Below are 72089 nucleotides of genomic sequence, written 5' to 3' on the forward strand. Positions count from 1 at the left end.
TGTGTATGTATACCATTATTGAATTGTGAATGATTTATGGTTATGGATGTGTATATGTAATCGTAATTGATGTGTTGTGATGAGTGTGTATATGTACCAATTGTGAGTCATGGTGATATGTGGGATGTTAAGACGGTATATAGATGGTCTTAATTGCATATGTGTTGGTATGTGTGCATTCATTCATAGCATGGTTGACTTCATTGTGGAAGTGGTCAAGCGGTGATTCCTTAATTGGAAACAGACGTAGCAGACGTTAATCCTTAATTGGGATTAGGCGTAGTATTTAAGCGGTGATCCTTCATTGGAAACAGACGTAGCAGACGTTAATCCTTAATTGGGATTAGGCGTAGTATTAAGCGGTGATCCTTCATTGGAAACATACGTAGGGCTTTGGTCTTGTCCGGATCGGAAGTGTGGCTTGGATTCTAGATATTGAATCGGAAAGCGGTGAAACTTTGAGTTCACGTTGAGGTACCACATGCATAGAGTCACATTGTCTTGCATTGAGTCGTCTATAGTTATGTGATCATTGAATGCATGTATTGATGTGGATGCGATGTACGTTTGAAATATGTGAGATGATTGTTGGTTAATATTATTGACGTGATTACACCAAGTGTGATGAATTCTTAAATTGTGTTTTAATTCATTGTGCCTTATTATGCTATTTCATAATGATTTGAATTCTCACCCTTTCTGTTTGAATGTTACCTTTACATGGGTATCGTGCAGATACTACAGAGTAGTATTGCTGGAGTAGGTGGACGGTAGCTCGCTCAAGATTAGCTGGAGAGTTTCCGTATTTAGTTTGAAATTAGGTAATGAGTCAATGCTCTGGTCATGTAACACTGGGTAGATTAGTGGTATTGAACTCATAGCTTATTTAGATATGTTTTATGTTATTACTTGTTTATTTTAATTGGAAGTGATTATTGAGAGATGATCATGGTATGGGACATGGATCATTTTTATGAAATACATGAGTATTCTCTATTTTCCGCTGCGAACGCATATTGCTTGAATATTCATGATGAGTGAAATGTGTTATTTTGAATGACCAGGTGTATTGTTGGTTTTTGAAAGTTTTAAGTTTCGAAAACGTCGATGTGACGCCCTTTTCTTTATATGCGTGCTTATTTACTCTAATTATATGCTAAATAATTTGGGGTAGAAAAAGGGGTGTTACACATTAGTGGTATCAGAGCATGGTCGACCAGTTGGTCAATAGTCACTAATGTGTTACATTAGTCGCAGGTCGGTCCGTTCGGCCAGGTTGTTTAATTAGGTTTGTTCCTAGTATGCGACATGTGTGTGAGAACACTGTCGGTGCTTGTTTTATTTTCCATTGGCAGGTTGGGAACTCGAGGATAAGATGAGGGAATCGTATCCGGAGTGGTTCGTTTGAGGAATTTTCGAGGACGGAAATCTTTTAAGTGGGGGAGAGTTGTAACAACCCAATTTTAGTAATTAGTTCTTATATTATTATTATTATATTATATTTAATTATTTGGAGTGTTAAGTAATTAAGTGGTTGTGAGGTAGTATAATAATTGATTATATTAATTAAATTAGTATGTTAATTAATTAGTTGATATGAGATATAGTTAAATAATTATATTAATTAAATTGGTATGACTAGTGAGTGGTTAATTATTTAAATTTAAATAGAGGTATTTAAATATTAGGTATTATTGGGCCTTGTGATTAAATTAGATGATTTAAGCCCACTAGAATACTATTATAAATAGTAAGAGTGTGAGAATTAGAATTCACTTGAGCACTGAAAGCAATAGAGAAAGAGGAGAGGAAAAGCGAGAGGAGTCAAGGTTTCCATCAAATTGACAAGGTAAGGGGGGAAATCCTTATTATTATGGGTTAGTATGATTGGGTCAATGGGTAGGAACATGTTTTAGGTTGAAATCCTTAATTGGCATGTTTTGGAATTATTAGGTCTTGATAAATACTCTTGAATTGTGATGATTAAATTATGCTAAAACTGTGAATGAATATATATTTGGATGAGTCATAATTTTCTGAACGTGTAGCTTTTTACGGAATCGAAATCGGAGGTCCGGAAGTCCTCCAACGATGAAAAATGCGGGGAAATCTGCATTCTGTTTCGTGTTAGCGTAGGAACAGCATTCTGTTTTGCGTTAACTGGTTAACCCAGGGCGTTAATCGGTTAACACTGTTACGATATTAAAAAAATTACATTCTGTCTTGCGTTAACCGGTTAACCCAGGGCGTTAACCGGTTAACACTGTTATAAATTGCCAAGAAGCGCATTCTGTTTTGCGTTAACCGATTAACCCAGGGCGTTAACCGGTTAACACTGTTTGAAAAGTGAAAAATTGATATTTAAATGTTGTGTGCATTTTGGAATGAAATCTATGTGTACGTATTTGATGATTGGCCTATATTAGTGAGTAATATATTGTATGAATGTGTATGTATACCATTATTGAATTGTGAATGATTTATGGTTATGGATGTGTATATGTAATCGTAATTGATGTGTTGTGATGAGTGTGTATATGTACCAATTGTGAGTCATGGTGATATGTGGGATGTTAAGACGGTATATAGATGGTCTTAATTGCATATGTGTTGGTATGTGTGCATTCATTCATAGCATGGTTGACTTCATTGTGGAAGTGGTCAAGCGGTGATTCCTTAATTGGAAACAGACGTAGCAGACGTTAATCCTTAATTGGGATTAGGCGTAGTATTTAAGCGGTGATCCTTCATTGGAAACAGACGTAGCAGACGTTAATCCTTAATTGGGATTAGGCGTAGTATTAAGCGGTGATCCTTCATTGGAAACATACGTAGGGCTTTGGTCTTGTCCGGATCGGAAGTGTGGCTTGGATTCTAGATATTGAATCGGAAAGCGGTGAAACTTTGAGTTCACATTGAGGTACCACATGCATAGAGTCACATTGTCTTGCATTGAGTCGTCTATAGTTATGTGATCATTGAATGCATGTATTGATGTGGATGCGATGTACGTTTGAAATATGTGAGATGATTGTTGGTTAATATTATTGACGTGATTACACCAAGTGTGATGAATTCTTAAATTGTGTTTTAATTCATTGTGCCTTATTATGCTATTTCATAATGATTTGAATTCTCACCCTTTCTGTTTGAATGTTACCTTTACATGGGTATCGTGCAGATACTACAGAGTAGTATTGCTGGAGTAGGTGGACGGTAGCTCGCTCAAGATTAGCTGGAGAGTTTCCGTATTTAGTTTGAAATTAGGTAATGAGTCAATGCTCTGGTCATGTAACACTGGGTAGATTAGTGGTATTGAACTCATAGCTTATTTAGATATGTTTTATGTTATTACTTGTTTATTTTAATTGGAAGTGATTATTGAGAGATGATCATGGTATGGGACATGGATCGTTTTTATGAAATACATGAGTATTCTCTATTTTCCGCTGCGAACGCATATTGCTTGAATATTCATGATGAGTGAAATGTGTTATTTTGAATGACCAGGTGTATTGTTGGTTTTTGAAAGTTTTAAGTTTCGAAAACGTCGATGTGACGCCCTTTTCTTTATATGCGTGCTTATTTACTCTAATTATATGCTAAATAATTTGGGGTAGAAAAAGGGGTGTTACACATTAGTGGTATCAGAGCATGGTCGACCAGTTGGTCAATAGTCACTAATGTGTTACATTAGTCGCAGGTCGGTCCGTTCGGCCAGGTTGTTTAATTAGGTTTGTTCCTAGTATGCGACATGTGTGTGAGAACACTGTCGGTGCTTGTTTTATTTTCCATTGGCAGGTTGGGAACTCGAGGATAAGATGAGGGAATCGTATCCGGAGTGGTTCGTTTGAGGAATTTTCGAGGACGGAAATCTTTTAAGTGGGGGAGAGTTGTAACAACCCAATTTTAGTAATTAGTTCTTATATTATTATTATTATATTATATTTAATTATTTGGAGTGTTAAGTAATTAAGTGGTTGTGAGGTAGTATAATAATTGATTATATTAATTAAATTAGTATGTTAATTAATTAGTTGATATGAGATATAGTTAAATAATTATATTAATTAAATTGGTATGACTAGTGAGTGGTTAATTATTTAAATTTAAATAGAGGTATTTAAATATTAGGTATTATTGGGCCTTGTGATTAAATTAGATGATTTAAGCCCACTAGAATACTATTATAAATAGTAAGAGTGTGAGAATTAGAATTCACTTGAGCACTGAAAGCAATAGAGAAAGAGGAGAGGAAAAGCGAGAGGAGTCAAGGTTTCCATCAAATTGACAAGGTAGGGGGGAAATCCTTATTATTATGGGTTAGTATGATTGGGTCAATGGGTAGGAACATGTTTTAGGTTGAAATCCTTAATTGGCATGTTTTGGAATTATTAGGTCTTGATAAATACTCTTGAATTGTGATGATTAAATTATGCTAAAACTGTGAATGAATATATATTTGGATGAGTCATAATTTTCTGAACGTGTAGCTTTTTACGGAATCGAAATCGGAGGTCCGGAAGTCCTCCAACGATGAAAAATGCGGGGAAATCTGCATTCTGTTTCGTGTTAGCGTAGGAACAGCATTCTGTTTTGCGTTAACTGGTTAACCCAGGGCGTTAATCGGTTAACACTGTTACGATATTAAAAAAATTACATTCTGTCTTGCGTTAACCGGTTAACCCAGGGCGTTAACCGGTTAACACTGTTATAAATTGCCAAGAAGCGCATTCTGTTTTGCGTTAACCGATTAACCCAGGGCGTTAACCGGTTAACACTGTTTGAAAAGTGAAAAATTGATATTTAAATGTTGTGTGCATTTTGGAATGAAATCTATGTGTACGTATTTGATGATTGGCCTATATTAGTGAGTAATATATTGTATGAATGTGTATGTATACCATTATTGAATTGTGAATGATTTATGGTTATGGATGTGTATATGTAATCGTAATTGATGTGTTGTGATGAGTGTGTATATGTACCAATTGTGAGTCATGGTGATATGTGGGATGTTAAGACGGTATATAGATGGTCTTAATTGCATATGTGTTGGTATGTGTGCATTCATTCATAGCATGGTTGACTTCATTGTGGAAGTGGTCAAGCGGTGATTCCTTAATTGGAAACAGACGTAGCAGACGTTAATCCTTAATTGGGATTAGGCGTAGTATTTAAGCGGTGATCCTTCATTGGAAACAGACGTAGCAGACGTTAATCCTTAATTGGGATTAGGCGTAGTATTAAGCGGTGATCCTTCATTGGAAACATACGTAGGGCTTTGGTCTTGTCCGGATCGGAAGTGTGGCTTGGATTCTAGATATTGAATCGGAAAGCGGTGAAACTTTGAGTTCACATTGAGGTACCACATGCATAGAGTCACATTGTCTTGCATTGAGTCGTCTATAGTTATGTGATCATTGAATGCATGTATTGATGTGGATGCGATGTACGTTTGAAATATGTGAGATGATTGTTGGTTAATATTATTGACGTGATTACACCAAGTGTGATGAATTCTTAAATTGTGTTTTAATTCATTGTGCCTTATTATGCTATTTCATAATGATTTGAATTCTCACCCTTTCTGTTTGAATGTTACCTTTACATGGGTATCGTGCAGATACTACAGAGTAGTATTGCTGGAGTAGGTGGACGGTAGCTCGCTCAAGATTAGCTGGAGAGTTTCCGTATTTAGTTTGAAATTAGGTAATGAGTCAATGCTCTGGTCATGTAACACTGGGTAGATTAGTGGTATTGAACTCATAGCTTATTTAGATATGTTTTATGTTATTACTTGTTTATTTTAATTGGAAGTGATTATTGAGAGATGATCATGGTATGGGACATGGATCATTTTTATGAAATACATGAGTATTCTCTATTTTCCGCTGCGAACGCATATTGCTTGAATATTCATGATGAGTGAAATGTGTTATTTTGAATGACCAGGTGTATTGTTGGTTTTTGAAAGTTTTAAGTTTCGAAAACGTCGATGTGACGCCCTTTTCTTTATATGCGTGCTTATTTACTCTAATTATATGCTAAATAATTTGGGGTAGAAAAAGGGGTGTTACACATTAGTGGTATCAGAGCATGGTCGACCAGTTGGTCAATAGTCACTAATGTGTTACATTAGTCGCAGGTCGGTCCGTTCGGCCAGGTTGTTTAATTAGGTTTGTTCCTAGTATGCGACATGTGTGTGAGAACACTGTCGGTGCTTGTTTTATTTTCCATTGGCAGGTTGGGAACTCGAGGATAAGATGAGGGAATCGTATCCGGAGTGGTTCGTTTGAGGAATTTTCGAGGACGGAAATCTTTTAAGTGGGGGAGAGTTGTAACAACCCAATTTTAGTAATTAGTTCTTATATTATTATTATTATATTATATTTAATTATTTGGAGTGTTAAGTAATTAAGTGGTTGTGAGGTAGTATAATAATTGATTATATTAATTAAATTAGTATGTTAATTAATTAGTTGATATGAGATATAGTTAAATAATTATATTAATTAAATTGGTATGACTAGTGAGTGGTTAATTATTTAAATTTAAATAGAGGTATTTAAATATTAGGTATTATTGGGCCTTGTGATTAAATTAGATGATTTAAGCCCACTAGAATACTATTATAAATAGTAAGAGTGTGAGAATTAGAATTCACTTGAGCACTGAAAGCAATAGAGAAAGAGGAGAGGAAAAGCGAGAGGAGTCAAGGTTTCCATCAAATTGACAAGGTAAGGGGGGAAATCCTTATTATTATGGGTTAGTATGATTGGGTCAATGGGTAGGAACATGTTTTAGGTTGAAATCCTTAATTGGCATGTTTTGGAATTATTAGGTCTTGATAAATACTCTTGAATTGTGATGATTAAATTATGCTAAAACTGTGAATGAATATATATTTGGATGAGTCATAATTTTCTGAACGTGTAGCTTTTTACGGAATCGAAATCGGAGGTCCGGAAGTCCTCCAACGATGAAAAATGCGGGGAAATCTGCATTCTGTTTCGTGTTAGCGTAGGAACAGCATTCTGTTTTGCGTTAACTGGTTAACCCAGGGCGTTAATCGGTTAACACTGTTACGATATTAAAAAAATTACATTCTGTCTTGCGTTAACCGGTTAACCCAGGGCGTTAACCGGTTAACACTGTTATAAATTGCCAAGAAGCGCATTCTGTTTTGCGTTAACCGATTAACCCAGGGCGTTAACCGGTTAACACTGTTTGAAAAGTGAAAAATTGATATTTAGATGTTGTGTGCATTTTGGAATGAAATCTATGTGTACGTATTTGATGATTGGCCTATATTAGTGAGTAATATATTGTATGAATGTGTATGTATACCATTATTGAATTGTGAATGATTTATGGTTATGGATGTGTATATGTAATCGTAATTGATGTGTTGTGATGAGTGTGTATATGTACCAATTGTGAGTCATGGTGATATGTGGGATGTTAAGACGGTATATAGATGGTCTTAATTGCATATGTGTTGGTATGTGTGCATTCATTCATAGCATGGTTGACTTCATTGTGGAAGTGGTCAAGCGGTGATTCCTTAATTGGAAACAGACGTAGCAGACGTTAATCCTTAATTGGGATTAGGCGTAGTATTTAAGCGGTGATCCTTCATTGGAAACAGACGTAGCAGACGTTAATCCTTAATTGGGATTAGGCGTAGTATTAAGCGGTGATCCTTCATTGGAAACATACGTAGGGCTTTGGTCTTGTCCGGATCGGAAGTGTGGCTTGGATTCTAGATATTGAATCGGAAAGCGGTGAAACTTTGAGTTCACATTGAGGTACCACATGCATAGAGTCACATTGTCTTGCATTGAGTCGTCTATAGTTATGTGATCATTGAATGCATGTATTGATGTGGATGCGATGTACGTTTGAAATATGTGAGATGATTGTTGGTTAATATTATTGACGTGATTACACCAAGTGTGATGAATTCTTAAATTGTGTTTTAATTCATTGTGCCTTATTATGCTATTTCATAATGATTTGAATTCTCACCCTTTCTGTTTGAATGTTACCTTTACATGGGTATCGTGCAGATACTACAGAGTAGTATTGCTGGAGTAGGTGGACGGTAGCTCGCTCAAGATTAGCTGGAGAGTTTCCGTATTTAGTTTGAAATTAGGTAATGAGTCAATGCTCTGGTCATGTAACACTGGGTAGATTAGTGGTATTGAACTCATAGCTTATTTAGATATGTTTTATGTTATTACTTGTTTATTTTAATTGGAAGTGATTATTGAGAGATGATCATGGTATGGGACATGGATCATTTTTATGAAATACATGAGTATTCTCTATTTTCCGCTGCGAACGCATATTGCTTGAATATTCATGATGAGTGAAATGTGTTATTTTGAATGACCAGGTGTATTGTTGGTTTTTGAAAGTTTTAAGTTTCGAAAACGTCGATGTGACGCCCTTTTCTTTATATGCGTGCTTATTTACTCTAATTATATGCTAAATAATTTGGGGTAGAAAAAGGGGTGTTACACATTAGTGGTATCAGAGCATGGTCGACCAGTTGGTCAATAGTCACTAATGTGTTACATTAGTCGCAGGTCGGTCCGTTCGGCCAGGTTGTTTAATTAGGTTTGTTCCTAGTATGCGACATGTGTGTGAGAACACTGTCGGTGCTTGTTTTATTTTCCATTGGCAGGTTGGGAACTCGAGGATAAGATGAGGGAATCGTATCCGGAGTGGTTCGTTTGAGGAATTTTCGAGGACGGAAATCTTTTAAGTGGGGGAGAGTTGTAACAACCCAATTTTAGTAATTAGTTCTTATATTATTATTATTATATTATATTTAATTATTTGGAGTGTTAAGTAATTAAGTGGTTGTGAGGTATTATAATAATTGATTATATTAATTAAATTAGTATGTTAATTAATTAGTTGATATGAGATATAGTTAAATAATTATATTAATTAAATTGGTATGACTAGTGAGTGGTTAATTATTTAAATTTAAATAGAGGTATTTAAATATTAGGTATTATTGGGCCTAGTGATTAAATTAGATGATTTAAGCCCACTAGAATACTATTATAAATAGTAAGAGTGTGAGAATTAGAATTCACTTGAGCACTGAAAGCAATAGAGAAAGAGGAGAGGAAAAGCGAGAGGAGTCAAGGTTTCCATCAAATTGACAAGGTAAGGGGGGAAATCCTTATTATTATGGGTTAGTATGATTGGGTCAATGGGTAGGAACATGTTTTAGGTTGAAATCCTTAATTGGCATGTTTTGGAATTATTAGGTCTTGATAAATACTCTTGAATTGTGATGATTAAATTATGCTAAAACTGTGAATGAATATATATTTGGATGAGTCATAATTTTATGAACGTGTAGCTTTTTACGGAATCGAAATCGGAGGTCCGGAAGTCCTCCAACGATGAAAAATGCGGGGAAATCTGCATTCTGTTTCGTGTTAGCGCAGGAACAACATTCTGTTTTGCGTTAACCGGTTAACCCAGGGCGTTAACCGGTTAACACTGTTACGATATTAAAAAAATTACATTCTGTCTTGCGTTAACCGGTTAACCCAGGGCGTTAACCGGTTAACACTGTTATAAATTGTCAAGAAGCGCATTCTGTTTTGCGTTAACCGATTAACCCAGGGCGTTAACCGGTTAACACTGTTTGAAAAGTGAAAAATTGATATTTAAATGTTGTGTGCGTTTTGGAATGAAATCTATGTGTACGTATTTGATGATTGGCCTATATTAGTGAGTAATATATTGTATGAATGTGTATGTATACCATTATTGAATTGTGAATGATTTATGGTTATGGATGTGTATATGTAATCGTAATTGATGTGTTGTGATGAATGTGTATATGTACCAATTGTGAGTCATGGTGATATGTGGGATGTTAAGACGGTATATAGATGGTCTTAATTGCATATGTGTTGGTATGTGTGCATTCATTCATAACATGGTTGACTTCATTGTGGAAGTGGTCAAGCGGTGATCCTTAATTGGAAACAGACGTAGCAGACGTTAATCCTTAATTGGGATTAGGCGTAGTATTTAAGCGGTGATCCTTCATTGGAAACAGACGTAGAAGACGTTAATCCTTAATTGGGATTAGGCGTAGTATTAAGCGGTGATCCTTCATTGGAAACATACGTTGGGCTTTGGTCTTGTCCGAATCGGAAGTGTGGCTTGGATTCTAGATATTGAATCGGAAAGCGGTGAAACTTTGAGTTCACATTGAGGTACTACATGCATAGAGTCACATTGTCTTGCATTGAGTCGTCTATAGTTATGTGATCATTGAATGCATGTATTGATGTGGATGCGATGTACGTTTGAAATATGTGAGGTGATTGTTGGTTAATATTATTGACGTGATTACACCAAGTGTGATGAATTCTTAAATTGTGTTTTAATTCATTGTGCCTTATTATGCTATTTCATAATGATTTGAATTCTCACCCTTTCTGTTTGAATGTTACCTTTACATGGGTATCGTGCATATACTACAGAGTAGTATTGCTGGAGTAGGTGGACGGTAGCTCGCTCAAGATTAGCCGGAGAGTTTCCGTATTTAGTTTGAAATTAGGTAATGAGTCAATGCTCTGGTCATGTAACACTGGGTAGATTAGTGGTATTGAACTCATATCTTATTTAGATATGTTTTCTGTAACACCCCGATAATAATAAAATAATTATTTGAATTAGATTAATAATTTATTTATTAATTTAATTAAATAATTGACAATTTTATTATTATTATTTTTGGATTATTATTATTGGAAAATATATATATGTTGGAATAAGGAAAAGTTCTCATTTGGAAAAGCATTTCACGTGAAAACAGAACAGAGAACGATCGTGAGAGAAAAGGGAAAAGGGCAGAGAAGAGGAGCGGAAGAGCAAAGGTTGGAGAACGAAAGCTTGAAGCTCAAAGATTCTGCCGGATTGTTAAGGTAAGGGGGGTTTATCATCGGTTAAAGGTATTATATGATAATATGTACTGGGTAGTGATAACCATTGTTTTATCTCTGATTAGATTGATGTATGATGAATTTGTGAAATAGTGGATGAATGAAATTGGATGATAATTGAAAGGAATTCGAAGAAATTTAACATCTATGCACATAACAGCCAGTGGATGAATGAAATTGGACGATAATTGAAAAGGAATTCGTAGAAATTAACATCTGTGCACATAACAGCCAAATGACGTTCGCCATTATGCCTTCGGCGTTCGCCGTTGGGTTTTTTTTCAGAATAAGAGCGTTTAACGCTAATGGCGTTCGCCATTAGCCTAATGGCGTTCGCCATATCAGTTTGACAGACAGTTTTTCCAGAATGAGAGCGTGTAACGCTAATGGCGTTCGCCATTAGCCTAATGGCGTTCGCCATATCAGTTTGAAGGACAGATTTCGCGTTTTAAACTCCCAGATGTGATATCGTTGTAATGTTGTTGTCGTTTTGTTGGGTCTTGAGTAGTATAGGTATTAGTAGAGTGTGCTAATACTGTGTTTGATTATGTGGCATGATATGATATGCTGTTGTGATAAAATGTGTTAATGATGTGTGATGCTATGCATGATGCTGTGAATGTATCAGTTATGTATGCATTGTGAATAGACTGCTTTGTGGCTTATAATGTGAGCATGTGTCTATTCTTGAATTGTTGTTGATGTTGCATTGCTAGATGATTAGCGTGCATAGCATAGCCTTCGGGGCTGTAGCTAATTCCCATTGTGAGGAATTAGTGAGTGAACCATTGTGGGTTTGTTGTTGATGTTTGCATGCTAGGTGATTAGTGTGCATAGTCTAGCCTTTGGGGCTGTAGCTAATTCTCATAGTGAGGAATTAGTGAGTGAGTCACTAGGTCTCAAATGAGTGAGACTAGTGAGCTTAGTAGCCGTATCTGGATTGATCGGTGAGCTTGAACTATATGTTCAAGAAGAGTCGGTACCGCATTTCATGGAGTCTCATTGTATAATGAATGCATGGCATAGCCTGTGGGGCTGTAGCTAATTCCCATTGTGAGGAATTAGTGAGTAAATCGTTGTGTTGTGTTGTTGGTGTTGAATATGGTTTGAGGATTATACATATGATATATATTATTGTTGAATATGATGTTTGGACGGATATTGCCGTTGCTGAATGCGTAGTCTGGTTAGGGTGAATTGATGTGTTATTTACTTAGCATTACATGTTGTTCTATAATGCTTATTATATTGATTGAGGAACTCACCCTTACAACTATTTTTCAGGTAACGAGCAGTGAGTTGAGTAGAAGCTAGTGCTATGGAGTCTAGTGTCGTCCTTAGTGGGTCATGCTCTGGTAGATGTAACATCGGGAGGGGATGTTTGACTATGTTTTAATTTAGTTGTTGATCAACTTTACATGTAATGTAGTACATGCTTTGAATGTTGATGTTTTGTATCCGCTGCGTATTATGCAACTGTTTTATTTTGATAAATAAATGAGCATGACAGGATATTTTGATGAATGTTGTGAAATGCATTGTGTGGCACCCTTCGGGGCATAATTACTCTGATTGATATGTTATTATTTTAATTAAAAATTTTGGGGTATTTAGAAGGGTGTTACATTAGTGGTATCAGAGCATAGTCGGTCGAGTCGAGTCGTAATTATTCTGTTTCCCCTGTACGGGATAGGTGTTGTGTAACCCTATCGGTACTTATTATTTGAGCTTGTTGGGTTTCAGAATAGAGATGGCTGGAAGAAGTAGAGACGATGCTGTGATTGCTGAGGCTCTGGGTATGCTAGCTGGAGTACTTGGAGGAAATCAGAATGTTGTGGGAATGGGAGCTGCTCGTCAACTGAGTGAGTTCCAGAAGAACAATCCTCCAATGTTCAAGGGAGCATACGATCCAGATGGCGCCCAGAAGTGGTTGAAGGAGATCGAGAGGATCTTCCGAGTGACCGAGTGTGCTGATAACCAGAAGGTCAGGCTCGGTACGCATATGCTGTCAGAGGAAGCAGATGATTGGTGGGTTGCTACCCGCACTGAGTTGGAAGCTGCCGGGAGTGCTGAGGTCACTTGGGCGGTGTTCAGAGAGAGATTTCTGAGGAAGTACCTTCCAGAGGAGGTCAGAGGAAGGAGAGAGATAGAGTTCTTAGAATTGAAGCAGGGCAATCGGTCTGTTACCGAGTATACTGCTAAGTTCACAGAGCTGTCGAAGTATTACATTCCCTATGATGAGGCTACTGGAGAATTTTCAAAATGCGTGAGGTTTGAGAACGGGTTACGTCCCGAGATCAAGCGGGCTATTGAGTATCAGCGGATTAGGGTGTTTTCTAATTTGGTCGACTGTTGCAGAAGGTTTGAACAGGATACCAAGGCCAGAGCGGAAAGCTATCAGCAGAGGGTTGATAGGAAAGGCAAGAATCAGAATGATGGTGGGAAACCGTATGCAGCTGGCAGAGGTTTCCAGAGACAGAGTGGGATGAAGAGACCTAGTGGGGGAGACTCTAGTGCTCCTGTTAAGTGTTTCAGATGTGGTCAGGCTGGACATCGTGTCCATGAGTGTACCAGTGCTAAGAAGAAGTGTTTCAAGTGTGGAAAAGGTGGTCACTTGGCTGCAGAGTGCCGGTTGAAGACTGCGATTTGTTTCAACTGTGGAGAGGTGGGTCATATCAGTCCACGTTGTCCTAAGCCGAAGAAAGAGAATCAGTCGGAAGGCAAGGTCTTTGCTTTATCGGGTTCTGAGACTTCTGCAGATGATCGTTTGACCCAAGGTACGTGTTATATTAATGGCATTTCTCTTGTAGCTATTGTTGACACTGGTGCGACTCATTCCTTTATATCTTTGGATTGTGCTGTGAAACTTAAAGTAGAGATATCTGAATGCATGGAAGTATGGTGATTGATACTCCTGCGAAGGGTTCAATGACTACTACTTCAGTTTGTTTAAATGTTCTTTAAGTATTTTTGGTAGAGACTTTGGGATGGACCTAGTGTGTCTTCCACTTGTGTAGATTGATGTTATCTGGGTATGAACTGGTTGGTGTTTATTGACGACATTTTGGTGTATCCGAAATCTAAAGAAGAGCATGCTGAGTATTTGAGAGTGGTTTTAGGAGTTCTGCGAGAAAAGAAGTTACTTGCTAAACTCTCTAAATGTGAATTTTGGTTAGAAGAGGTTAGTTTCCTTGGTCATGTGATTTCAAGAGGTGGTGTTGCGGTTGATCCTTCTAAGATCGAAGCGGTATCTAAGTGGGAAGCTCCGAAGTCAGTTTCTGAGATAAGAAGTTTTCTTGGACTTGCAGGTTATTATAGGAAATTCATTGAGGGATTTTCTAAGTTGGCGTTACCATTGACGATGTTGACTAGAAAGGGGCAAGCGTTTGTTTGGGACTCAAAATGTGAAGAAGGTTTCCAAGAGTTGAAGAGAAGGTTGACTACTGCTCCTATTCTGATATTACCGAGTTCGTCGGAACCATTTGAGGTTTATTGTGATGCTTCATTGTTGGGTTTAGGTGGTGTGTTGATGCAGAATAAGCAGGTTATAGCTTATGCTTCGAGACAACTAAGGGTTCATGAGAGGAACTATCCGACGCATGATTTAGAGTTGGCAGCTGTGGTGTTTGCTCTGAAGTTGTGGAGACATTACTTGTATGGATCAAGATTTGAAGTTTTCAGTGACCATAAAAGTTTAAAGTATTTGTTTGATCAGAAAGAGCTGAATATGAGACAAAGGAGATGGTTAGAATTTCTGAAGGATTATGATTTTGGTTTGAATTACCATCCGGGTAAAGCAAACGTAGTAGCTGATGCATTGAGTCGGAAATCATTGCATATGTCTATGTTAATGGTTAAGGAATTGGATTTAATTGAGCAGTTCAGAGACTTGAGTTTGGTGTGTGAGAGTACCCACAATAGTGTTAAATTGGGAATGTTGAAGTTAACAAGTAGTATTCTGAATGAGATTAGAGAGGGTCAGAAATCGGATATGCTTTTGGTTGATAGGTTGACCCTAGTGAAGCAAGGTCAAGGTGGTGAATTCAGAGTTGATGAGAATGGTGTTTTGAGATTTGGTAATCGGGTGTGCGTTCCGGATGTCACAGAACTTAAGAAGAGTATTCTTGAGGAAGGACATCGTAGTGGTCTGAGTATTCATCCTGGAGCTACGAAGATGTATCATGATTTGAAAAAGTTATTTTGGTGGCCGGGAATGAAAAGAGAAATTGCGAGTTTTGTTTATTCTTGTTTGACTTGTCAGAAGTCGAAGATTGAGCATCAGAAGCCGTATGGGCTAATGCAACCGTTGGCTATTCCAGAGTGGAAGTGGGATAGTATCAGTATGGATTTTGTTTCTGGTTTGCCGAGGACAAATAAGAATTTTGAGGCTATTTGGGTGATTGTTGATAGATTGACAAAATCGGCTCATTTCATTCCGATCAGAATGGATTATCCGTTAGAAAGATTAGCCGAGTTGTATATTGAGAAGATCGTAAGTTTGCATGGTATTCCGTCTAGTATTGTTTCGGACAGAGACCCTAGATTTACATCGAAGTTCTGGGAAGGTTTGCAGAAGGCTTTGGGAACTAAGCTGAGATTGAGTTCTGCATATCATCCGCAGACTGATGGTCAGACTGAGAGGACGATTCAGTCATTAGAGGATCTTTTGAGAGCTTGTGTTTTGGAAAAAGGAGGTGCTTGGGATTGTTATTTACCTTTGATTGAGTTTACCTACAACAATAGTTTTCATTCGAGCATTGGTATGGCGCCGTTTGAAGCCTTGTATGGTAGGAGATGTCGGACACCGTTATGTTGGTATGAGTCCGGTGAGAGTGCTGTGGTTGGACCGGAGATTGTTCAACAAACTACGGAAAAGATTAAGATGATTCAGGAGAAGATGAGAATTGCTCAGAGTCGTCAGAAGAGTTATCATGATAAGAGGAGGAAGTCACTTGAGTTCCAAGAGGGAGATCATGTGTTTCTTCGTGTTACTCCGATAACTGGTGTTGGTCGAGCCTTGAAGTCGAAGAAAGTGACACCTCGATTTATTGGTCCTTATCAGATTTTGGAAAGGATAGGGGAAGTAGCCTATCATATCGCTTTACCGCCGTCGCTTGCGAATTTGCATGATGTTTTTCATGTGTCTCAGTTGAGGAGGTACATTCATGATCCGTCGCATGTAGTCCAGGTAGATGATGTACAGGTGAGAGATAACCTGACTGTTGAAGCATCACCTATGAGGATCGAGGATCGAGAGTTGAAGCAGTTGCGGGGTAAAGAGATTGCCTTGGTGAAGGTAGCTTGGGGAGGACCAGCAGGTGGCAATGTGACTTGGGAACTGGAGAGTAAGATGAAGGAGTCTTATCCAGAGTTGTTCGCTTGAGGTATGTTTTCGAGGACGAAAACTCTTTTAGTGGGGGAGAGTTGTAACACCCCGATAATAATAAAATAATTATTTGAATTAGATTAATAATTTATTTATTAATTTAATTAAATAATTGACAATTTTATTATTATTATTTTTGGATTATTATTATTGGAAAATATATATATGTTGGAATAAGGAAAAGTTCTCATTTGGAAAAGCATTTCACGTGAAAACAGAACAGAGAACGATCGTGAGAGAAAAGGGAAAAGGGCAGAGAAGAGGAGCGGAAGAGCAAAGGTTGGAGAACGAAAGCTTGAAGCTCAAAGATTCTGCCGGATTGTTAAGGTAAGGGGGGTTTATCATCGGTTAAAGGGTATTATATGATAATATGTACTGGGTAGTGATAACCATTGTTTTATCTCTGATTAGATTGATGTATGATGAATTTGTGAAATAGTGGATGAATGAAATTGGATGATAATTGAAAGGAATTCGAAGAAATTTAACATCTATGCACATAACAGCCAGTGGATGAATGAAATTGGACGATAATTGAAAAGGAATTCGTAGAAATTAACGTCTGTGCACATAACAGCCAAATGACGTTCGCCATTATGCCTTCGGCGTTCGCCGTTTGGGTTTTTTTTTCAGAATAAGAGCGTTTAACGCTAATGGCGTTCGCCATTAGCCTAATGGCGTTCGCCATATCAGTTTGACAGACAATTTTTCCAGAATGAGAGCGTGTAACGCTAATGGCGTTCGCCATTAGCCTAATGGCGTTCGCCATATCAGTTTGAAGGACAGATTTCGCGTTTTAAACTCCCAGATGTGATATCGTTGTAATGTTGTTGTCGTTTTGTTGGGTCTTGAGTAGTATAGGTATTAGTAGAGTGTGCTAATACTGTGTTTGATTATGTGGCATGATATGATATGCTGTTGTGATAAAATGTGTTAATGATGTGTGATGCTATGCATGATGCTGTGAATGTATCAGTTATGTATGCATTGTGAATAGACTGCTTTGTGGCTTATAATGTGAGCATGTGTCTATTCTTGAATTGTTGTTGATGTTGCATTGCTAGATGATTAGCGTGCATAGCATAGCCTTCGGGGCTGTAGCTAATTCCCATTGTGAGGAATTAGTGAGTGAACCATTGTGGGTTTGTTGTTGATGTTTGCATGCTAGGTGATTAGTGTGCATAGTCTAGCCTTTGGGGCTGTAGCTAATTCTCATAGTGAGGAATTAGTGAGTGAGTCACTAGGTCTCAAATGAGTGAGACTAGTGAGCTTAGTAGCCGTATCTGGATTGATCGGTGAGCTTGAACTATATGTTCAAGAAGAGTCGGTACCGCATTTCATGGAGTCTCATTGTATAATGAATGCATGGCATAGCCTGTGGGGCTGTAGCTAATTCCCATTGTGAGGAATTAGTGAGTAAATCGTTGTGTTGTGTTGTTGGTGTTGAATATGGTTTGAGGATTATACATATGATATATATTATTGTTGAATATGATGTTTGGACGGATATTGCCGTTGCTGAATGCGTAGTCTGGTTAGGGTGAATTGATGTGTTATTTACTTAGCATTACATGTTGTTCTATAATGCTTATTATATTGATTGAGGAACTCACCCTTACAACTATTTTTCAGGTAACGAGCAGTGAGTTGAGTAGAAGCTAGTGCTATGGAGTCTAGTGTCGTCCTTAGTGGGTCATGCTCTGGTAGATGTAACATCGGGAGGGGATGTTTGACTATGTTTTAATTTAGTTGTTGATCAACTTTACATGTAATGTAGTACATGCTTTGAATGTTGATGTTTTGTATCCGCTGCGTATTATGCAACTGTTTTATTTTGATAAATAAATGAGCATGACAGGATATTTTGATGAATGTTGTGAAATGCATTGTGTGGCACCCTTCGGGGCATAATTACTCTGATTGATATGTTATTATTTTAATTAAAAATTTTGGGGTATTTAGAAGGGTGTTACATTTTCTGTTATTACTTGTTTATTTTAATTGGAAGTGATTATTGAGAGATGATCATGGTATGGGACATGGATCATTTTTATGAAATACATGAGTATTCTCTATTTTCCGCTGCGAACGCATATTGCTTGAATATTCATGATGAGTGAAATGTGTTATTTTGAATGACCAGGTGTATTGTTGGTTTTTGAAAGTTTTAAGTTTCGAAAACGTCGATGTGACGCCCTTTTCTTTATATGCGTGCTTATTTACTCTGATTATATGCTAAATAATCTGGGGTAGAAAAAGGGGTGTTACAGGAATCACTGGGGGATTCTGTCTCGCTAGCTTTGTTGCTCGAGGCGCCTTGGATTCTTCCACTTTTTAGGGCACTCTCGATGCATTCTCCAATTGTCACTAAGTTAGAAAAGTCTGATGTTGCACTGCTAATCATCCTTTTGAAGTATGGACTTTGCAGGGTGTCCCTGAATAATTCCATCTATTCTTTGTCTAAAAGTGGTGGCTCAACGCAAGCCGCTAACTCTTTCCATCTTTGGGCATACCCTCTAAAGGATTCATTGCTCTCTTTAGATAAGGCTCTCAGCTGCATGCGATCAGGAGCTATGTACAAATTATATTTGTAGTGCTTCAAGAAGCCGTTAGCTAGGTCCAATCATGATTGAATGTGACTTCTTTCTAACTTCATGTACCAACTCAACGATGCCCCGGTCAAACTGTCTTGAAAACAGTGAATCATTAGCTTATCATCGTGGGCATGAGAGGTCATTTTTCGATAAAACATCACCAAATGGTGCTTTGGACATCCATCCCCTTGGTACTTCTCAAATTCCGATACTTTGAATTTTAGGGGTATAACCAGGTCAGGTACCAAACACATGCCTAAGGCATTAAGTTCAATCGTATCTTGCCTTTCTATGGCCTTGAGTCTTTTCTCTAGCACGTGACATCTTTTAGCAATCTCATCGTCTTATGGTTGTTCAGCATTAACCACTAGGCTTGTTCCATGGGAATCTGGCACGGAGAATGCAAAACTGTGATACTCAACAGCATCATGACGTGAGGAATCTTGAACAACATGACGTTCTTGTACAGTAGAGTTATCAACTGGGGTTTGCACAAGGTGAGGTTGGGTAAGACCATTTACTGTAGCTAGCATAACATTCTCAACAACTGCAGTCTGCTGAATGTTGTCTTCCTTCTTTGCTAAAACTATCATAGCTTCCACATGTTGGTCTAGCTGATTTTTCATCGAGTCCACATCACCTCTCAATGCAATATGACTTTGCTCCAACGGATCCATGATCTTTCAAGAGCTACTTCAAGTATGATATTAGTATTGAGAAATCAACTGCAGGTTATGGACGAAGGATGGATGAGTTTTTTTGTATTTATTTTTTGGTGAAAAATGATATGAAATGTATGATGATGAATGCAAATGCAATGATATGTGTATGAATGTAGTGACATGTTCAGGATCACAGGTTCAAAGTGTTCTCAGATGGATCAGCATAACGGGTAAACGACAAGTATCTCTGATTAATGGAACCCCATGGGTATGCTCTACATTTGGTAGGTTCCTAGAGTCACGAATATTTCTTAAGAACGTCACTGCCGTGACGAAGACTCGCCGGACAATAATATCCTTAAGATGATCTCGTCTAGGTGAGGTCTTTGTATTATCCCAGCAAGGAAAAATTCATGGGGATTCTACTACACAACTCTCGAGTCCAAGGTTCTAACAAGGTTCTCAGAGTCATAGGTCGAGGTTGGAAATATTACTGTAAGATAGTAATACGTCCAAGGGATCTCATCTGATTGGGGCTTTCGTATTAACCCAACAAGTCTGAAACTTCGTAGGTTAATACTACATAACCGTCGAATATAGTGGGTTAAAAGGTCCATAGAGTCATTGATCCAACTTTAGAATACTATCGTTGTGACGAAAACTCGTCGGGCAATAATATCTCAAGAGAATCTCCTCTAGGCGGGGTCTTCGTATCTTCCCAACAAGGAAGACTCCTTGTGGACGTCCACTACGCAACCACCAACTTAATCTTATGGTTTTTCTCAGACTCGAGTGGTGAGCATATCTCACAAAGTACCACCAACCAGAGAACCCCAATAACGCATAGCCAATAAAACACCAGACAATAATTATGACAGAATAATAATAACAAAATAAATAAAAAACAAATAAACAAGATTAACACACAATACATCAACTGAACTAAATTAGGATTCACTCTCTTTTGCTTGGAGCTATTCCCCAGCAGAGTCGCCATCTGTCGCATCTCGAAAAATACGATTCCTCGCGATGGTCGCGGAAAAATTTATGTTCGAACAGAGTCGCCACCGAACTTTATTTATCCCAATGAAGGAATAGGAAAATATCGATAAAACCCTTAGAAAAAAAGGAATAATGGTCGTCGCAACCATATTCGGGTTCGGGAGTGGATTACGTAAGGGGAAGGTATTAACACCCCTTGCGTCTGTTGTACTCAACGGGAACCTTTTAGTTCTAATGTGCATTTCGAGTGTTAATTTATGTTGTTTGTTACCTTCGGGTTAAAATATTGAAAATAGAAATGGATGAGAACCTTAGAAAGGAGAAAGGGAGGTTTTTTATTAGTGTGCTCGCAAAGATACAACCATCTCCTGCCTATGTATCCTTATGGTGTAATAAGGAAATCAGAGCATTCGTAGTTCGGGGAACTATGGATGGTTGGTGTTTTTTAATGAACAACTGTTTAGATCGCGTTCTAAAGGCTAAACGCTGGCTTGTCTACTCTCGGCGGAGGCTTAAGCACTGGTTTGTTATACGCATTAGAAAGGGTTTAAAGTATTCTTTCTAAAAATAGTTTAGGTCACATGGGGGTGACAAGTTGGATTAATATGTGGGATATTTTGATTGGTTGAGATGTTTTTAATTGGATGACGATTACTCGGATAGTTGAGTAAGACAACTCGTATCCTAACATTCGGGAAAGGGAATAGAAGACTCTGGACCACTTTCTTTTTCATCCTTAATTATAGAAAGGATTTGATAATAATTAAGGTGTTTTAAATGGATGACGAATACTCGGATAATCGAGTAAGACAACTCGTATCCTAATATTCGGGAAAAGGAATAGAAGACTCTAGACCGCTTTCTGTTTCATCTGAGTATTTATGAAAATAAGGTTGTATATGGTTGACGTTTTTTAGACTGAACGACAAGTACTTGAATGACTGAGTAAAACAACTCATATCCAAGCATTTGAGAAGACGGGTTGAAAGCTCAAAACCATCTCCTTTTTCGTATAGTTTGTTAAGAAAATGATTTGATTAGGTTGTATGTTTGTGGAAAAATGACAATTGTTCGACTGACCGGGTAAGAGAACTCGTATTCAACCAATTGAGGAGAGAAGTTGAAGACTCAAAGTCATCTCCTTTTTTCATTTCATTATTATGAAAATGTTTTGATTTAATCGGGATTTGGAGGTTTGTAGAGGAACGACAATTATTTGACTAACAAAGTAAGAGAACTTGTATTCAAATAGTCGAGGAGAAAAATTGAAGACTCAAAGTCATCTCCCTTTTCATTTCTTATTATAAAAGGACTTGATTTATTTGTGCTTGGGTGGATTAGAAATGACGATTATTCGATTAACTGAGTAAGAGAATTCATGTTCAAATAATCGAGGAGAGGAGTTGAAAACTCAACATCATCTCCCTTTTCATTTCTAGATAAAAAGGTGTTTAATCGGAGTTAGGTATTTTTTAAATTAATTTGAATAAAAATACTCGATGTTGGATCGAGGTTTTAAATTTGTATTTTTGCGAATAAATTGGATTTTTATTTAGTGAATCAATCATCTACTCGATTATTCAATAACCGAATATGTCTCATTGTAAGAAAGCCCAAGAGTAAGCTATGCGAGGTTGATGGCGATGCTTGAAAGCGATCGACTTACAAAGGTATTTAAAAAAAATGGCTCGACATTGAATCGAGGATTGTGCGATTTTGATGGTTTGGAAATGGAATGGAATTGAGTTTGTATTATGAAATGAATAAAATCGAGTTTGAGGATGGTTTGAGATTGTGATAATGAAAAAAAAATTATTCATTGTTTAATTATTAAAATTAATTTATTAAAATTCAGTTAAATCGATTAATTAAGTCAATTAAGATTAATTATCAAAATTATTTAACTAAATTAAATAATCAAGTTAATTAAAAATGATTAATCAAAATTAAATTAATTAAGTAAAATTTTAATCAATTAATTAATTTAGTTAAAAGAGAAGTAAATAAGTGACAATGTTGATTTAAAAAACGATCGGATTGAATTAATCCATCATGTGCTCAAGAACCGGTTTGTGCGAAATGACAATAGGATTAATGGCATACGCAAAATCAAAACGCGACGAAAGTATTCTGTTGATGTGTTGTAATTTTGGGAGGCATAACGGTATTGAGTTACCGAATCGATGGGTTGGAGACTTCAATTTTAGAATTTTTTTTTTTAATAACCAGATTTTTTAAAAAAATTTCAAAAATACCCATTTTTTCAAAAAAATTACAAAAATGGGCAATTTTTGCCCTAATATACACATAGGCGCCACCCTAGTTGGCGCCTACCCTTAAAGGGTAGGGCAAGTCGCCACTAGGAGTGGCGCCTACCCTTAAAATTTTTTTTTTTTTTTTTAATATGTTTTTTTTTTTTTTTTTTTTTTTTTTTTTTTTTTAAAAAATTTTTTAGTTTATGAATTTATATTTTTTATAAATTATATTAATTTATATTAACACATATATATAATAAAATTATTTACAAGATATATATATATATATATATATATATATATATATAATATATATATATATATATATATATATATATATATATATATATATATATATATATATATATATATATATATATATATATATATATATATATATATATATATATATATATATATATATATATATATATATATATATATATATATATATTAATTTATATATATATTAACTTAATTTATAAGTAATTAATATTATTTATAAATTTTTGGAAAAAAATAATTTATATACGTGTAAATAATATTTATACACATGTAAATTAATATATATATATATATATATATATATATATATATATATATATATATATATATATATATATATATATATATATATATATATATATATATATATATATATCTATATATATATATATATATATATATATATATATATATATATATAGATATAAGATATAAAGATAATAAACAGAAAATATTTTTATTTAAATAATAGACAAGACAAATATTACAAAGATATGATTAAACACATAATGGAAAAAAGAGGTAGTTTAGTATTGGAAGTGTGATATTCAGTATTGGAAGTTCAAGAAGTTTAAGTTTTTGGTGCAAGCAAAGCTAAAGCCGAGACTGTAAGGCATGCGTGGGAATCTCTGAGACTAAGTTCAGGCTAGGTGGAGGCTAGGTGGATAGGTTGGCATGCATTGGTACAGACTAGGTGGGAGTGTTGCATTCAAAGGTGTGACGTGGGAATCTTGCAGACTTGGTGGTGAATACTTTTGAGGAACAGGCATGCGTGGGAATCTCTGAGACTAAGTTCAGACTTGGTTGAAGACATGCATGCAAAGATGTGTCGGAATCTTGCAGTATAAATATTCACACACATTTTCACAAAGGTATTCACAATATCTTCACAAAACCATCACAATATCTTCACAAAACCTTCACAAAACATGGCATCTTCATCACAATACAAAATCAAAGCTCACGTCAATGGTGAGACTTATGAATGTGATATGTCTGGCTTCCTATTTAGAAACACCGAATGCACTCGTTTTTGTCTAAATAGAGGAGCTGACTTCTCTTATCTGAAAAGGAAGATTGAGTCCAAACTAAGACAACCCGTGTCCCAAATTTTTTATCAACAACCTTTTTTTTCAGAAAATAACTCTGTCAAGTTTTATAAGTCATTGATTCAAAATGACATGGAGACAAAATACATGTTTCGTAACCATGAGTATTCTGGTTACGAATACATAGTGTTGTACATTGTGTTGGAACAATTTCAACCAGCTCAGAATATTCAGTCACAGGTTATTGATCCTGTGATTGATGACGAACAAGATGTTGAGCACCACGTTGAAGACGATGTGGTTGATGATGCTGAAGACGTGGTTGATGACTTGGTGAACCGTGATTCTGAAGACGAAGACCAAGTTCAAATACCTATAGCGCAACGCTACTCACCGCCTGCGCACTTCACAACCCTTAACTTGGGCGAGGATGAGCCCTCATCAGATATGTTCTACAACCCATATATGAGGTCTGATGAGGACTTAAAGAAGGGTGACCAATTTCGGACCAAGGAAGAGTGTCTGTTAGCAATAAAGAACTGGCACTTGAAAAACTGTGTTGACTACGATGTTATCAAATCAAATCCGGAAAGATACGTTATTGTATGCAAAAATCCGGAGTGTGGGTATAGGTTGATGGCATCCTACAAGAAGAAACATAATGCGTGGGTGATAGGGTCCATTTCTCAAGCTCACATTTGCGTCAACACCAACATGGCACAGGATCATCGCAAACTTAGCCATGATATGATCTGCCATTCCATATTACCTCTAGTTGAGGCTGACCCGTCACTGAAGGTCAAAACAATTATCTCCCATTGTGTGGCTGTTTTCAAATATACACCGTCATACAGAAAGGCTTGGTTAGCGAAAACCAAGGCAATTGAACTGGTATACGGTAACTGGGAGGAATCATACAAACAACTACCACGCTACCTGGCTGCACTACGATTGTATTCACCTGGGACGGTTTCTATAATGGAGACCTTGCCGGCACAATCCCCTGACGGAACTCGTCTAGAAGGTAATGGAATATTCCATAGACTTTTCTGGGCATTCCGTCCCTGCATCATCGGTTTCACATTCTGCAAACCACTTGTTCAAGTCGATGGAACTTGGCTGTATGGGAAATACAAAGGATCGTTACTGATGGCGGTCGCACAAGATGGAAATTCTAATATTTTCCCAATAGCCTTTGCATTGGTAGAAGGAGAAACGGCTGCTGCTTGGAGTTTCTTCCTTAAGAATCTCCGAACGCACGTGACTCCACAAGCTGGCATCTGTGTTATTTCTGACAGGCACGCTTCAATAGACAGTGCATATAATAATCCAGCAAATGGTTGGCATGACCCCCCGTCTACCCATGTCTACTGCATCAGGCATATTGCTCAAAATTTTATGCGGGAGTTCAAGGATAACTTCTTGAAGCAACATTTGATAAACGCGGGGTATGCATTAAACCAACCTGGATTCCAATACTACCGCCGGGAAATAGTGTTGGCAAATTCTGATGCAGGAAGGTGGATCGATAATATCGACAGAGCGAAGTGGACTAGATCATACGACGATGGGGTAAGGTGGGGCCACATGACAACAAATCTTGTGGAATCAATGAACGGCGTGTTTAAGGGCATACGTAACCTCCCGATAACCGCATTGGTGAGTGCGACCTATTTTCGGATGGCAACGTTGTTCGTAACAAGAGGCAGGCGCTGGCATGAAGTGTTGCAGACGAGTCAAGTATATAGTGATGCCTGCATGAAGTTTATGAGGCAGGAATCTGCCAAAGCCAGCAGCCATCGGGTTACCGAATTCGACCGCCATGGCCACACTTTTAGTGTCAAGGAAACAATTGACCATAACCAAGGGCTGCCCAGACAAGAGTATAGGGTCCTAATACCAGACCGTTGGTGCGACTGTGGTCAATTTCAGGCCTATCGTATGCCTTGTTCCCATGTCATTGCAGCGTGTTCACACAGCCACTTCGATGCATTATCGCTAGTGTCTCCGATCTACAAAGTTGCAACATTGCTCAATGTATACGACAATCCCTTTCCGGTGGTAGCATTGGAGGCGTATTGGCCAGAGTATGACGGGGAAATTGTTTGGCACAACGAATCGATGCGGCGGAATAAAAGTGGTCGCCCAAATAGCAGGCGCATTAGAACTGAAATGGACGTCGCAGAGAAAATGCAGAGGAAGTGTAGCATATGTAGACAACTAGGGCATAATAAGAACAAATGTCCATATCGTGGATCTAGTTCCACAACTTAGTTTTCATATTCATAAATCTGTGTACCAATGTTATTTATCATTAAAGTTTACTTTTTATTCCAAATAGAAGATGACACTTGAACAACAAACACAAACATCTAACATTACAACACCAATTACTAAAACAAAAACAAATACTGGAACAAAAACAAGTACTAAAACAAGAACAAGTACTAGAACAATAACAAATACAACAACAACATGACAAACAACCATTAAAATCTAAGAAATTACAACAGTTAACAATATATATCTTGTAAATAATTTTATTTATATATATATGTTAATATAAATTAATATAATTTATAAAAAATATAAATTCATAAACTAAAAAAAATTTAAAAAAAAAACATATTTAAAAAAAAAAAAAAACATATTTTTTTAAAAAAAAAAAAATATTTAAAAAAAAAAAAAAAAAAAAAAAATTTAAGGGTAGGCGCCACTCCCAGTGGCGCCTACGTACAAAATTAGGGCAAAAATTGCCCATTTTTGTAATTTTTTTGAAAAAATGGGTATTTTTGAAATTTTTTTAAAAAATCTGATTATTAAAAAAAAAAAATTCTCAATTTTAGCGCAATGGAAATAAGTAACCGTACAAGCATATATCAATATAAATATTACAGAATTTTACGGTGTTCAAAATATGTAATTAAAATCCGCACAAACATAGTAATTGAACCAAAATCTACATTAGAGTCCAAAAAAAATGAGATCAATACCCAGTAAAATCAATAAGCAACCATAAGAATGTTTATTTAGTCAACATGAAATTTAATTGCAATAAAGTATGATGAGTTGCTTTCTCACTAATAAAGTACTCTAGAATTCAACCAAATCATCAACACTTATCTTCCCTTCCCCATTTTACCCCGGTACCATTATTTCATACCAATACTGGTTTCCCCCAATTTTTTAACTTCCATAATTGGAAAACCCCACAAAAACAATTTTTTAACTTCCATAATTGAAAACCCCACAAAAACAAACAAAATTACTAATAAACAAATGACATACTTACCAGAATAAAGCACAATTGGGGATTGCAATAACAAGTGATATCATGAGGTAAATTAATTACTAACTTTAAACTATAGGTTTTTCTCCATTCACAACATAATGGCCAAAACCGTGGAAAATAAATCATATTAGATCAGTATAAAGACGCATAAGAGAATGTGAAAAACAAAAATACCTTCCAAACTGTTTCAAAGGGATTGCCGTCAACAACATAAAAAATTACTTCAATAGATTGCAACGATTTGGAAATATAAACAGAGGAAGGTGACGGAAAATCTCCAACTACCTGCTCGACGTCTTGTTTGTGTGGAAAGTCAAATCAAAGATAAACCATGGAGGTCTTTTTATCCCGCTTTATAAGACATTGATGAGGTAGGTCACGTGAATCTGGTTGTTTAAGACAAGACGGAAAAGTGATTCTGCCATCACGTGGTGACCGTACGGTTTCTCGTGTAACATCCTTCCACCGTTTGCAAACGCATGCGCAAGCGACGACATTTTGATGGTGCGGCCATTGATCCTCAGCAACGTCAACTCGTTTAATAATCTCCGCAAGTAAATCCGGCAGCATGGTTGACCAATCAATTTCGTCCTCCGATTCACGTACGGCGGTTCCTTTCCAGTCATCACTGGTAGTAACAAGAGATGGAACCTCCTTAAAGGATCTCGAGAATTTTCCAGATCCAAAAACTTCATCAACGACATGTGTAATAACAATGGTTCTAGAGAGAGAGAATGGTTCTAGAGAGAGGAGAGGATCCCTGGTTGTGATGTTTGAGGAAAAAGAATGTGACGAAGATGTGCGGCTGTGCAAGGTTGTTGGCGGAAGAAGGTTGTTTGGATGGAGGCGTCTTTACCAGAAACGGAGGGAGATGGGGTGTTGTGTTGAAGGGTTGACATGGTGATGAGGAGGGAGTATGTGTGAAGGAGGTAGGTGACGGCGTGGAGAAGGAAATGGGATTTGTGGTGAAACGATTGAAGGGTTCAAAGAAAGCGATGATGGTCCTCCTGGGAAAGAAGAAGAGGCTTTTCTCTTATTTTCTTTTTCTTTCTCCAGCCAGAACTCTTTGAGAGGAAAAGTCTTTGGAAGCGATGTAAGGGGAGGGAGAGAGAGAGAGAGAGAGAGAGAGAGAGAGAGAGAGAGAGAGAGAGAGAGAGAGAGAGAGAGAGAGAGAGAGAGAGAGAGAGAGAGAGAGAGAGAGAGAGAGAGAGAGAGAGAGAGAGTTTTTTTTAATTTTATTTATTTTCAGAGTTTCTTAATTAATAGTATTAATTAAATCCTAATTTTTGATTGGATAAATGGGATAAATGTGGATTGCTAATAATAGCCATTGATTAATTTGAACCGATAGCTTTGATTGAATTAAAGAAACACACACTATTTAAATAAATCAAAATGCATATAATGCCTTCTTTTAGATGACGTAATCGATTTAAAACAATTTTAATCAATTGAATCAAATAAAATTCACAACTTTTTAAATAATCATGATAAAATTAAAATAATAACATGGAAAATTCTATTTTTTTAATCTGACTATTTTGACGAAAGAACACAATTAAAACGACTAAAAATGAATAAAAGTCGGGCAAAAATTTGCTCGAAAAATTAAATCGGATGCATGAAAATGATCAGTGTGAAATATACTTATTGAAAAAATACAGCATTTCTTTAAATTTTGAAATAAATTTTCACCGGTTAAAAGGCTCAGCCGGTCAAAATGCAACCGTAGCAGCCGCTAAAATAAATAACGAGCACACCAGGTTAAACTACGTGAATCGTAGATTAATAATACTGGTGTGTGTAATTTTAATTTTGAAACTTTTTACCTGCTTATTTGTGTACGTTCTTGAGAAAATGATTCAACCGATTTGTCAGTATTTTCAATAAATTTATTCTGACTGATATTTTAGTTATTATTCATGATGGAATGCATGTCATGCTGTGCATATGATGCAAATTAAAAATGAAATCGATTTTACAAAAATTTAAATATGCCCGGACAAAATTGGGGTATGACAACATTAACAAAAACGTTGGTGCCAAATGTAAACAACATGTGGTGAATGGCCTGCAAAAGACGATATACACATTATGGATGGAAGTTGTTTGGGCTAGTGATGAGGTTGAGTATGGTCAACGGTTGCATCAACTTGAGCAAGCATGTGTTGATTATAGTGGATTTATGAATTATGTGAAAGACACATGGTTGACTCCACATAGACATAGATTTGTTGGAGCATGGATTAATCGAGTGCTACATTTGGGTTACACAACGACTAATCGGTACGTCTTATAATTTTTTATGTGTTATTTTTATATGTGATATTTTTTCTATGTATTTTTTATGTGTTATTTTCAATATTTTTAGGGTTGAATCTGCTCATTGGAAGTTAAAGCAGATGTTAGGAAACAATATAGGTGACATGGTCAAATGTTGGGAAGCTATGAATAACAACTTGAGGTTACAACTGGGAAACATTAGAGCTTCTTTTCAAAATAGTTTTTACGAAGTTGAGCACGCGCACATAAATCCCTTTTATGGTTATTTGTGTGGTTCCATAGCTCGAGCTGCTTTGAGACGTATTGCTAAAGAGTTATTGAGAGTTGATTATTTTGGAGCTAACAGACAAATATGTGGTTGTACTCTTAGAACATCTTATGGGTTACCTTGTGCTTGTGAGTTAAGAAGATACGTACTAGGTGGTATACCAATACCCATAGATGTTGTTCATGTTCATTGGAGGAAACTAACTATGGAAGTCGAGTTAGAGGTAGGTGCAGATGATGGATCGGAGGTGGATATGACTTGTGCAAGGATGAATTGTGGAAACGATTTAGGTCATTAGATGTTATTGGGAAAAGGGCATTAAAGAGTAGGGTATGTGAACTAGCATACCCAACAATGACTCCATTGTGTCCACCACCCGAGAAACTAAAAACCAAAGGAGGAGTGAAGAAGAAAGGGAAAAAACCAGCAGAATATGATGTTTATAGGGACCCTTCGTATCATGAGTATGTTGATGAGGCATCTCAATCTTCACAAAGGCAATCTCAACCATCACAGACTTCGAAGAAGTTAAAATTATCAAAGAAGCAACCATAATTCACTCTTAAATTTCCTAATCATATTAGGTCATACATTGAAGATGTAGTTAATGTTGAATCAGATGGTAATTGTGGATTTAGAGTCATTGCATCATTGCATGGATATGGTGAGGATGGTTGGCCAATGGTTCGCAGAGAGTTGGGGTTGGAAATAATAGACAAGGATATGTCAACTTTGTATGACAAGTTATTTTCTAATCGGTTGTCAGAAGTGAGAGAATCTTTGATGATAGAATCCTTTGGTTCACAGCCACCTGAAAAATGGTTGACTCTACCAGATATGGGTTACTTGATAGAGAATCGTTATAATGTTGTACTTGTCTGTTTAGGCAATCCGTGCATGACTTTCTTTTCGATGACAAGTTCACATTCACAAAATGTCTCTATTTATTGCATTGGTTTTGTTAACCAAAATCATTTGGTCCAGGTACATATTTTGTATGACAAGTTATTTTATATGATTTAATATTTTAATTATTTCACTTAATATTTTATATGACTTAATATTTTAATTATTTCACTTTATCAGGTTAACATGAAAGAGGGGTTTCCGTTGCCACCGGTCACATTAGATTGGAGGAAATTTCGTTCTCATACAGCAACATCTTGGATGTTAGGATTTGCAGGACGTCTACAACATTGGCAATTACTTACACCTATATTAGCATGAATATGTATTCAAAACATGAATATTTAATCAAAACATGAATTTTATATTATGTCTATTATATTCAGTTCTAAAACTTAATACATAAATCAATGTGAACGAGAAATATGCAAAGCTTCAAATAAATCAGCAAACTGTGGATCTTCCTCTTCGGTATTAACCTGTCTCAGATAGCGATGAATCAATGTAGATACACGAGCCCAATCAGGATCAGATGGTCCAACGTCATATACAGGAGCCGGTACCTCTCTTGGATCGTCACGATGGGGAGGTACCAATCGTGGACGCGAAACACAATAATACCACTCCAGATAACCATCTTCTACATCAGATGGAGTGGTGGCCAGGGTAGTTGGACGAATCACAACGATAACGCTCTGATGGTAACCAATCCAATCAACATAAATATCCGTCGCCATCATACAATCAAGAGGTGGGGATGGAACATACTGCCTGTACCCGAACTGACGTAAACATCTGTCAGGCAAGTATGGAACAACTGTGTCACCCCACTTCAAACACCCCCTGTAGAGACATATCTCATCAAACTGACGTCATGCTCTATGATCCTCAAATGGACGCCATATGACATCGGTAGGTGTCAGCTCGTCCAAAATAGGTCGTAAATCATCAACCTTCAGGACTCCTTGCCTATACGACCATCTCATCGCTCGAGGAAGACCACAATTATGAGCTGGTTTCCAATTCTCCCCTCTTTTTCCAACAGTTGGAAAGTACTTGTGAATTCAGCACTGTTACAAAATACAAACATAATAAATAAAATAAATTAAGTTAACATATTCTATAAAATGAATCCAACACTTAATAAACAAAATTAAATTATATACCTATAGGAGAGTAGGATATCCACCGAGCTGTTTGCAACTGTACATGGATGCATCTCTAAGATATCTGTATAGGGTAACTAGTGCAGTTGCTCCCCAACTATATCTTGAACATCTATCTAAGTCCGTAAGCAGTAGGAGGTATCGTGCCTCTACAAGTGTAAAGGTCTTATCGGCAAAAATGGTGGAACCCACCAACATCAATAGATATGCTCTGGTCGCATATGCCCAGCTGGAAGCAACTCTATGTTGTACGAATAAATCGTATAACCACTCCAACTTATAATACGAACCCCTACAGCTACGAACATGTGATTGTGCCTCACCCTGTGACACTCCTAAGTAGTCAACAGCAAGTTCAACAGCTACCTCTTTCGTGACATCCTGAGGACTCCAGAAGATACCCCTGATGGGCAAATGAAGCAGACATGAGACATCATCCCAAGTAATGCTCATTTCACCAAACGACATGTGAAATGAAGATGTCTCTAGATGCCATCTTTCCACAAATGCAGAGACAAGATTTGTGTCTATCTTGTTCAGACTAGTTCTCTGAAGTGAAGATAAACCAGATCTAGATACCCAACTCTCCATCTGTGGTGAAAGAGCCAATGGAACCCTAGATTTCAGCTTCAGTCCATGTCCAATAACCTTCAACTCTTTCTTTGGACCTCTTTCCTAAAAACAATTAAAACACATATTAGAAAACACAATATAAAATATTCAGCTATTATTCATTTTCAAATATATCCCGTTTATTTACCTCACCAAACCATAAATGGCGAGCAACATGATGCTCGTACTTCACCAAAAGAGATGTATCGTACAGCCCTCCTGGATATCCAGTCGGCTCAACTGCAGATGAAGATACGACCCAGCCTAAAGTGCGGTCTGGAATCCTACCATCTGCACCTCGTCTTCGAACCACTACAAAAAAATATTATAAAAAAAAATTAAAAAAAAATTAAAAATTAAAAATTAGAAAAGAAAAAAAATACGCACCGGAATACTTCAAAGAAGAGTTCTGGTATGGATAAATAAAAGGTTGACTACCGGAACACTTCTTAAAAGAGTTCCGGTTTAGTTCATCCAAACCGAAAGTCTTTAAGAAAGAGTTACGGTATACAACCAACCAAACCGGAAGACTTTCTAAAAGACTTCCGGTTCAATGCCCCCAAAAGGCAACAAACCGGAAGACTTTAGATAAGTGTTCTGGTATACACTATGTGAACCGGAAGACTTACTCTTAGTGTTCCAGTTTACAATGCCAAAAAATGCAAAAATATGTGCTCCAGAAGTCTTCAAGCGCAAATGGGAAAAAATTCATTTCTGAAAAATATACCTTATTTATATGAGGGTATTTTGGTCAAAAAAATTAGATGTAGGGCTGTGGATATAATTGTAGGGATACGAGGTAAAGTTTGGGGACCCAATCAACAACCCCATTATCCAATCTCAAATCCGATCCGCACCCCCCTCACTACTGAACCGTGGAGGAATTTTCTTGGGCCTCTTCTGTGAGGCCCACTGGAATTTACACCCCATGGTTGGATTACTGTGCATGGGCCAGGCTTTAGTCTGTTGGGCCTACTTCTAGTTTCTTGTTTTTTTGTTTAATTAGCAATAGTTGGTTAATTAGCGTTTAATTGATCTAGGTGACAATGAGTATCAATTAGTAATTAGCAATTAGGATAGTTTTAATCTTGATTAACTAGATATTTCATCTTAGTAATTAGAATTATTTTCTTGATTAAATAGATAACTAATTAGATTCTTAGAACTACATTTTAGTTAGATTTAGGGGATTTTAGAACAATTAGCATAGCTTAGATTTTAATTCCTTTAGAATTCTTGTCAAACATTAGAAATTATTAGATATTATTATAGTTAATTAGGTTTAATCAGCTATTAGATTTTAATATCAATTAGAACTTAAGATTAGTTTTATTTAGAAATTAGGTAGTTTAGGTTAATTTCAATAGGTAGGTTAAAGCCATTTTTAGGACTTAATCATTTTTAGGTATAGTTAAATTTTGATTAGAATTTTATTTGGTTCTTAATATCAATATTTTTCGTAATGACCTTTTTTACCCTTTTAGGGTTTATTTTGGGTATTTTAGTCTTGCATGTGCGTGTTCCCTTAGGATTTTAACATAGATTTTTTAATCAACTTGGTTAATTTCCAACCATTAGATTAGGTCTAATTTTAATTGCTAATTAATCAAAATCCTCCGATTTAAATTGATCAAAAGCAATTTTGATCAATTAAATCCTTTGAACTTGTATAATCCCACAGTCTAATTTCAGTGACCAAAAGACCATTGGTCACTTAATAAGACTTTTTCTCTGAGTTGTGGAGCTCGAAGCCTCAAGTCAAGATTCACAATCAAGGCATCCTCAGTCACATCAAGCAACGTATTATACAAGATAAATCAAAGGTCAAAACTTGGTAAATACGATTCGAATTGTACGAAATGAGCCTTAAGCAATAGGGAATGATGAGATAGAGTTTCTCCTATCCTTGTCTAGAGCGACTTTGCGTACAGGGCGTAGGCCCTAGCTATTCAAAGTGTTCACCCTTATTCATAGACTTTAGTACAATACGAATCGATTAAACTACCCAGTCTTCTTCACACAAGACAACATCAACACAAGGAGCAACAATGAAGATCCTCCTCCAACAACTTGTCAGTTAAGATAAATATCATGCGTCACGAGCCTTAAGTAGTAAGGAATGATGAGACGGAGTTTCTCCTATCGTTGTCTAGAGTGACTCTGTGTACGGGGCGTAGGCCTGAGCTATTCAGAGCATCTGCCCTTATTCATAGACTTTAGCATGATTCCTATCAATCGACTGTCAAGTCTCTTATTAATTCATCATTCATTCTAATCATTCCATTTAATCATTCAATCATATTCTTTTGCCTCGTCAATTACCTTGTTTTCAACCCTAGTGGGTTGAACTACGAAAGCTATGATTTCCTTATTGCACTATAAGGATACGTAGGCAGGAGAATTCAGATTCTTCGTGAGCTACCCTATTCATTAATCAATCATTCTTCACTCATAAATCAATACCATCTTTTGAGATCGAATACTACTTTTCCTTGAATTCCATGTTCATCCTTTTAGGACGCCTAATGAATAGTCTGCCTTGTGAACCAGGAGTTGTTTGGCTTGTGCCCAAACATTTAATTCCTTTGTTTTTGGTTATTCCACTATAGTGATACCATGTGTCATACCCCGATTTTGGTCCTGAATTTTTTCCATTTTTTTTATTTTTCATTTGGCACTTGGCCTAAAGTTCATTTGCATACATTCATGACCAAAGGCAACCGTCCATTCCCAAATCCATATTTTTTTATAAACATTGGTTATTATCTAAGCTTTTTGATCATGGTGCTTTTTGATTACAAAATGGATTTTAGTTATTTGACTTTTTTTAATTTTCAATTTCAATTTAATTTCAAAGTAAATCTAATTCCAAATTTCAAGTTAATCTTAATTGTTTTTTTTACTAATGATTCAAACTCTAATTGATTTTAATTTTCAAATAAATGTTAGAATTGATACCAAAGTAATTTTAACAAATTATAGACTAATTTGATTTTAATGGGTTTTATTGGTTTTTTTTATTTTAAATTGACATTTAGATGAGTTTTAGTTTATTTCAAAAAAAATCATATCCATTTCTATAACCACAAATTCATTTCATTCAAACCAAATTCCATGAATAATTTCAAACCAAGTTACAATTTCACTTCCAATTCATTCTACATTTTACACTAAACCAAATTCAAACATTCATTACACCATTCAAATGTCCAAATAATCATTTCATTCATTAATCCAATTACTTTCCAATAACCATGTCAAAAAAAAATAATAACAAAGCAAAATCTCACAAACATAATCCATTTTCCATCCATAGCTCATTTCAAATCAAAATAGTACATACACTCATTTCATAACATTCAATAATATTTGACTTTCAAACATTTCCAAACTCATTTTCATACATACATTTTCATGTCCAATTACATTCAATTACCATCGCATACGTCCATTTTCAATTCACATCACAACAAATACTACGATAATTACATGTCTAAGCAAACTCTTCCAAGCAATCCTCCATGAACACAATCCATAGCATTCCAATTCATCACCATGCCATGTCCACTTGTAATACCAATGTAAACCAAGCCATTCAGTCCACTTGCAATAGAAAAAAGGCCAATAAAAACAATCCCAATAAAAGTACATTCAACCTGCATCTGATTTTTCATGACAGGAACATTTTTCATTAAAAATTCAACTCACCCTTTTATTTTCACTCAAACCACCTCATGCTTCTCCATCACAAGCCATGCTACAACAACAAACTACACACACACACCAACTCAAGGCCATTCATAACCATGCGAATTCCTCCTAATGAATACCATGGGCCTTTACGCCCACAAACTCAGCATGTCCTCCTGCAGCATCAAACACAACGAATTTCTGCGTAAATTTACCAAGTTTCGATGCACTAAGATGGCATGAGCAAAGAAGAAGCCTACCGTAAGTGAATGTCGGCATGGTGTGAACTACAAGACATGATTTTTGTTAATTCGGCTTCAATTCCGTCCGACCGCCCCTTTTGAGCCTAGAAGCAAAAGAGAACATCATGTTAATGCCGAAATTGTGACAAGACGAACCTACCAATTCACAAGGCAATATTGTCAGTCGAATATGGCACCAACAGCAACTGTTAAATATCATAACAAAAAAAAACAATACACAAAAACAACAGGCAGCAGACTAGCATTCCAGGTGATGCTACAGAAAGTACAGGTTATGGCATTGATTGGATACTTGATGGAATTCACAGGAAACCATATTTAAGGACCAGATTCGTGAACTCCACTGTATTTACCAAAAACAGAGGGAACTAATGGATGAAATTAAAAGGAGTAAACAAGCATATTCTTTCTGCTCGTGCTTCAACTGTAACCGGAGAATCTTTAAAAGATTGCAAACTACCTGAGTCTAAATGTAAGAAAATTGGAAAAAGCCATTGGATCTTCAACTTCCTGCATAATATTAACCACAGTGATATCAGCAGCAAGCAAGCAAATATCAAACAGTATCAAATAGAAGACACTGAGTCTCAGGCCAAATTCCTTCCGGCAGGTTAGTAGAAACTGAGTTACCAGGACTTGTTGATGGAACTGAAGCAGAAAATCAGTGTAAATTACAGAGATGAGTGAAGTAAACAAGGCACTTGAACAAAAATAATGAGCACCAAAACTTCAAAACAGTTCCAAAACGGGCCTTGGACCCGAGCTAACTCATGTAGTGCATCATGCCGTCATTATCCTGCAGCAACAAATCCAAACAAGGCCAGGGCACATCAAAAAACAAGCATGAAAATTATGAAACTAAAATCATTCACAACAAAGCATTTTTCAGGTCTATGATTATAACAGACAACAAAGAGGTGAATAAGATATGGAATGATATAAGAAGAACCTTGCCCGTGCCGAAGCAGTTTATGCAGCTTCAAAAACAACTGCTAAACCAGAAGCAATAAAATGCTGCTATCATTTTCTTTCAAACAGGGTGGTTATAATATCTGCGTCTCAGAGTTTACATGCGCAAACGGTTGATAGATGGTTGGTTTTCGACGCTCTTGAACCCTGTCAATTACTATGGCCTGATTTGAAAATTAAGAATACAGGCAGTACTTGGCGTATTTCATTGTTGCACTTGCCATATTCTTTTACATAAGTACCGTCACATTCATATCTGCATTCATGACTCTGAGGAATTTGTTGGAGCTTCTCCCATTCCTAAAACCAGTTGTGGATATCCCCGCTTTGAAGACAATGCTCGAAGCTTATCTCCCTCAAATTGCACTCCTATTTTTCTTGGCTATATTACCAAAGTTGCTTATGTGTATGTCGAAATTAGAGGGCATTCTAACCTGAACCAATCTGCAACAAATCCATAACAAAGTCGCACCACCAAAGCTTTGCAAATAACCGAAGTTGCCCATGAATTGTTGCTAATTTTCACTGCAGTAAAAAATACAGGTAATTAGCAAAGCTGTAGAAAATTCAGAAAAATACCCGGAATGGAAATGAGACAAAGTAGATTAAGAAAGTGCGTAGATAGTATTACCGTTTCCAGATCGTAGTATCAAATGAGACAGACCAAAGTCTGGACGCCTTAAAGCAACACAGAAGATACCCCTTTGGATCTCTTTGGCACAACTAAAAACCCTAACATAGTGAGTATAAGAGAGGAGGGGCGGATACAGTGAGAGGGGCGGCGATTTCAAGAGAAGAAGAAACCCTAAATTCGAAGGCGGACGAGAGACGAAAAAAGACCCTAATCCTAAAACGAAGAAAAGAAACCTCGAGGAAAAGGCGGAGAAGGAAGGTCCAGGCTTCGCCGTCGCCGTCGTCACCGTCGAAGGTGAGATTCTTACTCGATTCTCTTTTGAAACCTTGGATTTGTGCATTTCTTGGTTAGTGTCATGAGGCTAATGTGAGCGATGGAGAGATGATGTGAGTTTGAGGTGGATTAGATTCAGAATAATGAAAACAAGGTCGAGAGAGAGGTTGAGAGATGATGAGAGTTAAGGGAGAGAGAGGTCAGAGATGATGAGAGGACGAGATTGAGGATCTTTGGTTTCTGTTACTGTGCCTCTCACATTTTCCCATTTTTATTTTATTTTTTAAAAAAAACAACACAAACATTTAAGCCATTAAAAAAAACTTAATATGTTTAGTATTCTTTTGTTTTTTTTAATAGTGGATATTAATGCATTGTTTTTTTGTGTTCCCTAGTAATTTACTAGTTATTAGTTCCGAAGACCCAACAGCCAGGCGGCTAGGGTCACCAGTTGGGATTCCTCCTTTATTTTAATGAGTAGTCTAACAGACCATTTCATTTTAATTTTATTTTTTTTAATTTTGGTTTTAACCTATTCTGGTTTATATATCCAAGTTGTTATTGTAAATAATAACTAATCATAAATGGCCTAGTGGAGAGAGAGTACTTTCATTGCCTTTAGTGTGAGGGGTTCAATACTTGGGGACAACAATCTTTGTGTTTATATTTGTTATGCTTACCATTTTATTTAATTTCTTTTTCCATATAGTATCTTGCTATTTTATTTTATTTTTATTTATTCGATTAGTCCATTTTTGTGTGTTAACTAATTTAGTTAGGTTATTAGTACCTATATCCATACTTTTACACGTGTAAATAATCATACTCAAATTTCATTCGATTTCAAAATCAATTTCAATTTTCCTCGATTTCAAAATACATTCCAAAATAATGTGAATCATTTCAAGATCATTTCACAAATCAAATATAATATTCAAACCCTTTTCTAAAACGTGAAGAAAAAGATTATCCTGGATGGAATATCCAGTCATAATCCCGAATATTAGGCTCAAGCTGTAAGAGCTTGCAGGCCGTTAATATTTGTCTTCTCTTCAACACTCTAATATTCAAATCGTTTTCTAAATAAAACGTGAAGAAAAAGATTATCCTGGAGGGAATATCCAGTTATAATCCCGAATATTAGGCTCAAGCTGTAAGAGCTTGCAAGCCGTTAATATTCGTCTTCTCTTTAACACTCTAATATTCAAATCGTTTTCTAAATAAAACATGAAGAAAAAGATTATCCTAGAGGGAATATCCAGTTATAATCCCGAATATTAGGCTCAAGCTGTAAGAGCTTACAAGCCGTTAATATTCGTCTTCTCTTAAACACTCTAATATTCAAATCATTTTCTAAATAAAACGTGAAGAAAAAAAGATTATCGTGGAGGGAATATCCAGTTATAATCCCGAATATTAGGCTCAAGCTGTAAGAGCTTGCAAGCCATAAATATTCGTCTTCCCTTCCACACTCTAATATTCAAATCGTCTTCTAAATAAAATATGAAGAAAAAGATTATCCTGGAGGGAATATCCAGTTATAATCCCGAATATTAGGCTCAAGCTGTAAGAGCTTGCAAGCCATAAATATTCGTCTTCCCTTCCACACTCTAATATTCAAATCGTTTTCTAAATAAAGCGTGAAGAAAAAGATTATCCTGGAGGGAATATCCAGTTATAATCCCAAATATTAGGCTCAAGCTGTAAGAGCTTGCAAGCCATAAATATTCGTCTTCCCTCCAAAACATTCGTACATATCCGAATCCTTTTCTTAACAATATTGGAAAGAAACAAACTGCATGGGTGGAATGTCCAGACGTAGTCCCGAGTACTAGACCCAAGTTGTAAGAGCTTGCAAGTCATAAGTACTCGTCGTTCAAACTCCAAAATACTTAATTCCTATCTTAACCTCTTTCAATAAAGATGGAAATGGAACATGGTGTATACCGTGCACTCCTGAGATTAAGATTCGAGGCGGATGCCTCGCCAATCTTAACTCTCGCCATCGTCTAAAATTATCAATGAGGTTTCTTCAAACCCTTTCTCAATCAAACCTAAAAATACTTAATCTCTAGCAAACACTTTTGCCAATAAAGATGGAAATGGAACATGGTGCATACTGTGCACTCCTGAGGCTAGGATTCGAGATGTATATCTCGCTCATCCAAGTTCTCGCCATTACTCAAAATACATCCAACCAATCGAACTCTTTTCTCTCCGCCGTGCGATTAATCAAAAACCTTTTTCATAAACGAAAGGTATCTTGTTTTAAGTGATGCAAAACAATGTTTCGGCCACGATTGTTGAGTCGAGATAAGTGACGCTTTTCCGAATGTAGATTTATTCGATGTGTGGTATGCGTCCACTCCTCATCTGTTTTGGGTAAAACAATGTTTTCGTCGATTAATACAGTATAGCTTTCGCTAAAATCGACCAACAAACAAACATTTTTCTACCCAGAACTACGTAAGCCTTGATTTCTCTTTTGAGATACGTAGGAGCAGGATTTTTAAATCTTGTCAGGCCCACTAATAAAAAACTTAGGTTTAGTTCTTCGTCAAAAATCCAAAAACATTCTCTTCTCATCCTTTCTTTCTTTCCCACCTAATAATTCGAAAAGCCTAATATTTCAACTAACACTAACGCACACAACTAACCTAATGGTTCCCGTTGAGTACAACGGACGTGAGGGGTGCTAATACCTTCCCCTTGCGTAATCGACTCCCGAACCCTGATATTGGTTGCGATGACCATATCTTATCCTTTCTTTTAGGGGTTTTATCGATATTTTCCCTTTCCCATTTTTGGGAATAAATAAAGTTCGGTGGCGACTCTGTTCAGTCCATCATTGCGAGCGTGCGATTGCGCTTCGCTTTAAAGTCGTATCCCCATTTTTTCGAGGTGCGACACCATGCCTCGGGCCCCTCACTTGTTGGTTTACCTTTGCTCTTCGGTTCAGAGTTTACTCCTTCATGGATCCAAGATATCTTTCTCTTTGATCTCGAATTGTCTGTTCCCTAGCAAGTGATATATCTTATCCTTGTGCCAATCAATACTTCCTTTTGGGTTCCATATTCATCCTTTTAGGATGACCTAATGAAATGTCCATCTTTGCATCAAGAGTTATTTGGCATATTGTCATACATTTAATTCTCTTTGCTTCTAGTCATTCCACGATAGTGATACCATGCCTCGGGCCCCTCACTTGTCGGTTTGTCTGTTTACTCTTTGATTCCAAGCCATTTTCCTTTATGGATCCCCATTACCATTTTTTTGGTACAAATTTTAATTTTCATCACCCTCAATCTCTTTCTTTGTTCTCGTAGTTCCACGAACTACGATTGCTCTGACTTTCTCATTGCACAATGAGAATATGTAGGCACGAGGATGTGCATCCTTGGCAAGCATACTTCTAATTATTCCTCCTTCCGCCTTAGGGCACCATTCATATCTTCCATGATTCATTACTTACCTTCGATCATAAACCGTTCACTCCAGTGACATATTGTTTCTTTGAAATCAGATACACTTTCTTTGGATACCCATACATACCATTTGAGGGCGCCTAATGAAAAGTCCGCATTTGTGCCTAGAGTTGTTTGGATTGTCCCCAGACATTTAATTCTTCTTTTTCGGCCAACCATATAGTGATACCATGTCTTAGACCCCTCACTTGTAGTTTGTGCCACCTTCCCTCTATGGTACAAATTTCATTTCTCCTATGGATTCCAATACACCTTTACTTGTGGTCTCAGACTATACCTTTTCAGTCACTTGTTACCAAATACTCTATTCTGTGACTTTGGTCACTTCATCCCGTTCATCTCCATGATGCATTCATATTCTATCTTCATCCATTTTATGTGATATACCCTATTCTTTAGGCCAAATACAATATACCTTTGAGCTCCATCTTGTACCCCTTTGTGAACCAAGAGTTGTTTGGCTTGTACCCAAACACTTAATTCATTCCTTTTTCGATTATTCCAATGTAGTGATACCATGTCTTAGACCCCTCACTTATTGGTTCATAGCAGTTTTACTCTTGGGCTCACATTTCACTATTTGTTGGAGTTCAAATCATATAATCCTTTAGTATAGACCATACTTTGATCACACTTCTTTTCATCTCCCACCACTAGTTCTTTGAACTACGGAGATCTGAATTCCTCATTGCATTATGAGGATACGTAGGCATGAGGACCCAAATCCTCACCGAGCACTTTATCTATTTCTCTTCCTTTCCCCATTCTTTTGCGAGAAATATTTAGATATCACTCCTATTCGAGCGAGAACAATCAAAATGGTTCACATGGAGTACCATGGATGTTTGGGGTACTAATACCATCCTATTGCATAACCGACTTCCTTACCTAGCATATCTATTTCCCCGGAGTTTTATCGATGTTTTCCTTTTCCTTCGGGAATAAATAAAGTTCGATGGCGATTCTGTTGAATGTTCGAGCGTGCGATGCGTTCGGGTATATTTCCGCTAGCTTCAGGTTTCACCAAAGTCTTCAATGAAGTATAGAGAAACTCTTATCTATTTATGAACAACACATAACCATAATCCATGCCCAAGAAACGATTCTTCCAACTGATACACAAAAATATAACTTCAAAGAAAAACATTAGATTCCCTAATGTAACCTTAGTATACCTCTCATAATCAATATTTATAGTTTTATATTCACAATAATGGTTCTTGACAAAGGTTGAAGATGATCAATAATATCTAAATAATAACACACTTGTGATAAGAGATTGTGTTACCACATACTTGTGATAAGACATACTTCTTTGTGATTAGTTCTCACTTTGGTTTTTGGACACAGACTCTATATATCATAAACTAAAATAATAGATGGGATAAATTGTGCTAGAGGGTAGACACACTACAAAAATAGCAAAATAGTGAAATTTTATCACATCATGAAGTGATGGTGTGAATCAAATATACAACAACTTGAATCAAAGAATGGAAAGTAAAGGAATGAGCCATGATTTGAATCAAGTTTGATCCATGATTCAAGTAAAAGAGAGTTGTGCTTCAAATTGTAGTCTTATGAGTCGAATAAAAAGAAGTCAATGAAAATCATAACTTTCAAATGAGTTCATGATTCAAGTCACACTATGCATGATGCGAATCAAGCATCTCTACTGCCTTGATTCAAGCATTTAAACTTGTGATTCAAGAAATAATTAGTACATTTATATAAATCAAATTTCTAGGCTAAAAAAGAAACATGTTCAGGGGTTCAACTCTGAAATCATTGAATGGAGAGATTCTCAAATGTACGACACTAATTATAGCCAAAGCAAAGAAATACAGATAATTCCAAATAAATTACAAGCATGTATTACAAATAATGATGCAAGCACACATAATTGACAAATTAAAAATATGTGATCAATCTGTAAGACCCTAATTTTGACCCTAAGATCCCTCATGGCATCATATCATTGCTCAATGCATTGCCTCAAGGATCATAGCATGTGTGGCTCATTAACCCTAGGTTGGGAATTATGTGAGTGGTTTGAGACCATCAAGCATGCTTGTATTGTATATTATTGATTTTCTTATTTTTTTTAACTAACCAAAAGCACAAAAATATGTCACTAACCTCTTTTGTTTTGAAGCTCAAGTGATCATGTGATCCCCTGCTCCTAGAAGGCTCCTAAGCTCAATGAAATGGCTAGATGAAGATGAGAACAAGCATGACAATGGTCCACAAAGTTCCAAATTATCATATATGTCTCCCAAGTGTCTCAATTTGCCAATTTGATCGAGTAACCCAAAGGGCTTGAGGATTGTTTCCCAAGAAAACCCTAATTCAATTGTGCATTGATTGTGCCTTGCTTATGAAGCAACCTCAACCTATGATCAAATACAATCAAGGTAAGTTCTTTCATTAATTATTTTATGTATATATGATCTTATGTGAGTACCCTCAATCATTCATTCATCAAGATTTGAAGTTTGGCCTTGAAAAGTTGACCAGTCAAGTCATCTGACTAAACTAAGGATCCCTGAGACCTAACTTTTGATGTGTTTGTTAAATGAAGATGACCCAAAGCGAAAAATGTTCTTAAGAACCATATGAACAACTTTAATGTTCATCAAAAATCCATTTTAAACTTGTAAGGTCATCATTAATTTCAAAACATTATAGGTCATTTTGACTGAAACCCTAATTTTAGGTCAACTTCCCAAGGACCTAACTTACTTATTTTTTATGATTTTGAGGTGAGATCAATTGCATTGGAAAGCTTAAGATGTCTACTTCAAATTTTATGTTGGACAAAATTTCATAATCCTAAAATAAACACATGTGATAATACAAAACATTATAGGTCACTTTGGACCAAAGCCATTGAATTTGAAAAATGTCCAACTTCAAGTATAAAAAAATCCAAATGATTCAAAATGTAAGTCCAAATTTATCATCTTGAAAATATCTACAACTTTGATGTTGGAGGTTTTCCGATTTGAGGCTTGCATCATTACAACAGAAGGGCTTGAAGTTGATCACTTTTGGTAAAAAAATTCAAAGGAAACCTAGACATGTTTTGCACCTCAAATTTCAAAGCCAGATTTCATAAATTTCCAATTCCAAATGGATTTTTTCCCAACATAACTTTTATTCCTTATGTCAAGAGCTTTCCAACCATTACTCACATGACCATGTTTTGATTTTCCATGTGTGATTTTCGAAGGGCTTGATGTTTATGATCAATTATGCAATTCACTTTGTAACTTGATGTGCAAGCAAATACCAGGCCTTGTGCACGTCCAATTCACTCCAAAATGATCTCAGCATGCAATTCCATTCAATTTTGGGCCTCACATGCGCCTGTACAGGCCCATGCATTGAGGACTCAATCTTCATGCACACGAGCATTTCACTACCTTGCAGCACAACTCAGTTATAAATAGAAGTGTTAGCTCATTCAAATTTCAACCTCAAGGTGATCTAAAACCCTGCAGAATTCAAAACCTAACCTCACTCAAAGGAATTTCAATTTTCATTTCTCAATTTCAAGCTTGAATTTCAACATCCTTAGTTGATCTTCAAGTCTTAATTCCTTAGCATTCATCCTCATTACCTCAAGATCAAATTGGAATCAAAAGCTTGAAGAGATCATCCTTTTTAAAGCTGCACTTCAAAGGTATATCACTCAACTGTTTTGATTTGGATCTTGAAATACAATGTGAATTGCTTGAGTTTGAACCGTTTTCTGAAGTCCTCGAGCAAGAGGCAGGCCAATGGTGATCTTAATTTCATGAATTGAGACATTTCAAATCAAACACCATGATCTTCAAGCTCTTGTTTCTCTTTAAATAGAAACATTGAGAAAGATCCAAGGTTACAGGGGTGATGTACATCACCCCAGCTTCATTTTGGTACCATTGTTTTTCATTTTCATTAAGGTTGAAAACCCTGCGCGTGGTGGCCGAAGTTTGTTCTCTGGCCGGAGAAGATGGTGGTTTCCACCACCATCCCCATGTGAGAGCATCTGAGCCTTTGGATCTCATTTAAATGTTATAATCGTGTCCATTGCTTTGGCTGACTTGTTTTAAATACATTTATTGCGCGCTTGACTTTGGAACATGGTGAGACCGCGCCTCTGAGCCGCTTGATAACGCCACGTCAATTAATGAAACAAATCCAATGGCAGCGCATTTTTCCAATTTTCTATTTTCTATTTTAATTTATTTTAATTCCTTTTATTTTCAAAAATTCATAAATGTTTTATTTGAAGTCAAAAAATATGAGACCAATGGCAAAAAAATTCTTGAAAAATCTAATTTCATAATCTGATTTTTAATTATTTTTGTGACTTCATTTAATATTTTTTGTGAATTATTTTGTTTTTAATAGTTTTTAATTCATTTTAAATACTTTTTGACATCTGAAAAATCCAAAAATATTTTCTTAACACATATGGATCATGATAAGTCTATGAAAAATAGTCTCATCAATTTCTTAATTGATTTGAGATTTATTTGAGATTTTAATTCATTTGTGTTATTTTTCATTGTTTTTAATTGATTTTAAATAGTTTCTGATTTCAAAAATTGGTGAGAAAGTTTGTCAAACCTTGTTTGACCATGTTAGACCTATGAGAATTTAATTGGACTTGTTCAAGTTGATTTGAATTGAATTTGAGGTCTAACCATATTTTGTCTATTTTAATTTTGCATTATTTTAATTCCAAAAATACCAAAAAAATATATTTGAATTGTTGACTTCTAATCTTCATTTCTCTTCTGTTTAACATTGGTTGATGTTGATTTGATTCACTTTTGACCAATTGTGTTTGACATTTGAATTATCTTTCCATTTCCTTTTCATCTTCATCTTCATTTCTTTTTACTTTTGGCCAATGAGTTAATGTCATATGGTTGATCTTGACATATGAGAGGTTTAACCTTATTTGATCCAAATTAAACTCAACTTGATCCATGATCAAGTGAGTTGCTTTGTGTCCAAGATAGGTTGCTTCTTGGTCAAGCAAAAAACCTAAAGTCCATACAAGGTCTTTCCTCTTTTCTTTTGGCATGACAAGTTGTAGGAGCTTGGCATACTAGTCATGATCTCTAACTTGCGTTTATTTGCCTATAGTTTTATTGACCGACCTCAGATAGGTGTGACTACTATATTAGTCCATTTAAGAGTGCTTAACATAGCGCTAAATTGTCTTATGATACACTAACATTAACTATACTAACTACTAACTTTAATTTGAGCATTTAAATTCTTGCAATTTACTTTAATGCAATTTACTTTCTTGCTCATTTATTCATATTGCTTTTCACTTTGCTTACTTGAGCACATATTTTATGTTTATGTCATTTTTCTTTTGCTCATTTGAGCTCATTATTGTATATAAATATATTGTTGCTTTGTGTTTGTTTTGTCTTTGTTTGTGTGAACCCAATGCAAAAAAGGAGATAGGACTTAGAATTAGGACCTTACCTATGCTTAAAGGAGTTAGCAACTAGGCCTCATGCCTTTAGAATGCTAAACTTGTTGAAGAGCAACTAGGCCTCATGCCTTTAGAACGCTAAATCTTAAAGTTGACTTCAAAGGACCCCTAATCTAAACTCATTCTTTGTTCATTCCTCTTATTGTGTTGTGAACTTTTTGATGTTTGCTCTTGTGTGATAGGGATTCCATATTGAGATAGTAAGAAGGACCATTTTCATGAGTAGCCAAGTTATGAGAGACAAGTCAAATGGAGACCCTAGGAGCTTGAATGTATATTTGTTTTGATTGCTTGTTGCTTGCTAAGTCCAAAGGAAAGGAACATCTTGAATCATCTCTATGATTTCGAGAAAAGGAACTCCAAGGGTTTTATCTATTCTCTTATCTTTGTATGCTTTAGGATTAGTCTTTCTCTTCTTCTCCCCACTCTAACCCAAGCCAAACTCTTTATGTTCAAACTTTGACATTGTTTTCAAACTAGAAACCTAGGCCTTATGCCTTTGATTTTTCAAACTCTTTTCATTAATACTCATTATGAATGAACCTTAAGTCAACTTTGACCTTATTTTTGTGAATACTCCTAACTTGTAAATACAACTCACTTCAAGTTGATTTTTGTGGTTCCAATGACCACCTTTGTTAAAAACATTTCATAAACATTAGCCATAGGTTTGAGTTATCATAGTGGTTGATGTAAACCTCACCTTATCCTTAGTGATTGGACTATAAGTCTTTCATACTTATTATAGGGTTAACCCCTCACTAGTATGTTGAAGCCCTCCTCACATGGTGGATTGTTGGTTTAGGTTGAGCTTTCTCCCTTTGATGACAAAGGACCTTAAGGCTTTTGATCAAATCAATTCACCAATCTTTTGTGATTTTTACCCCGAACTACGAGGTTTTGATCCTACCTTTGTGATGGTACGTAGGCAATGGGTTCATCCATTCAAACAACAAATTTGTAAATATAATCTATTCTTTCCTCATCCCTCCAATCTTGTTTGCATAAATATTTTCACAAATACCAACCTATAACACACATTTGCAAAAAGGGCTCCCTTAGAGTACTAAGGATGTTTTGGGTGCTTAAAACCTTCCCATTTCATAACCAACCCCCTTACCTAGATCTCTGACATTTTTATTAGTTTTTGATTTGATAAAATTTCTTACTTGGCTTTGGTTCTCTTTTTAGCCTATCCTTTCGACAAATAAAAGTGCGGTGGCGACTCGAATTGTATGCTTACTTTTGGTTTAGTTAATAAATCATAAAGTAACGAATACCCCGCTACACAATCAAATAATGCATACACACAAATTGATAAATCATCAAAACTAAAATGATACTGACGATGACAACAGTTTCAGTCATCCCCTTTTTGATGTTTGGATAATATGGAGATATTATTGGTGATTTTGTTTGAGCGATTATTTGAATTTGAAGAGGAATTGAAAATTAACGAATTCGGTTGAATCTGATTTTATTTATCAGCACAACATGATGATGGTACATGCTTTGAGACTTTATCACTTATGTTCCCTCTGCATTAAACACTTATTGCACGTAAACATTGATAAAACATAGACACCCCCCTCCCCCTTTTTGACAAATATCAAAAAGAGAGAAAAAATCCAAACAGATAACCATGATAAACAAAATCCTAGAATGCAATGTCATACACTCAAATTAATCAAGCACCAAAAATTTGCATACATGCATAACCGCAATAGACGTAATTTTGGAAATTATTAGAGTTAAGAGATAATAAAGATATCACAATGATCGTTGTAATTCGCAAGTGCACGAATAACGTCAAAGTAATATAAAAGAATATCGATCCCACAGAGACCAATCGTCAATCTATCGAATACTATCGTTACGGTGTTTATCTAAGGTGGTATAAAAGAGATATTGGGTTTGCAAAATAAAGGTAAATAATAAATGCACGTAAAGACAGGTTGAATGTAATTAACGTCAGTTAAGTGATGTTTCGATTGTCTAAATAGAACTACTTATAAGGCAATATTTTCTACTCTTGAAAAGAATCCATTTAACAAGAATTGTCGCTTTCGCGCATTCATAACTGAGATTACCCTTAAATTAAGGCCTTTTATTGTCACTTATAAAAGGTGCGCAGAACGCTAAAGTAGTAAACCTATTTTTAAGAAATGAGACTCGTAAACTTATTTGAAAAGTGATTTTGATTTGGAAAGTTTACCCAAGGAGTTTCCTGATTTTAAACCGATCAACGCGTCCGAAAACAGTTTCAAAAATAGTTTTTCCTTAAAGTGATAAAGATTCCTAGATACTAAGCCAAGGTGCTTTCGCACTCCTCGAATAGTTAAAACTAACCAAGTTTGTTTTAGAAAACTCAAGTTAAAAATCAAAACAGCCTTTAAAGTATTTCTACAGATTTCAATATGTGAAACATCACTTTAACCGCGATCCTTACATTCTAACCTTTAAAAGATTTAGCCAGACATGGTAACACAAACGAACATAACGGTGTTAATCATGATAAAAAGTTTGTTTTAGAATGTGAGGCGTAGAGAGCGAGTAAAGTGCGTAAAATAAATAAAGTAAAGCGAGTGCGGAAAATAAATAAAGTAAAGCGAGTGCGGGAAATAAATAAAATAAAAGCTAGTGCGGGAAATAAATAAAATAAAAGCGAGTGTAGAAAATAAATAAAGTAAAAGCGATGCGGGAAATAAATAAAATAAAAGCGATGCAAGAAATAAATAATATAAAAGTGATGCGGGAAATAAATAAAATAAAAGCGATGCGGGAAATAAATAAAATAAAGCGATAAATAAGAACCTACTCCAAACGGAGGCTTCGATTCTGGTACAAAAATAAACCTCCGACTCCTGAAACTAAAGACGACCACAACTCAAAGTGACCCAACTCAATCTCACAAAGGTGCGATAACCCCCCGATGTGACGGATTATCGCTATTACAAATGATAAATATATGCTTAGTGTTGTAAAACTAAGTTGGATGATAGAAAACAAAATGAAATGAGCTATTTATAGAGATTCTCAGCAGTTTGTAAAGACCATGGTGCCCTCCAACTTCCCCTTAGTGGGGCTTAGTGGGAACATGATTTCCAAAGGTGGCGCCCGCCATCCCTTCATGGTCGTCGCCATGTGTGTAAATGGGGTGGATCATGGGAACGTGGCGGTTACCTCCTAGTTGAGGGCTGATGACTCATGGCTTCCCCTATAGCGGTCGCCATGTGCAATTCGGTGTCCGAAAGTGCTAAATATCTGAAAACAAGAGAAAAGAGAGCATAATACAAATAAAATGATAATAAAGTCCTAATAAACATGTAAAATCCGAGTCAAAAACACGGTGTAATTCGATGTGATCAAATTCTCCCACACTTAAACCTTTGCTTGTCCTCAAGCAAAACTCTTTATAGTTTATGCAAGAAAATCAGTATCAACTAGAGTTAATTCGAGGCAAAAAGACTTACGAGTTCATTAAAGGAATGTATCGATAGGTACTAACGAATCGAACTAAGGGTATTGTAGTGACACTTCCCGCAATTGCGGTCGTAGGCTTCGTTCCTATACAAATCAATCCACATCACCCCACCATACCTAAGCCTTCTTTTTGTTTTCCTAAAGTCCTTTTCATTCAAGTGCAATCACATTAAGCCTGTTATCTGTACATACTCATAGTAAAGTGACCGGTTAGTGATTATGATCTTAAGCATGGGGCTCTGGTACATAAGTTGGTGTAACCCTTTTATTCAACCCAATTTGCAGTTGGGGGGATTGGATTGTGATCCACCCTATCAAGTTCAGCATCAGATACCTCTGAACCAACAACCAAATAGGATTATTATTTTATTTTTCTAAGCATTGGGGCTCCGGTACATAAGTTGGTGTAACCCCGTTATTCAACCCAATTTGCAGTTGTGGGGGATTGGATCGTAATCCACCCTTCCAAGTTCAGCACCAGATACCTCTGAACCAACAAACAAATAGGCTTATTATTATTTTCTTTTTTCTTTTTCTTTTGCATTTTCCGTATATGTTTTTATTTTGTTGGGTTAAATGACCATGTGAGAGTCACCTAGCTCGGATTTTCATGTGATTTGGGAACAAAGCAGGAATTTTTGTGATCATTCACTTATTTTCATCGGTCATCTACGTAGAGCATGCTTAAGTCGGAGCTGACTGCTAGGATAAACTACTTAAGGACTTATTTGGAACAAAAACTGGGGCTACAGCATATGGGGTATCGGGATCGACTCTTATAATCATGAAGCCTAAGGTGTTAAGACAATACCGATTTTTGAAAAAGTTTTCCCAAGTCTTTTACGTCCTATTATAAACCTACCTTATAGCCTGAATGTTCAAGATGTACTGGTTTCTTGGCTAAATTTTTGTTTGGAAGGTTAAAGAAATAGGGAAATAAGGATACACTTACACAGATGACTCGTCAGACACATGTTATTTTATTGAAAGGGAAAAACAAGCAACTAAAATAAACTAAAAGTAAAAGAAAACGGTAAAAAGCGATAAAAGTAAAGAAAAGCGATAAAAAAGCAATAAAGATAAAGGAAAGATGAAAAGCGATAAAATCTCCTCCCACACTTAAACTGAACATTGTCCTCAATGTTTCGATATGAGATAGGGCAGGAGTAACCTGGAAGAGAGAGAGAGAGAGAGAGAGAGTTAGGGGTGAGCACCGGTACCGTCACCGCCCTGGTCAGGATGCCTGGGTCGACGACGTCTGGATCGAGTAGTAAGTCCTTTCTGCAGCTGTTGAGAGCGACCTAGGATAGATCCTTGGGTGGCCTTGATGAGAGCGAAGTGACGCTCATTAGACTGTCGTATGCGTTACTGCTCATTAGTGATCTCAAGCAAAGACTAAGTGACAGTCCGATGTGCTCGCTCACTACGCTGCTGGGAAGCTACCATAAAACTCATATTATCTGACAGTTGTTGGTTTATGGTGTTCAGGAGGGTGTCACGCCTTTCCTCACGAGCCAGGTGCTCGCGCCACATCTCCTCGGTGATGTAGAAACCGAGAGTGGTACCTACAAAAGGGTTAGAGGAAGAAGGTTCGGTATGTACAGGTGATGCAGCAGGAATATCATGAGTCGGTGACTGGTCGCGTCGGTCATATTCATCATCGATTCCTTGCCCTTCGTCCATAGGAACGTTAGGTGGCAAATGACCGGTAAAGGGTGGAGCATCAAGATCGTATGTTCAATTCCTCGCATGTCGCACATCCATACGCTGAGAGCAAGGTAGGACAACGCTGGGCACAGTTACACCATGTATCATAAGGTAGAAACCACCTTCTCTCCGCACCTTGCATAATTTCATATCTTTCAAAAACTTCAAGTTAATGGTGCGGTGAGGGAGTGGTGCCAAGGTGGCTAACTCAACATGTAGATTCAACGCTCTAGCAATGGAGGTAATCAAACCACCGAAAGAGATGGTTCCTCCTTTCTTAAGGATGGCAGACATATGGGCCAACATGAAAGGAACAAGATTGATCCTGCGATTAGTGAGGCAACCCTGTAAAAATAGAAATTCTCGGGCATTTACTTTGTTAGAATTTTCTCGGCTAAATATAGTACATGCCAAAAGGTATCTAAAAATACGTATGGCTGGGTTATGGATATTAGAAGCCAAAATTCCTTCGAAGGAAGTGACATTCACATTAGATAATCGGTTCCAAAAAGTAAATGCCTCGAGTGCCCATTCAGCATCTAAGGGCGTCTCACAAATATCACCATCACCATAAGGCATTCCGAGCAAACCCCCTAAAGCATCAGTAGTATACTCGTATTCTACATTAAACATTCTAAAATAAACGGTACCTACCGTGCTAGCAGTGCCAGGATGGACAGTGTAAATTAGGGAACTTAAAAATTCCCTAGTGAGCCTATCGTAGGTGGGCGCTTTACTAGCAAAAATATCGTGTAATCCTAAATTGTCTAGCATGTGGAATACACTATGATATGTGCCTAGAGTGTACAAATAGTCTTCATCGACATACCTGGTAGCAAGGATCTCCCAAGTTTGCAATCTTTGCAAAATCTTGTTTTGTCGCTCAACGGGCTTTCCTCCACGAAGAGTGATGTTATTAAACTCCATTCTGGCCATTAATGGAGGTTGTAGAGAAAAATAAGTATTTATAGAAAAGAAAAGAGAAAATGGAATTTAATGGATTTATGGTGGAGAGTTGGAGAAGTGAAGTTGGAGAATTGTAATGGCTTGTAGTGAAAATGAGAAGCTTGGAAATTTTTATGAATTTGGTGGAGTTTGGAGAAGAAGAGAATAGGTTTGGAAGGGTTGAAGAAGGTATAAATAGTGAAAAAGGTAAATCTGACCGTTACGTCATGGCGCCCGCCATGGAGCTTATGGCGCCCGCCATGTCTTCGGATATGGTTTGGGTCGGCTGTGTTGTTTGCTTCTTGGGCCTTAATCCTCTCGTCTTCATTTTTGTAATGGGGGTTGTATATAGGTATCCACGAATGCTGTTTTTTTTTAAGCTTGATAAAATAAAATAAAATAAAACAAAATAGAGTAAAACAAAATTAAATAAAACAAAACAAAATAAGATAAAACAAAATGAAATAGCAAAGTAAAACAAAATGGAACAAAATAAAATAATGGACATAAAAAAACATAATAATTAATATAATGCATATCTATATCTATATATATATATATATATATATATATATATATATATATATATATATATATATATGTGTGTGTGTGTGTGTGTGTGTGTGTGTGTGTGTGTGGTGTGTGTGTGTGTGTGTGTGTGTGTGTGTGTGTGTGTGTGTGTGTGTGCGCGCGTGTGTGTGTGTGTATGTGTGTGTGTGTGTGTGTGTGTGTGTGTATGTGTGTGTGCGTGCCAAGAGTCAATAATAATTCATGAGTCCAGAGATCTTAGGAAAAATAAAGCAAGCATAATGTCATAGGAAACGATAAAAATAGGCATGAATAATAAGTACGGAAAAATAGGAAAATTCAAACGGTATTTCTCGGTCCATGATAGCATCAACGCTTGGGATATAGTGGAGTCTCCTCGACTTCGTAGCCTCGAAGCTCCATGATCTGGCGTCGGAGATCGGCGATCTCATCATGCAGCATATTAGTCTCGGTGTCGTGTGAGGCAACTGCTACCTCGACCTACAGGGCAACGTCAGCACGCTCCTGGCGAAGCTCAGCTATCTCCATGTGAAGCTTAACCAATTAGGATTGTTGGTACGGACTTTAATTCTGATCGGTGCAATCTTCGGCGCATCTACTGTCTCTCCCTGCCCTTCTATGGCGTAGACCCAATTGGTCTGATTAATGACACAAGTCACCTAAGGGTCAGGTAAAGTGAAGTAGTGAATGGTCTCACCCTTAATTAACAGCCTGCATTAATCCGAATGGAAAGAGGATCTCCTCATCAGACCACGGTCCAGACAGAAATCAACATCCATCAAGGTGTAGCTGCAATAAGGCGTCAGGTGAGATAGTCTCCTATCGAGTCCCAGGGCCGAGGCTATGTGAGTCACCGTGCTTCCGACATGTATGGGGCTCGCAGCAGAACGAGCATTAAGGTATAGGCTCTCGATCAAGAAAGCTCCACGGTCTACCGGGCGTGACTGAGTGGTACAGTACATGAAGAAGATCTCTTCAGCACTCACATACGCATCAGGGTCACTCTTACCCTGGAAGGTGTGGGCAATGATTATCTGGAAGTATCGGAAAGTAGGGTTGTGAATCTTGTTGGAGATCTGGGTTGAAGGGTCAGGACTACCTCCACACGTGATATCGCTCCAAAACTTCTCGACGTCTCGACTCAGAAAGTAGCTCATGGGGAGCTCAGACGAAGCATCATAGGCAGTCTGGAAACCAAGCAAGTCGCCGAAACGCTTGTGGTTGAAGGTGTATTCTGCCCCAAACAACCTGAAGTTAATGTATCCTCCATCACTGGCGTGACCAACATAAGGCTCGTAGACAAGCGAGCTTAGGAACTCCAAAGTCAGGTTCCTGTAAGTCACATGCATAGCATCTGTATACTCATCCCACTGTAACTGATTGCACAAGTGTCTGACACTAGGCTCAATACCTAATGCCTTCATGCAACTCGAGTCGAGATATCTAGTAGGCAACATCGGGCGTTGTGAAAGCATGGTGTAGCGCTGCTCTTGAACTGGGTCACGAAATATTACTGGCATAGTGTCGATATTCTCCATTCCTGAAAAGTTAGATTAGAAACAGAGGACACCTAAAATTACAAATATTATAACTGTTAGTCTCCACATAGATATACATACATATAAAACAAATAAATAGAAATTGAAAATATTAAAAGTAAAGGAAAAGAAGTCATGGGTTGCCTCCCATGCAGCGCTTGTTTAACGTCATTAGCTTGACGATTCGAACTTTATATGTTAGAGGTAGGAACAAGAGGTTCGGTCAGAGTTTGGTCATGACATTCTGTGGGTATGTCACCTCCTTGGTATTGCTTCACTCTTTGTCCGTTTACCACGAATGGATTACAGGAGTTATTCCGGATTTCAACTGCTCCGGATTTCAGGATTTTGGACACCTCAAAGGGGCCTGTCCATCTTGAACGCAGCTTACTTGGAAAAAGACGTAATCTCGAATTGAAGAGAAGAATAGAGTCTCCTATATTAAATTCCTTTTTCACAATCCTCTTGTCGTGCCAAGCTTTGGTTCTTCCCTTGTATATAACGGCATTCTCGTAAGCGTTCTGGCGAAGTTCCTCCAATTTGTGAATATCAAGGATTCGCTTCTTGCCAGATGCTAGGTAATCCAAATTTAGGGTCTTGATGGCCCAATATGCCTTCTGCTTGAGTTTATAAGGTAAGTGGCTGTCGCATCCGCGAAAAACAACCGGCGGGCTAAAACAAAACAAACAGAGCCGCCACCGTGCGTTATTTATCCCAAAGAGGGAAAGGAAACGCTCGAAGTAAACCTGGAAAAGACATGGTCTCGCGACCAAAGAGAGATGGGATCGGGAGTCGGTTATGCAAAGGGAAGGTATTAGCACCCCTACGCATCCGTCGTACTCGACGGGATCCACGCTCAAAAAGACAGAAGAAAGGTTGCTAAACACTGCTCAAAAGAATGCACACACACACACACTGGAATAAGACACTGGTGGAATAAGAGGGGAAAGGGCTCGCTAGGATATCGCATCCTATGCCTACGTATCTCATCTGGAATGAGAATCAGAGCTACCATAGTTTGGCTCACGCACGCCAAACGAAACCTACACACAGGAAACCGACTGCCAATCGCTGGGCTTACGTCAGACTCCACACAAACAGGCAAACATGGAAACCAAATGCGAATCGCTGGACTTACATCAGACTCCGAACCAACAAACACACACAGGAAACCAACTGCCAATCGCTGGACTTACGTCAGACTCCTACACACACAAAGGGGTTTAACCGGACGCTGAATCGTCAAAAGCAACAACAAAGGTTGAATAAACAAGCTAACAGGGAGTCTGGTACTCGAGCCTGCTAGCTGTCAATCAAACACACACAAAAAAGGAAAAGGGTGCCCGGAGAGATCTCGTACGACCTCCTGCCTACGTACCTCATCTGGTATGAGGATCAGGGCAACGTAGTTCCCCTTAACAGGGGAGAAACTTTCTCCTAACCAGAGACTGGGAAATGACAAACTAAAAGGGAGACTGACTCGAACCTAATAGTTATCATGCAATCCACAATGGTCCTAGGTTGAGGTTTCTATCTAACTTGCACAGGCAGCAAGCTATCCTAAACAACACAGCAAAGTCATACAAGCATAATAAACAATCACACACACTATATGCAATCAATTGGGCTCATACAAGGTTAGGCTGTGAAACACAAGCCAACTGGAATCGGGTGTAATTAGCTCTTAACCCTAACATTGAGAGTTAGGGTGAAGCAGATGAAATGGGAAGTGAGGATAGGACCTCACAGCTCTTATCCCTGGCCTAGGAGAGCTTCAGACAAATGAAAGTGGGAGTTCAGAAAGTTGGAACTCTTCTCCACATATGACTGACACAACAAAGATCTTGGGTTAATATCCACAATGCATCAACACAAGGTGTGAGCAAAGTGGATGACACACTGACTAGCAGGAGATGGACTACACATCTCTTTTATCTGCCAATTGCCTTATCAAAGGACTTTTCCTGCTTGGCACAAAAATAAACAAACACAAGCATTGCCTCTTAAGGAGGACTTCAGACAGGTGCTTGCCCAAGTAACAGGACAGGTCTTCCAGACTACATGAAGTCAGAGAAATTATACCTCAATGCTTAAGCAACCAAGCAAAGCAAAAGCAAGTTCAAAAGAACTTAAGCAACTAATGTACCTGAAAAAATCCAACTCAATCAGTATACAACTCAAATAAACCAAACAGACAACCAATAGTCAACAGTCAACTGTACACAGTCAAACAAGCAATGCAACAAGATGCAAGGCACAAGCTCAACTCAAATGAGCTAAAAGCCACCTACAAATCAACTCAAGGTTAACCAACATTAACCAAATAAATCCATCCAAATGAGTGAACAACTTCATTTAAGGCAATGTGCTTCTTTAACCTGAAACCAAAGCTCAAACATAAGCACAAACCACTAGGACAAGGCCTAGGGTCAAAGAGGGAGAAATAATTCAAAACAGAACATGAATTTCAACATGAATCAACCTCAATCAATTAAGAACATCATCCAAAAGGTCTCATGTCAAGAGCATCAATCAAATTCATTTCACAAATCAATCATGGCAAGGTAGGCAAGTTGAAAGCATATTGAAGCAACAGAATGAACAAATCCACATTAATTCAAAAATGATTCAATTAATCTCAAGAAAAATCATGGCTAAACATAACACACAACATGATCAACACACCAAAAATTAGGGCATTTGGACAAAATTAGGCATGGTAATCAAATTGCATAAGTCCAGGCAAGCAAAATAAGCTCATATGTGACACCAAATGTTACACCAACTTAGCACAAGCCTAAAACAGAAATGGTAAAAGGTAAAAGCCTCAAACCAAAGCCAAAACAAACTTCAACATGTCTAGAAACAATGTGAAAAATTTCACATTCATAGGATAAACAACCATCATTTCACAAACAAATGAAAATCAATACTATTCAAAAGCTCATACATGGCAATCCAAAAAGAAAAATCTCAATCAAATCAGAAATGGTTCCAAAAGTTCCACAAAAAATCATGAGCATCCACAAAATCCATATCAAGCATCATACAAAAAATCAGAACAATTGGAATTCATTTGGCAAGGCAAATTCATCAATCAAGTTAGACATCACAAGGTGTGACACAAATTTTCACACCTAACTTAGAAAAATCATAACTCAGCAATGGCAATTGATAAAAATGCAAACTCAACATCAAAATGTCCAGCAAGATGTCTAGTTATAGCATGTCAAATTTCATGAGCATTGGATAAACAACCATCATTTCACAAATGAATTAGTAAGGAAAGGTTCAAAAAGCATACATGTTAACGTTCCCTAGGCCAAACAATTTTACAACCAAGCACAACTCCTGGAAAAATAATCAAAAAAAACTAGACACAAAATGTGACCTAATGCAAAAATCCTGGTATTTTTTGGATCATTATTCTATTTATTTGGATTTTTTAAAGTTGAAGAAAAATTAAAAATCATGAGTGAAGCATACATGAACATATAAGGAATAAAGGAAAAAAAAATGAAAAATGGCATTTGAAATAAGGTCCCCGCCTGGAATCGAACCAGGCGCCCTTTTGAATTTGATTTTGGCGCACTGCATGGCAAATCCATGCAGCTAATCAGTGCCTTGCCCTAGCGCGTGCCTAAGGCCACGCTTCTGAATCCAGAAAAACCGTTGCCTTAGCTATCTTCATCTTCTCCAACAAGACACGCACGGGAACAGTGAATTCCTCATGAACACCAAAAACAATTGTTCCAGATTTGGCAATTAAGCATGCTAATGTAAAGATCCTTCAACATACATCCTAAATCCACTAATAACTAAGCGTATAACATCATACATCAAGAGAATCAAGCAAATCAAAATTCATCATCAAACTTTAAATGCATGGTTCTCACTCAATACAACACCAATTTGCACGATTCAAAGTGCAGATTATTCAGCATTAAGAGATCTACAAGATTCACATAACAATTTTATGAATTAAAGAGATCGAAAAAGTGACCTCTTGAAGAACAGCTTGATGATTTCGCGTTTTCTTGGCCTTGCAATGCTTCAATCTTCCTCTAGCAAGCTTGTATAAGTGTTTGGATGAATGCTTGATGTTCAATTGAGCACGATTCCACAGAATTTGGATTCCACCATTGATGAACTCAAGCTTGCATATACTTCAATGTGCACGAATTCATGTGATTCTAGCTTCAATCTTGCTCACACATGCTACCAGATGATGAATCAACCAAAAAAAATGCAAAGTGTTTGAAGAAATTTGGAGAAAAAATGAGAGAGAATTTTGAGAGACTTTGAGAATTCTAGATCTAGAATTGGGAATTGTGATGAATTCTGTTAGGATTTTCTATTTATATGCTTCACTAATCATGATTAATTAAGTTAAACCAAGTGCTAATGAAAAATGGTTAAGTTTGGAGGTGTTTTGCAAAAATGATTTTTCACCCTTATGTATGGCAATGACATGTGAACAGTACGAATTTGGCCTTGAAATGCACTCAAAATGATGTTTTAAAGCCAATGGAAGTAATGCCATGTGCAAATAACTCACCAATTTTGAACTTGAATTTTTCCCTCCAAAAATGCATTGAATTTTCAAATATTTATATGAATGGAATGCATGCCATGTAATTCCAATTTTGGAAACTGGAGGTTAAAACAAGAATGTTGCAAAAAGAGCCACTTGATTTGGACTTGTGGTTTGAAAGTTATGCCCCTTTGAAGTTCCATGTTCACTTGACCAAGTTTAATCCATATCTCTTCAAACATACATGAGAAATTTATGATCTTGGACTTTTTGGAAATGAGAGAACAAGATCTACAACTTTCATGCTCAACAAAATTTCATTTGAAGCTTTCTTGATGATGTAATCTTGAATTGAAAACCTTTCCATTTTTGGCAATTGTGAATTACAAGTCACTTTCTATTTTTGGAAAGTTTTGTCCTGACTTTATTTTCTTCAATGTTGATGTTTGAAATGTCAAATGAGACTTGTTTGAACATGAATGAAGTATTTCTAACCACTTCCCACCTCCAAATCCAACAGTTGACTTTTGGTTGACTTTTTCAGTTGACATATGACTTGGTCATGCACAGATGAATTTGAGCCTCAATCTCCTGATGAAATGGCTCCAAAATGAAACCCTAGCTTATACAAGCTCAATAAAACCATATAATGATCCCCATCTCATTAAAGACCTCATCTCCTTGAAAAACCCTGATTGGCATAATACAACTGATTAGGGTTGACCAGAGGTCAAAACCCTAATCCCAAGGAAGCTGGTCAGGAACAATGAACCTCTTGGTGATGATAAGACCATGACGATGGTGATGTACCACTTCAACCAAGATGATGATCAATCTCCTTGAGGAACCAAGAAACCCCAATTGAAGCACAAACCTCAGATGATTAGTGATCAATTCAATGAGACCCTCAGGCTGAACCTTTTAACCTCTCCATCTTCTGATAAAGACCTAGGAGGATGACTTGCTTATTGTTTCCACATGATATGCAAAGATGCAATGACTAATGAACTACAAGATGAAATGCAATATGCTAAGCCAGTCCCAAGAGAGGAGGGAAAATTTTGAGGTGTTACAGTGGCATGACTTCCCGTAGACCAACTGGTACGGTGTAGTTCCAATGGGGGTCTTGTAAGCAGTTCTGTAAGCCCACAGTGCTTCTGTTAGCTTTTCAGACCAATCTTTTCTAGATATTGATAAAGTTTTCTCCAAGATCTGCTTAATCTCTCTGTTGGATACTTCCACTTGACCATTAGTCTGGGGGTGATATGGTGTTATGACATCAAGTGTTTCCTTCAGAACCAAATTTACCCGTCTGGGGCATGTATGAAAGATAAGAAGACTCTGAGGAGATTATCAGGAAGTTTCTACCTCAATGGTGATGTGCTTTATAAGAGAAATTTTGACATGGTGCTGCTCAGATGCGTGGACAGACACGAAGCAGATCTGTTGATGACTGAGGTCCATGAGGGTTCATTTGGTACTCATTCCAATGGACATGCCATGACTAGAAAGATGTTGAGAGCAGGCTACTATTGGCTGACAATGGAGTCTGACTGCTGCAAATATGTGAAGAAATGCCATAAGTGTCAGATTTATGTGGATAAGATTCATATTCCTCCGACACTTCTGAATGTGATTTCGTCACCATGGCCCTTCTCCATGTGGGGAATCGACATGATTGGCATGATAGAGCCAAAAGCGTCCAATGGTCACAGATTTATTCTCGTAGAAATTGATTACTTCACTAAGTGGGTTGAAGCGACATCATATGCAAACGTGACCAGGCAGGTGGTTGTGAAGTTTATCAAGAATCAACTCATATGCCGATATGGTGTGCCAGATAAGATCATTACTGATAATGGATCTATCTTGAACAACAAGATGATGAAAGAGCTGTGTAGTGAGTTCAAGATTGCACATCATAATTCTTCTCCTTACAGACCCAAGATGAATGGGGTTGTTGAAGTTGCTAATAAGAATATCAAGAAAATTATAAAGAAGATGGTTGTCACGTATAAAGATTGGCATGAGATGCTGCCATTTGCTTTACATGGATATCGTACATCTGTCCGCACTTCAACAGGGGCAACCCCTTTCTCTCTCGTTTATGGCATAGAGGTTGTGCTCCCAGTAGAGGTGGAGATCCCATCGATGAGAGTCTTGATGGAAGCCAAGTTGACCGATGTTGAATGGGTTCAGAGTCATTATGACGAGTTGAATTTGATAGAAGAAAAGAGATTGATTGTCATGTGCCATGGTCAGTTATATCAGCAAAGGATGAAGAAAGCCTTTGATAAGAAGTTCAAGCCTCGTGTGTTCCGAGAAGGTGACCTTGTGCTCAAGAAAGTCTTGTCTTTCGCGCCCGATTCCAGGGGCAAGTGGACTCCAAACTACGAAGGTCCATATGTTGTTAAGAGAGCCTTTTCAGGCGGTGCTTTGATACTTACAACTATGGATGGGGAGGATTTCACTCGTCCTATGAATTCAGATGCAGTCAAGAAATACTTCGCCTAAAATAAAAAACAGAATAGCTAGCTAAGTTGAAAACCCGAAAGGGCGACTTAGGCAAAAATGAGCGTCTCGGTGGATTGAAAACCCGAAAGGGCGATCCAGGTAAAAATTAGAGACATAAAAAAAGGGTGAACATGTATCCTGCTAGATTGAGTACCCCATTCTGGGGCAATCTAGGCAAAAAAAATAGGGATTTGGCAAGTAACTGCATCCTGATAGGACTTTGTTTTACAACTGTCATCCGTCAGAGATTCTCGCTCATTCATCATCAACCAAAGCTTCAAATACATCAGATTCAGAATTGGTGGAGAAATGGTCATTATGTTCAATGTAGCCCTTTTCCAATATATATCACCAATTTCAAATTTGTAAAGATCTATGGAGTCTTGCCATTTGCAGACTACCATTCCATCAAATAACTTTGAGCCTTTATCCAATTATTTGTACTCTTATTTGTTTCTATTCAACAAATGTTTTGCATGTTTTAATTGAAAAAATATCATTGTTTTAAATAATCAAATTTTTCATAATTTGTTTTTAAACAAAGTAAACATTCACAATGACATAGGGATACTAGGAATGCCTGCAGTGCTCTCCCAAGGATGGTAAGATTCTCGACAGGGTAAGGCGTTTGTTCATATTCCTGGCATGCTCATGTCCTCTTCCTCCGGAGCCTCTTGTGGTTCTTTCTCTCAAGCAGAGTGTTGGGTAAGATTATTCATCTCTCCCTCCTCAGCAGATATGATCTCATTGGTAGGACAGTATCTGGTGATCTTTGGAAGCTTCTGGTTTATGGTTGTTCCCTTTCAGAGATCCATCCTCCTTTTTGATAACTTTCCCGATAGAGTTGCTTCTACATCGGAGTTCATCTATGCAACAACTTTGCCCCAGTTGGAATGACGGATGCTCATTCCCCTGCAGAAATCTTTGTTTCCTGGTATCTCTTGCCCCTCATCAGATTGGATATCTTTCCACTGGGCCTGGCTTTCTCTCTTGAGATGTAGTACTAGATGTTTGTATACTTATTCTTTGGACCTGTTTGTGTTAGAAATGTCTGTTTGTCAGCATTCATCATACATAAACCACGCATGTGTGCATATAATTCTAAAACATTCAGATATTCATGTTGCATTCTTTGCCATATACCTTTGATTGATATCCCCTGATAGTTGGTAATACATTTCCCCAAGTAGATGTTTGTGTCTGATCCCTCCATAAAGAGTCAGCCCCTTAAGCAGAAAGTGTTTATCCTTCCTTCCATATTCCCCACCGAGTTATATCCTCGTGGATAATGGTTGTTTCTGCTTCCTCCAAACACATATATTGGGATGGAATTCCCTATTGAGTTATATCCTCATAGGGACAAGCTTTGTTTCATTGGGCCTATCTAGTTTGATCCTAGACTGGCCTCTGATGGTTGTTTCCTGCACTCCCCTGTGGTATAGATGAATAGTTGCTCAGTAACCAGTAGTTATCCATCTTTGCCCCGGCAGAGTCTGTGGTTTTCTACCTTTATACCGGTAGTTGTAAACCCTATTTCATCCCCTTGCAGAGTTAACCTTTTGTTCATCCTAATCGATGACAATTACTTTTCCGTGGTTTTCTACCCAATATCCGGTAGATGTAATCCCCTCCTTGGCAGTTATCTTTATCCAATATTCGGTATTGATATTCCTTCATCCCTTTCTTTTGAGCATATCTCCTAGTAACTGGTGATATGTCTCCTGGATCGTTGCCTTTGTCAATGTATTCCTAGTGAGTTATCTCTCATTTACCTTTTTGTTGGTAATGATTGTTTCTTTCCCCCTGGATTGGTCATCACTGTATACCTAGTATTCGGTATCTCGATGTCCTCTCTCTTCGGTCGATTTATCCTTTATTAACCCAGTAACCGGTTGTGGATAATCTTCCATGCGAGTATATTATCTACGTTCTGACGGTAATAGATAATATATCTCATGCACTCTCTGGTCGAAGTCCTTTGCTCTTCCCCAGTCGAGTAAGATTCGTATCCCCTTTTATTGGAATCGAATGTCCATCCTATAATCGAGTTTTTCTTTTAGCCCTCTTTTGGATGATGAGTGTCTTGGGAATATTCCCCAATTCACGCTTTGGTTGGTCACCTATTATATGCCCAGTAACCGGTATCCCTGGTGTTCCTTCCTCCCTGCTCCCTATTATGACTTTTTGTCCCCTTGCGGAGTCAGATTCTCCTGAGCTGAAGTTTACCTTTTAGGTCTTCCTCAGATGATTTTCGGATGTTTGATATCTCTCACCTGTATATCGGTCTTAGATATTCATTCTTCCCGAGCATGATATTCTCTCACCCTTATATCGGTGTTCAGATCACATGCCTCTTTGAGCTTATTACCCAGTAACCGGTAATACCTCATCCCGTTGCTTCCCCAAAGGAATTTTGTTTGGGTGTTTCCCCAGCGAGGTCCCTTAGTGGATTCTCTCAGCCTTAGACCGGATCTTTATCCAAAGTATCCGTTACGGATAAGTTTTTGTTGTATTGGCATATTCCCCAATACATGCATCTTTGAGTCAGCTCGAGTCTTTCCATGGATTTATTTCATGGATTCCCTTCGTGTCTCTCAACAAGTTTCAAGTCGTGACCTGCTCATGCATTTTTATCCCTTTGCTCCCCAGTAACGTCCCTAGAGTCTCTGTCCCATTTATGAATGTGTTACTCCAGTGGATTTTCAGTTGTTCCTGTTCCTTTTCTTCCTCTGTGGACACATATCCACACAGAGTGTTACCGTTTGCATACATACATCTGCATCATGAGGTCTCTTAGGGACCAAAATTCGTCTCTTTGTTATTATTTAAGCCCATTCCACCTCGTCGAAACGAAGATTTTAACCTTCACTTCTCCGGATATGATGACCTTAAATAGGGGCATCTGTAAGACCCCAATTTTGGCCCTAAGATCCCTCATGGCATCATAACATTGCATTTGCAAAGCGTCAAGGATCATAAGCATCTTGGTTCCTTTTACCTTTAGATGGGACTTCTTGTGAGTGGTTTAAGATCACTAAGCATACTTGAATTGTATATCATTGCTTTTCTCATTTTTCATTTTGCCAACCAAAAGCACAAAAATATGTCACTAACATCTTTTGTTTGTAGTTTGAGCAATCACAAGGTCCAAAGCTTCTAGGAGATCATGGGTGCAAAGATATGGCCAAGAGAAGATGAAGGCAAGCATGGCAATGGTTCCCAAATCTCTCATCCATCAAATATGCCTCCCTAGCATCTCAATTCATCATTTTGATCAAAGCAAGTCAAAGGGTTTGAGGTTTGTTCCTCAAGGAAACCCTAATTCATCTGATCACCCACAATGCCTTGCTAATGAAGCAACCTCAGCCCATGGTCAAATACAATCAAGGGAAGTTCTTTAATTCATAATTTCATGCATATTTGAGCTTATTTGAGTGTCCTCAATCATCAATTCATCAAGATATGAGTTGTGGACTTGAGAAGTTGATCAGTCAATTCATCTGACTATTTTGAAATGCACTGAGACCTCACTTTTTATGTGTTAGTCAAATGGAGATGATCCCAAAAGAAAAAATGTTCTTAAGTACAATATGAACAACTTTCATGTTCATCAAAAATTGATTTGAAGCTTGGAAGGTCATCTCCCATTCCAAGACATTATAGGTCATTTTGACTGAAACCCTAATTTTGGGTCAACTTCCCAAGAACATAACTCATTCACTTTTTATGATTTTGAGGTGGGATTAAATGCATTGGAAATATTATTGTGTCTACTTAAAATGTTATGTTGAACAAAATTTCAAAATCTCAAAAGAAATACATGTGATAATGCAAAACATTATAGGTCACTTTGGACCAAATGCATTGAAAGGCAAAAAAGTCCAACTTCAAGTGCCCATAACTTCTTCATCAAAAATCCAAATGATGCAAAATTTAAGTCCATCTTGATTTTCTTGACAATATCTACAACTTTGATGTTGGAGGTGTTTCCATTTGAGGCTTGCATCATCAAAAGAGAAGGGCTTGAACATTGGCCAAATTTGGAAACCTCACTTTTGCATGTTTTGCACCTTACACTTTAAACCCAAAATTCACTAATTTCCAAGGCCCAATTGAAATTTTGATCAACATATCATTTGTTCCTTATGCAGTAAGCTTTCTAACCATTACTCATGAGGTGACATTTGGAGTTTGGAAGCACCATTTTCAAAGGCATGAAGGTTTAGTGCATTTTGTGAAATTCAATTCCAATTGCCATGCATAAGCTGTTTACACTTCTTGTACACGTCCATTTGCAATCTTCATGAGTTCAGCAAGTTATTCCAAGCTTCACTGGGCCTTCCACATGATCATACAAGCCCATGCAAGGAAAATCCATTTGCCAAGCACACGAGTAAAATCACTTGTTCAGCCAATTCCAGCTATAAATACATGTGCTATGCTTCATTATGAACTAACCTAAAGGCGCCTGAAATGCTGCAAGAGTGAATCCCCAACCATACCAAAGGAACTAAGTTCATATTTCTTCAAATTTTCAGATCTGAAATTCAATTGAATTTGGTTGAATCTTCAGATCTAAAGTTCCTAAACCTTCATCATCTGATACATTGAGGTTCTGTTTTACAAAATGAGCTAAGGAAAGGGACTCAAAGCTTCACAATTCAAAGGTGTGCATCAACTGATTTTTTCTTCAAAACTCCTTATTCTTTGATTTGTTGGCCTTGATATTATGTTGTCTGAAGTCCTCTCTATAGAGGCATCATTGTTATATGCTCAATTTTTTAAATCCATGAAGCTCCGCATGAACACCATATTTTTCTCCTTCTGATTTCTCTTACTATGGGGATCTAGAAGATAAACTAATGGTACAGGGGTGATGTACATCACCCCAGCTTTAATTTGGTATATGGATCGTGAGTTTTGGTTAACTTTTGCAAACCTGCAACTCTGGCCGGAGCTGGTGTGCTCACCGGAGAAGACGGTGGTGTACACCACCGTCCACCATGCCAGATTGAATCTGGACCATTGGATGCGTTTCCCACGATCTAATCCTGGCCCTTGTTATGTTTGACTCCATTTAATGCATGGTACCACGTGCTTGACTCATGAACATGGTAAGAGTGCACTTGAGAGCCTTCTGATCAGCCACGTCAATTAATGAGGCTTGATCAGACGCTCGTGGTTTTTCCTGATTTTTATAATTTCCATTTTATTTCTTTTATTTCATTTAACTTCAAAAATTCATAACTCTCTCATTTTTAATCCAAAAAATATGGGACCAATTGCATTATTTCTCTTTTTAATTCTAGTTTCTAAAAATGATTTTTAATATTTTTTATTTCATCATTTGATATTTTATGTGAATTTTCTCTTTTCTGGTCATTTTTAATTCATTTTAAATAGTTTTTGATATTCAAAAAATACAAAAATATTTTCTCAACCTATTTGAATGATGATGGATCTATGAAAAATATTCTCATCAATTTATTAATTGATTTGAGATTTATTTGAGATTTTAGTTCAATTAGGTTATTTTTATTCATTTTTAATTGATTAAAAATAGTTTCTGACTTTTAAAAATGCTGAATTTTTTTTACAAACTTTGTTTAACCTTGTTGAACTTAGGATAAATCACTTGGACTTTTCAAAGTTGATTTGAAGTAATTTTGAAGTTTGACCTTTCTTTAATATTTTAATTCAAGTTTATTTTTAAATATTAAAAATGCCTAAAAATATTTTGTTCATGTCTTGACTTCTAATCTTCATCTCACTTCTGTTTTTGTTTATTTGACCATGATCCTTAATGTCATTGGCTAACACTTGTTGATTGGTACATTCCATTTCATTTAATGCACTTTATTCTTTCCATTTTCATTATCCATTATTCATCTCCTTCTTCTTCTTCTTTCTTTTTTATCAATGAGTTAAAGATTGATAAGTTAGCATTGATTAGGGAGGCTTAATCTTCCTTGATTCAAATCTAATTCATCTTGATCAATTGATCAAATGAATGGCTTTGCATTAAGGATAGGTTGCTTCCTAAATCATGCAAAGGACTTAAACCAATACAAGATCAATTCTCTTCTTCTTTTTGACATGGCAAGTTGTTGGAACTTGGTTTACTAATCAAGACTTCTAACTTGTGTTGTTGCCTACATTATTATTGACCGGCCTCAAATAGTTGTGACTTCTACATAAGTCCAATTACGATTGCTTAACATAGCGCTAAATTTGCCTTATGGTACACTAACTACTAACATTAATCATTAACCACTAACATTTACTTTTTGCACTTTACATTTATGCAATTTACTATTTTTGTACATATTATTCATTTGCTTTTCCCTTTGCTCATTGGAGCACATGTTTATGTTAATGCAAATTTTCCTTTTGCTCACTTGAGCATATGATTTTGTATATACTTTTGTGCTTGTGTTTTGTTTGATTGTTGTTGACCACAATGCAAAGAATTGGACAAAATGGACTTAGACTTTAGGACTTTCCCTATGCAAATTTGGAGTCAAAGAGAAACTAGGCATTGGGCCTTTAGAGTGCTATAAAAGTCAAAGAGCAACTAGGCATTAGGCCTTTAGAATGCTTAATGTTGAAAGATGACCTTGAAAGGACCAACTTCTAAACTCTTCTTGTCCATTCCTTGTTTGTTTTGCTAGAATCTTTTAATGTGTGTGTTCTTGTGCTAGGGATTCCAACTTAATCCAAATTGAGATACCATTACCATGAGCTTCTAAGAGAGAGGGGCCCAAAATACATTTAGGAGCTTTCCAAGAGTTCATTTGATTGTTGATTGCTTGAGTTTATGCTTATGTGATTGCTTATTCCAAAGGATGGGAGCTACTTGGATCATTAATATGATCTCAAGAGAGGAACTCCATTTGTGGTTTTACTTCTTATTCCTTACCTCTTGTATGTTTAAAACTTTAGCCATTCTTCTTCTTCCCTCCACTCTAACCCAAGCCAAAACTTTTGTGCAAACATTTAACACTTGTTTTCAACATTAGAAACCTAAGCCTTATGCTTTTGATTTTCAAACTTTCTTTTCTTAATACTTATTTTGAATTGAATCTTTAAATCCACTTTAACCATATTTTGTAAATACTTTTCATTGGTAAATATAACCCATACAAAATACTTTTGTGGTTCCAATGGCCACCTTCTTAACCAAACTTTTTTCATAACCTTTAGTTATTAGGTTTGAGTTATCCTTGAGGTAGATGTAATACTCACCTATATCCTTAGTGATGGACAATGAGTCTTCCATGCTTATTATAGGGTTAACCCCTCACTAGCATGTTGAAGTTATCCTCATATGGTGGATTTGTGGTTTTAGGTTGAGTTTTCTCCCTTGGATAACAAAAGACCTTAAGGCTTTTGGACCAATCAATTCACCAATTCATTTTGAGATTTTTACCCCGAACTACGAGGTTTTGATCCTAATCTTTTTTAAGATGGTACGTAGGCAACGGGTTTATCCATCCAAACACAAATGTAAATAAACTTGTACATTCTCTTCTCATCTCTTCAATCATGTTTGCACAAACAATTTTTCACCAAATACCAACCTTACAACCAATGTGAAAAGGGCTCCCTAGGAGTACCTAAGATGTTTTGGGTGCTTAAAACCTTCCCATTGCATAACCAACCCCCTTATCCATATCTCTGACATTTTTATTAGTTTTTGATTCGATAAAACTTTTAGGTTTTTGTTCGCTTTCTAACCATTCCTTTGGATAAATAGAAGTACGGTGGCGACTCGACTTGTATGATTTACCTTGGATTTAGTCAATATCTCTAATGGTAACGAATACCCCGCTACATACCCCAAACGTCAAATAGTTATACTTCATGGATGTTCTTCAAAGGCATTTCGTCACGTCTTGAGATGTTTCCAGCGTGCTGGCACCGGTCACATCGGATAATATAAGCATGGACATCACGCCATAATGTCGGCCAATAAAGACCAGCTTGAAGGATCTTAGCGTATGTCTTGGATGTGCTTGAATGTCCACCATAAGGTGAAGAATGACAATGCTCTATGATGTTTCTGACTTCTTCTTCCGGGACGCAACATCGAAATATGTTATCAGTTCCTATCTTGAAAAGGAGTGGTTCGTCCCAATAGAAGTGTCTTATATCTTTAAAGAACTTCTTCTTCTGTTGATAGTTGAGGTCTAGTGGTATGATATCAGCGGCTAGATAGTTCACAAAATTAGCGTACCATGGTACTTTGCTAATCTCTGAAATCGTACCAAGGTTGTCTCTATCAGGTTCAAGGGGAGTGGTATCTATCTTAGCTACTAGTCTTTCATAGGTGAAATCATCATTTATAGGTAAATGATCTGGCTTTAAATGCTCTAATATGGAAAGATGGTCAGCAACTATGTTTTTTGTTCCTTTTTTGTCTCTAATGTCTAAATCGAATTCTTGTAGCAAAAGGATCCACCTGAGTAATCTAGGTTTTGCATCCTTTTTGCTCAGAAGGTAATGGATAGTTGCATGGTCTGTATATACTATAATCTTAGATCCTACGAGATAAGACCTAAATTTATCGATTGCGAAAACTATAGCTAGGAGTTCCTTCTCTGTTGTTGTATAATTTAGTTGAGTGGCATCTAGGGTTCTACTAGCGTGATATATAACGTGTAGTTTCTTATCTTTTCTTTGCCCTAAAATAGCTTCTATAGCGAAATCGCTAGCATCACACATTATTTTGAAGGGTTTAGTCCAATCCGGGGTTTGTAGAATGGGTGCTGAAATTAATGCTTGTTTTAACTAGTTAAAGGCTTTGATGCATTTCTCATCAAAAATAAATTCGATGTCTTTCATCAGAAGGCCGGTCAGGGGTTTTATTATTTTAGAAAGTCTTTTATGAAGTGTCGGTAGAAACCGACGTGTCCAAGGAAACTACGGGCTTCTCTAACTGTCTTAGGAGGGTTAAGGTTTTCCATAACTTCTATTTTTGCTTTATCGACCTCAATGCCTCTTTTAGATATTATATGTCCTAACACTATGCCTTCTTTGACCATAAAGTGGCACTTCTCCCAATTTAACACTAGGTTAACTTCTACGCATCTCTCTTGGATTTTCTCAAGGTTGATAAGGCAGTCTTTAAAGTCTAATCCACACACCAAGAAGTCGTCCATAAATACTTCCATGATTCCGTTGAGATAATCTGCGAAGATTGACATCATACAACATTGGAAAGTAGCTGGCGCATTACAGAGTCCAAATGG

The sequence above is a fragment of the Lathyrus oleraceus genome, chromosome 7, assembly GCF_024323335.1.
Source record: "Lathyrus oleraceus cultivar Zhongwan6 chromosome 7, CAAS_Psat_ZW6_1.0, whole genome shotgun sequence".
Classification (NCBI taxonomy): Eukaryota; Viridiplantae; Streptophyta; class Magnoliopsida; order Fabales; family Fabaceae; genus Lathyrus; species Lathyrus oleraceus.